At 43.9% G+C, this 72089-nt stretch overlaps 1 protein-coding gene across 1 annotated transcript; it reads right to left on the bottom strand.

Annotated features, from left to right (window-relative positions):
- Nucleotides 1-35095: 35095 nt before the first annotated feature.
- LOC309549728 (fucolectin-3-like) lies at nt 35096-56267 on the bottom strand (the record flags this gene model as incomplete). Its single annotated transcript, XM_082250221.1, has 3 exons — nt 35096-35321; nt 38792-39092; nt 56195-56267. 3 exons carry the CDS (start codon nt 56265-56267, stop codon nt 35096-35098), a joined length of 600 nt encoding a protein of 199 aa, XP_082106347.1.
- Between the last annotated feature and the right edge of the window lie 15822 nt (nt 56268-72089).

Genomic DNA, 72089 nt, shown 5'->3' on the forward strand with positions numbered 1-72089 from the left:
TTGGGGGTACCAGTGACATTACTAAAAATATGCACTGTTACTGTAATAATGACACTGGCAGGGAAGGGGTTAACAGTATAGGTGATCAAGGGGTTAAATGTGACCCTAGGGGAGTGATTCTAACTGTGGGTGGGGTGTGGCTTCTGAGATGACCATAGAGACATGTGATTCTATATAGCAGGATCATATGAGCTCTGGGATCATCCCAGGAAGAAGGACAGTCAGATGTGTTTACAACAGCCGACCGCCCTTCTCTCCCAGCGGGGAGCGATCATGGGTGTCAGGCGGCAATCGGAGCCGCCTGACCCACGCATTGGCATTCCCCAAGCCACCCTAATGCAGTAAAAAGGTGACGGGTGGTCGGGAAATGGTTAAGGGGAAAAATCTTCCGGTCCAGAAGTGGTTAAGAAAAATCTTGCCCTCACTTGTCTTCCTGCCCAGCCATCGATTAGATCAGATCAAGTTTTGCTTCTTTGTTTTCCCGGAAAATGACTGGTAAACAGCAAGGGGTGGCACCTCTGCCACCGCCTAGAAAAGTGATCCCATATCGAATCTGTAAATAAAGATACCGGGGTTATGGCAGCAAGCTGTTGCAGGTTTTCATCAAGGATGTCTCTGTACATTGCTGTGTAGCCCTGTTATAGGGGGGGTCAAATGAAGTTGTCCTCTCCACACAGGCTATGGCGCTAACCAGCAGGTAACCAAAGGAGCTATAGCCTTCGCTAAAGGAAGAGTGGACTATGAATATATGATTGGCAGTGCCTCCACCTAGAACAGGGCTCCAGCGTATGTAGAGGTGATCCCATTCTAGGACAATAAGTAGTAACTCACCCAAAATAGCTGACAGCCATAGTACTAATACACCCAGCATAGATTTCTATGAGTAAAGATATGCAGACGGGCAAAAAAGGCGAAGCGATCTGCCACAGGAATATGAAATGTCTAGCTGTCTCCATCCCTGGTAAATATGGTGAAAAAAAAGGGGAGGAATTTGGGACTTTAATTGAGTACAGCTAGACGTATTTGTATAATAGGTGGTGTAATAAACATGTCCTAATGCGAATCCAAACATGGGAACCCATGAAGGACTGACATTATATATGTTAGGGAATGCTTAATAATATGGCATATACAAGTCTAAAGGTTATAGATCGTTTGTTCAATCATGGTAGATGCAAACAATATTAAATACAAGGAATATATATCATGACCAAGGTAATCATTAATAAACAAAATATTTATTGTGGAAACCATTTCTCTGATAGGTACACAATTTTACACAATTTAAAAATATACAACTTCATATAACCCAGAAAATGGGGACCCCTAGAGGGTTAACACATAGTCAAATATCTAGTTTATTATATCTAACATGACAAACCTGGCTAATGGTACAGATTGCACATACAGGTCATATACATGAGAGAACATATATGGATATATAATATATAGGCATAACCAAACAAATTCATATTGGCGATAAAACCAGCTTGGTATAGGGCTTTCAATCTCTTGAAGTATGTAATCTTGGGGTTAAAAAAAGGGGGATTTCCATAAAGTAATCTGAATGATTGTCAGTATTAATATAAAAAATGAATAGAGTATCTGAGTGATTTGTCGGCTCGACGCGTTTCGTGGACCTCCGTCCACTCATCAGGAGCAATAAAGTATTATTCTGAAAATGAGAATATGAGTTGAGTTTAAGTAAAAGTATAAGATATAAATGAAAATAGAGAATATAATGGAGTGGACACTACCTTGACCAGTGTCATCAATCCAAAAGCAGTCCAGTCTGGTACAGAGAGACAAGAGGCTGATCCAGGAAACGCCTGATCCGGGGCTGAGGCATGGAATACAGCCCACACACATGGGGGCAATAGGGAGGAGAAGATCCAAAACAAGATCATAATATTAAATGAACCAGTATGAGGGTTCACACGAGGTTAATCCGAGAAATATTGGTCACAAATCGTTGGAACCAAAGGCAGTCTGAAAATATATATGAAGTTTCAATGAATATCCAAAAAAAGTCAACTCAAGAATAGACAATCTCAAAAAATTCAATAATTTATAAATTATATACAGGGTCAAAAAGTTGAACCCAAAAGATCTGCCTGTGAGTGACCAAACAACAAAAAAAAAATTTTTGTTAAAAAAAAAAAAATTATTGGAAAGAGAAATTTATAAAGGAGAGAGACTATAACGTGCAAATAGTCGAAGTGGTGACTAGAGACCAAATATTAAATCGGTGGATCAACCAATAAAATAAGTGATGGATTGTGAGTATAAATTTCTCTTTCCAATAATTTTTTATTTTTTTTTTTTAACAAAAATTTTTTTTTTTGTTGTTTGGTCACTCACAGGCAGATCTTTTGGGTTCAACTTTTTGACCCTGTATATAATTTATAAATTATTGAATTTTTTGAGATTGTCTATTCTTGAGTTGACTTTTTTTGGATATTCATTGAAACTTCATATATATCTTCAGACTGCCTTTGGTTCCAACGATTTGTGACCAATATTTCTCGGATTAACCTCGTGTGAACCCTCATACTGGTTCATTTAATATTATGATCTTGTTTTGGGTCCTCTCCTCCCTATTGCCCCCATGTGTGTGGGCTGTATTCCATGCCTCAGCCCCGGATCAGGCGTTTCCTGGATCAGCCTCTTGTCTCTCTGTACCAGACTGGACTGCTTTTGGATTGATGACACTGGTCAAGGTAGTGTCCACTCCATTATATTCTCTATTTTCATTTATATCTTATACTTTTACTTAAACTCAACTCATATTCTCATTTTCAGAATAATACTTTATTGCTCCTGATGAGTGGACGGAGGTCCACGAAACGCGTCGAGCCGACAAATCACTCAGATACTCTATTCATTTTTTATATTAATACTGACAATCATTCAGATTACTTTATGGAAATCCCCCTTTTTTTAACCCCAAGATTACATACTTCAAGAGATTGAAAGCCCTATACCAAGCTGGTTTTATCGCCAATATGAATTTGTTTGGTTATGCCTATATATTATATATCCATATATGTTCTCTCATGTATATGACCTGTATGTGCAATCTGTACCATTAGCCAGGTTTGTCATGTTAGATATAATAAACTAGATATTTGACTATGTGTTAACCCTCTAGGGGTCCCCATTTTCTGGGTTATATGAAGTTGTATATTTTTAAATTGTGTAAAATTGTGTACCTATCAGAGAAATGGTTTCCACAATAAATATTTTGTTTATTAATGATTACCTTGGTCATGATATATATTCCTTGTATTTAATATTGTTTGCATCTACCATGATTGAACAAACGATCTATAACCTTTAGACTTGTATATGCCATATAATCAAGCATTCCCTAACATATATAATGTCAGTCCTTCATGGGTTCCCATGTTTGGATTCGCATTAGGACATGTTTATTACACCACCTATTATACATATACGTCTAGCTGTACTCAATTAAAGTCCCAAATTCCTCCCCTTTTTTTTCACTAAAGATATGCAGACATACCAGCAGGTGATTAGTATAACTTTATATATGATAAAGTGATGGCATTACATACAACCAAAGCAATAACAGGAAGGATGTAGATAGGTGTAAAAAAAAACGGTGTATATATAGTATGTATCTATATATATATCCGGATATATAACTAAAGGCCTTTACCACCAATACCTCCAATTAAGCACTGTGGCACAGTTCAGTTGCAGGGGCCCCTGATGAGCTGACCTGTAAGGCGTAACACAATCCAGCTTGAGAGAACAAACGCTGACGCATCTGTGGAGCGATGGCTTCCTGGGGACACGTGTACAAACTTATTACACACCGATGGCAAAGAAGTCTGGAACGCACCACCTGCGAGCCAAATCAGGCCTATCTAGCCTATCTCTTGGTTCCTAACCTGACTATAGGCTATCAAAGCTACCGGGCCTCTACCTATCTAAATGGCCATCGGAAACCTATCCTGTCGCTACCCTGAGCTGTTTACTGTTCGCTAGGCTAATATTAGCTAGGAGCCCCCCAGACCAAAAAGGGAAACTGTAGTTTTAAATAATAAAGCGGAAGATATAAACTTCAACACAAACCAGTCGCTTTATAGGTTATAATAAAGTTGAGCTTTGATCTCATACACTTGAGAATAGCCCAAATATATTGCATTATGCAAACAGACAGTTTCAATGAATCAGAGAAGCCTCTATCAGATATCTCTGATTCCCACACAGGAGTGCTCACCTGGAAGTGAGAGTAATATAACAAACAGTGAGCTACACAGTGCAGTAACACTTGTCTCTTTTCAATCTGGATGGATACAGCACAAAATCAGCACCTCTGTCATGCACAGCATGAGGCTGGCCACACTCTCCTCTCAACCTCCTGTAAGACATCCTATATATATCCTTGGGGGGTTTCCTGACCCTTTAGCAGGGACAGGAAGCATTCTCTACAGGAAGAATCTGTTTGTAACAGGAATGCTATGATAGTTACCAGACATGAATGTAAACAACCTGCAGACAGTGTACAAAAAGAACACTTCCCTACAGCTGCATTCATCTTTCCTTCGATCCTGAAAGGTCTCCCAGTTCCTGTGGCTGAAAAACATCCCCACAGCATGATGCTGCCACCACCATGCTTCACTGTAGGGGTGGTATTGGCCAGGTGATGAATGGTGCCTAGTTTCCTCTATATATAACGCTTGCCATTCAGGCTAAAGAGTTCAATTATTCGTTCATCAGACCAGAGAATTTTGTTTCTCATGTTCTGAGAGTCCTTCAGGTACCTTTTTGCAAACTCCAGGCGGGCTGTCATGTGCCTTTTACTGAGGAGTGGCTTCTGTCTGGCCCCTCTACCATACAGGCCTGATTGGTGGAGTGCTGCAGAGATTGCTGTTCTTCCGGAAGGTTCTCCTCTTTCCACAGAGAAACCATGGAGCTCTGTCAGAGTGACTATCGGGTTCTTGGTCACCTCCCTGACTAAGACCCTTCCCCATCGATTGCTCAGTTTGGCCAGACGGGCCTGCTCTAGGAAGAATCCTGGTGGTTTCAAACTTCTTTCATGTACGGATGATGGAGTCCACTGTGCTCATTGTGACCTTCAATGCTGCAGACATTTTTCTGTACCCTTCCCCAGATCTGTGCCTCAATACAATCCTGTCTTGGAGGTCTACAGACAATTCCTTGGACTTCATGGCTTGGTTTCTGCTCTGACATGCACTGTTAACTGTCGGACCTTATACATATATGTGTGTATCTTTCCAAATCATGTCCAGTCAACTTAATTTACCACAGGTGGACTCCAATTAGGCTGTAGAAATATCTCAAGGATGAACAGTAGAAACATTTTGAGTGTCATGGCAAAGGCTGTGAATACTTCTGTACATGTGATTTTTTTTTTTTTTTTTAATAAATATGCAAAGATTTCAAACAATCTTATTTCAGGTTGTCATTATGGGGTATTGTTTGTAGAATTTTGAGGAAAGTAATGAATTTATTGCATTTCGGAATAAGGCTGTAACATAAAAAAATGTGGGAAAAGTGAAGCACTGTGAATACTTTCCGGATGCACTGTATATTTACAGTTAGGCGGTTGGCAAGTGGAATATGGGCTCATTTGTAATCTCTATGCTATCACTATCAGTGATCACCACAAGGGATCACTGTGACTGGTTAGAGCCACATTCAGCCATTCGTCTGGTGGGTGTTTAAAGTGTTCCCAAAACATATTTTTTTTTGTTAACATTTGGATAGGGTGGTGAGGGGTTAGAAGAACTGTCATGCTTTTTTTTTTTTTTTGCTGCCTTTATCCCCATTAGGAAGATTTATTTACTTTTATTGTCTTGATAATAAATGTCAAAAGACAATGACAGAGAAAGAACAAAATTCGGAGGACCCTCCAGAATTTGAATAGAGAAAAATGAATAGAAAGTATCTGAGACAAGTTTCATCCCAACTGGTACCATTGCCCATAGCAACCAATCAGTTTGTAGTTTTCTTTTTTCCTCACAGCTTAGAAAATGGAAATTTAAATGGAAAATGGCTGCACTCCAGTACAGACAAAATAATTTCCCCAGTATGCCAAAATTCTAAGATATCAAGCAATTTAAAAAGGGAAATGCTTAATTTTTAGTGGAAATATCGGCACATTTTCCATGCGCCAAATCACCAATGCCATTACGCATGTTCTATGCGTCGTTGCGACAGATGCACCAAATCACATTACAATTGATATACACCAGTTTCTATATGCCTGTTCAATTAGCACTTCCTGTGACAAATGAATAAACGTGGTCTATGCCAGTGCATTGATTTGTCTCATGGTGGTGTTGGTGCACCAGATTCAAGCATGCTTATTTTGGCACACAGGACACTTCTGTATCTCTCTTTTAATGTGATTTTGCGTGGCTGGTGCAGCATCACATAGAACTTGTCTCATACCATTGTAAATTGGAGTACAAAAACTGCGCCAATATTTACAGCTCAAAACTGGCATATTTCCTTTTGTAAGGTCCCCCAGTGTGCCCCCCTAACTACTTCCTACCTGCGCCACTGTAAAATGATGTTCAGACAGGAACTCTATTGTTCTGGAAGGATGTCATATGATGTCCTCCCAAGAACGCGCCTAGTGCGGCCCCTCCGAGCTGTGCTCTGACTCGATCTAGCACCCACTGTATCCACTACTCACAGCAGATGACTGGTCAGTGTACTGGCCCAATGCTGTTACCATGTGATCGCTGTGACCAATCACAGCAGATCACATGACAGTTGTAAACAATGAATGGCTTCCTTTCATGCCATAGTGAAATTCACTGCTCTAAACAACAATAGTATGTAAAAATAAAATCCTGATCAATTACCCAGAGGGGTACAGTGTTACTATGGTAACACTGTATTGTTCTGGTCCCTATATATAAAGAGGAAAGAAAAAATATATATACAGTATAACCACTTTAGCCCCGCCGAATGTAGATTTACTGCGGCACTCTGCCGCTTACAGGCAAAGCGACGTAGACCAACGTCGCTCGCCCACGAGACTGTAGGCCACCGGCCATTCGCAATCTCCCGCAGGAGAGGGAGAAAGACAGATGGCTGATCTAAGCACAGCCATCTGTCATTCTCCCTGAAGGGATCACAGAAGCTATGCAATCCGGCTATATAGGATCGCATGTCTCTGTGGTTACTTCACTAGCCACGCCCCCTGACAGTTAGAATCACGCCCCTAGGGACACACTTAACCCCTTGATCACCAATAAAGTTAACCCCTTCCCTGCCAGTGTCATTTTTACTGTAACAGTACATATTTATAGCACTGATTACTGTAGTAATGTCACTGGTACCCCCAAAAGTGTCAAAAATGTCATTCAGGAGTCCGATCTGTCCGCCGCAATGTCGAGGTCCCGCAAAAAAAAAAAAAAAATCGCAGATCGCCGCCATTACTAGTTAAAAAAAAAAACAATAAAAAATGACATAAATCTTTCCTGTAGTTAGTAAACGCAATAACTTTTGCGCAAACCAATGAAAATACGCTTATTGCAATTTTTTTTACCAAAAATATGTAGCAGAAAACAAATTGGCCTAAAAGGTTAAAAAATTTTGATTTTTACATTTTTTTTTTGAGAATTTCTTATAAAAAAATTTGAAAAATATTGTTATTTTTTCAAAATTGTCGCTCTTTTTTTGTTTATAGCGCAAAAAATAAAAATTGCACAGGTGATCAAATACCACCAAAAGAAAGCTCTGTTTGTGGGAAAAAAAGGACGTCAATTTCATTTGGGTACAGCGTCGCATGACTGCGCAAATTTACGCAGTGCCGAATCGCAAAAGCCAAATCTCCGGGGCTAAAGTGGTTAAAAACACTGAAATTTTTTTTTTATTTTTTTATATACTTTCACCAGTCAGTGTTCCTGGTCACCGCCACACCAGTTGTATGATGACGCTGTACTGCCCTTATGACAGTATTTTAAAAAATGATATGGGAATGGCAGGCAGGATGTATTTATTAAATCTAGTAACTATAAAATTATATTAACCATACTTAACCATAAATAAATAAATAGACCACACAATATTGGCTTGGACATAAAAGGCCGCGGCTGTTTTATTATTGGCTTTATACACATACATAAAATACTTCAAAATGTATTTACACTTACAGATTAAACTCACATCAACAACCTAGCCAGTACGGCTCAGGTTGACAAATATAACGTTAACTTTCACCATCATTATCCAACAAATCATAAACATAACCACTAAAAATTGCGTCCACCAAAGCACCAATGCTAAGGCGACAGTATGAGCCAATAAATAATAAGACCCCGTTCACACTGGGGCGACGCTACTTGCCGGGGCGACCTCACAGGTCGCGGTGCGCATCATCTTCATATCATTGAAGTCAATGCAGGTCGCTCCGGGTCGCCCCAAAGAAGCTCCGGACCCTTTTTCTAAGTCGGAGCGACTTGTGTCGCTCCTATTAGAACAGGTCCACAGCTTCTCTATGGTAGGCGACCTACGGCGACCTGTTAGGCGACCAGGTCGCCCCAGTGTGAACGGGCTCTAACTGGCCGCAACAACCCAAAAGGAAAGGGGTGGGAGGGAGGGGAACGCAGCAGTTGAATTCATGACGAGGTGAAGTGACCCGGAGCCCCACGGTCCCTTCTTAAACAGCCCCTTGGGAACCAGTTGAGGCTGGATTAACTGTAAAAGAGCGGGACATTTGAGCGGGAGCGGAGCTCCACGCGCAAATCTGCCCAGAGATAGCTGCTAATCGGGCGGGAAAGCCGCAGTTTCTTACAGAAACTGCCTGGATACCCACAGATTAGAGCGGGTAACTTGAGCAGGAGTGACCTGGGTCAAAAGTTCAACAGGCAGAATGCCTGTGGATCTCCCTAATAGACTACCTAATGTTTTTTAAGCCCCTGCCGCCATCCCATAAAGAAAGGGGGACTATATCAGCGCCCCTTTCTTTTCATTCTCGTGCCAAAAAATTACAAATTCAAAAAATGTGCCATGCCTCCTACTAAATACCTCAGACTGTCTACTTTCCAAAAAGGTTATTTGGTGGTATTTGATCACCTGTGCGATTTTTATTTTTTACGCTATAAACAAAAAAAGAGCGACAGTTTTGAAAAATAACAATATTTCTCTTACGTCCTCCGACAGTCGCCGCCTCTTCATATTCGTCACATATGGGGGTATTAGACTTTGCTCCGAAGGAGTAGCTAGGCAACAGAATATGTTAACATCAAAGCTTTTAACATATCCCACCCTCAAGGGGTGGTCCCCTCAGTCAATACCCTCCTACTTCCTGCAACCATATCTCAGTTTTAATGTCTAGCTTGTCAGGAGTGGCTGGCTCTCTCTGTGCTGGGGCTTTCTGCCCCAGACTCTTTCTTCTTTTTTTGAATTTTTGTTTGAGTTTTCTCTCTACCTTTACTTAGCTGTTCTTTTTGTCAGCGTTAGTTAGTTCTTCGGATGAAGAGGATCATGCCATCGAGCGTTCAGCCAGGTAACGCTCCTGGCACAGTGAACGACCCATCCCTGTTTGGTGCAGGGATGATTGGTGAGGTGGCTACCTCACTGGACGCTGTGCGGTTTCTTAACCCTCATTCTGTGCGTCTTGTATGCGACTCTCCCTGCCTCATGTGCAGCGGCTTGTTCGCCTGTGCGGGTCCCCCACGCCATGTGAGGTAAGTGTATTTATGTGGGGACCTGTCTGTCTGGGGGGGTGTCAGTCTGGGACTGTGTAACCTGCCTCTATTCACACTGTTTGTCTCCCTATCTCTCGGCTGCATGCTGTGGGCTGCAGGGGGGGGGGGGGGAGCTGTGTGACACTGTGTGTGTCAGCCTTGTCAGTGTGAGAAGCTGTGTGCTGTGGGGCATGTTTTGTGGCATGTTTGGGCATTATACAGCGATCGCTGCGGCGATCTGACATGTGTTTTTTTTATACATGGATGACATGTGTGCATTACTGTACTGTGGAGCGGCGGTTTCGGCGCCAAACGGCGCCATTTTGCCTACACTCGCTCCGGCCGCATGTTCTACATGCATGGCGGCCATTTTCTTGTAGCCTCCCATAGGCTTTCATAGAGCGCCCTGGCAGCATCACTTCCTCTTCTCCAGGAACACCGATCGAGGCAGCAGCAGCGGCGAGGGTCTCCTCAGGTTTTATCCTTCTGTTCTTGCTATCCATTGCCTGTGTTAAGTTTAATATTCCCTGTGGGGGTCTCATTGTGCTTGTGTGTGGTGCGGTGGGCTGCGCTCGCCACGCTTGATTAAAGGGGCAGTTAACCCTTTATTATCCGGCATTGTTATAGGGGCAATGGATTCTCAGGAGGGCAAATTTCCTACCGCCTTGGTAGAAAGCCAGGGGACCGCTGTTTCCCCCCCAGGGGGGGATTTAGCCACTATTGTGGCTGGCCTTGCTGCTCAGGTGCAGATGCTGGTGGCTGCTCAATCTACTAAAAGACCCAGAGTTGCTCTTTCCTCTGATTCTGAGGGTGAAGGTGATGGGGCTGTTATGGCGGGGGCCTCCTTATCGGGGTCCCGCTCCTCCCTGGATCTTGTGGGGTCCGAGGTGGAGGCTGAAGTTGAAGGGGTTGATAATTCTCCCCCTGGCTCGCCTGAAGAGCTTGCAATCATGGATGAATTGATTGCTTCCATAAAGCAAATGCTGCGTTTGCAGGATGAAGTGTGTCCCCCCGCTGCCTTGGCGGCTTATGGGACGCAGAGAAAACGCAGGACGCCGCAGGTTTTTCCCTGCAATGATGATTTTCAGCGCGCTGTTAAGGAACAATGGCGCAATCTGCGCAAACCTTTTGCTGTACCAAGTAGGTTCAAGCTGCGTTATCCTTTCTCGCCTTCCACTGTTTAACGGTGGTGTGTGCCTCCCCCAGTGGATCACGCAATTGCGGTTTTAAACAAATCCACTGCGATTCCTGCAGAGGATTCCCCTGTGTTCCGTGATGCCACGGATAGGAGATTGGAGTCTCTTGCCCGTCATACTTATTCTGTTACGGGTTCTATGCTTAAGGCTCTGTTTGCTTCTCTCATGGCGGCCCAGGCGATCGCAAGTTGGACGCAGATGCTTAGGCGTGTCCTAGTGGCCGATTCGGCCTCGCCGGCGACCCTGGATATGGTGGATCAAATCCACCAGGGTGTCATGTATCTGTGTGATGCGGACCTGGACCTGGTTCCGTTGGCTGCACGTGTGCACAGCGTGGCGGTGTTGTCTCGCCGCCTGGTTTGGTTGAAATGTTGGTCGGTGGACCAGTCTTCACGTAAGACCTTAGCCAATCTGCCTTATGATGGGTCTCGCCTTTTTGGGGAGTCCTTGGATGTGTTGTTTAAGGGGATCACCGGTGGTAAGAGCACTCTCTTGCCCCATTTCCCCAAGGCTAAGGGGGCTTCTGGGAAGAAGCATGCTAATTTTCGGCCCCCTCAGGGGTCCTTTCGTGCCTTTTGGCCGCACTACAAGGGCAAGCCGTTCAAAGGTCAAGGCTCTCAGAAGATGCCCTGGTCTGGTAAACAGAAGTCCGGTCAATCCGGATCCGCAGCCCATAACAGTGCGGCCTGAGGGGGCGCCCTCACCCAGTTTTGGGGTGGGGGGACGCTTGCTCGGTTTTCTTCAGCCCTGGTTGGCCCGTGTGCGGTAAAGATGGGTTCAGGAGATCGTTCGATCTGGTTACAAGATCGAGTTTCTCTCTCGGCCGGAGAGCAGATTTTTTCCCTCAAATCTTCAACTGTCTCCAAAGCGTTTGCGGGACCTACACCTGGCGGTGCGGGACCTGAGGGCTCAGGGAGTAGTGGTTCCGGTGCCTCATCGGGACAGATTTCGGGGGTTTTGTTCCAATCTGTTCACCGTGCCCAGAAAGGAGGGCAAGGTTCGTCCAATTCTGGACTTGAAGGCTCTGAACCGCTCTGTGCGGGTTCGCAAGTTCCGCATGGAATCCCTGCGGTCGGTGGTGGCTGCCCTGGTTCCGGGGGAATTCATGGCCTCCATCGATTTGAAGGATGCGTATCTTCACATCCCCATTTTCGAGGGTCACCAGAGGTACCTTCGATTTGCCATTGCGGAGGATCACTGCCAGTTCGTGGCGTTGCCTTTTGGTCTCGCCTCGGCTCCGCGGGTCTTCACCAAGGTGCTTGCACCGGTTCTGGCATTGTTGAGGGCCCAGGGCATTTCTGTCCTGGGGTATCTGGACGACATTCTGGTTCGGTCTGCGACCAGCCAGGGTCTGGAGGAGGACCTGTCTGTCACGATGCAAACTCTACAGGAGTTTGGTTGGACGATAAATTTTCCAAAGTCGACGCTGAGTCCGTCGGTTCGTCTTCCCTATCTGGGAATGATTCTGGACTCGGTACAGGCGAAGGTCTTCCTGCCGGAAGACAAACTCAGAACTCTTCAGGAGGAAGTCAGGTCCCTCAGGGACGTTCCGCACTCGTCTCTAAGGACGTGCATGAGATGTCTGGGATTGATGGTCTCGGCCTTCGAGGCGATTCCCTTCGCCCAGTTTCACACGCGGGGTCTCCAAGCGGAGATCCTGTCCAAGTGGGACGGGCGACCTCAGTCTCTGGATCTTCAAATCTCGTTGAGTCATCGCACCAGAAGAGACCTTCTGTGGTGGCTCCAGTCCCCGATGGTGTCCGGGGGCAAGTCGTTTCGTCCTATCTCGTGGACGGTGATCACCACGGATGCCAGCCTGTCGGGCTGGGGTGGTGTTCTGGGCGTTCTGTCCGCCCAGGGGACTTGGTCGGAGGGGGGAGTCCTCCCTTCCGATCAACATTCTGGAATTGCGTGCGATAAATCTGCAGGGTTCGACAAACCCCGGTCGCCAGGTCGCCATGACGACCAGAAACCGCGTCCTGGCTCCTGATTTGCCGCCAGCCCACTCTCTGCAACTCCTGACTGACTGCCCGGACACGCAGCTCAGAGTGTCAGGCAGCTGATGCTTCGCTCTCCCCCCTCCCTGGTCTCCGTGTTTTCCCTGGAGCCGTGCAGTAATCTGAAGTCCGGCTGTGAGTAACATGAGAGGGGAGGGGGCGGGCCTCCTCTCCTCTGCCAGAGCAAGGTCCGGAATGGCTGCTCTCTGAGCTCTCTTCTGCTGCCCGTAGCGTCCTTATCAGGCTGGTCTTCCTCCCCCCAGAGACCACAGCGGGAGTTCAGACCTTGGAGAAGAGTGAGGAGGAGGAGGGGGACCCGGCAGCCTGTGTGCCCTTTACCTGACCTAGCAGGCAGACTGTCACTACGGTGAGGGAGGGGGGGGGAGAGTTCTGGTGGAGGATAGAGCACGGGGGCTGCCTGTGTGTGTGTTCTGTGTCCATGCTGTGACACACTGAGCCGCTGTTCTCATAGTACAGTTGTTTAAGGTGTGCTGTGAGGTGGAGGAGGGGAGATGAGGCTGGCATGCTTTAAAATGATCTTTTTATGTCCTCTGATAAAGCCCTGTGTATTATGAACAATCACCACAGGGTGACACACAGGCAGGAAGTAGCTGCAAAGAGGCAACAGAAGATCAGCAGCGCTGGGATACTTCTTTCATCCTTTTCTGTGTTTGTTTTATTTAAAATGTCACAAAGGCTTTATTTAGATGTGCAGTTGGGTGCTGTAAAGACATGTTTTTGCCACCCACCAACAGCCACCCTTAAGCTACAATAGGCAGCAGATGAGGGTATTTTACATGCCGCAGTCATGATGCATTAGCATAAAAAGGAGTTTCCCCTATAACAGGTTTTTAATGTCATTCTTTCTGGCCAGCCCATAACCTTGATGTAATGCGTTACATTGGAGTTATTGACTGACCACTCTGCTGTAAGTTAGTTAGGGGGCGCAAATTACTTGCCCTGACAACCCACGCTACCAAAAAAAAACTGGCTCCTAACTTTTTTAGCTGGCTCCTAGATTCATAGCAAATGTGTCGAGCCCTGAATCTCTGTCTTCATCGCTGGACGGACCGGCTGCGGGGCTGCCCGGTTCGGGTGCAGACGGACAATGCCACGGCGGTGGCCTACATCAACCACCAAGGGGGCACCAGGAGTGCCCGAGCGGCTCGAGAAGTGGCCGACATTCTGACTTGGGCCGAGACTCCTGTCCCGGCGATGACGGCGGTTCACATTCCGGGGGTGGAGAACTGGCAGGCGGACTATCTGAGTCGCCAGACCCTGGATCAGGGGGAGTGGTCTCTCCACCCGACTGTCTTCCAGATGTTGTGCGCGAAGTGGGGTCTTCCAGATGTGGACCTGTTCGCGTCTCGTCTCAACAACAAGGTGAGAAGGTTCGTGGCAAGGACGCGCGACCCTCGGGCAGACGCGTCGGACGCGTTAGTGGCCCCGTGGCATCAGTACAGGCTGATGTACGCGTTTCCACCGATCCAGTTGCTGTCCAGGTTCCTTCGCAGGTTACACTCGGAACGCAGCACGGTGATTCTTGTGGCACCGGACTGGCCTCGCCGGTCCTGGTACGCAGACCTCGTGAATCTGGCGGTCGACGCCCCATGGCGTCTGCCTCTTCGAGACGATCTCCTGTCTCAAGGTCCAATATACCATCCTGCTTTACAGTCGCTGGCTTTGACGGCCTGGCTGTTGAGACCGAGGTCCTGAGGGAGAAGGGTCTCTCCCCGGAGGTCGTTCATACCTTGATCAACGCGAGGAAGTCTTCCTCGGGGAAGGTTTATTACCATACTTGGAAGGCCTATTTTGCTTGGTGTGAGTCCAGGGGATTTTCTCCCCGCACATACTCGGTTTCCCGAGTGCTGTCCTTCCTTCAAACGGGTGTCGATCAGCGTTTGGCGCTGGCTACGATAAAGGGTCAGATATCTGCGCTGGCCGTTCTGTTTCAACGTCCCGTGGCTTCCAACTCCTTGGTTGGCACTTTTGTTCAGGGTGTGCGGCATCTGGTTCCTCCTAGGAGGGATCCTCTGCCCCCTTGGGACTTGAATCTCGTTCTATCTGTGTTGCAACGTGCTCCTTTTGAACAGATCAGGGAGATCTCGTCTCTGTTGTCCAAAAAGGTCGCCTTTTTGGTGGCGATCACTTCGGCTCGCAGAGTGTCGGAGCTGGCAGCTTTGTCCTGCAAGTCTCCGTATCCGGTTGTTCATTTGGATAAGGTGGTCTTGCGACCTAATCCTTCTTTTCTTCCGAAACGAGTTTCGGAATTCCATCTTAATGAGGATATTGTCTTGCCTTCGCTGTGCGCGAAGCCTAAACATCCAAAGGAGGTGAGATTACATTCTTTGGATGTTGTACGGGCGATAAGGGTCTACCTTAAATCGACTGAGTCTTTTCGAAAGACGGATTCCTTGTTTGTTCTTCCAGAGGGTCCTCGGAAGGGCATGGCGGCGTCGGCCTCTACCATCGCCAAATGGATCAGGCAGACCATTGAACAGGCCTATGCTTTGCAGGGGAAGGTTCCCCCTGTGCCTGTGAAGGCGCACTCTACTAGATCTCTGAGTACGTCTTGGGCCTGTCGTCATGGGGCTTCTGTAGCCCAGGTGTGTAAGGCGGCGACTTGGTCGACCGTGCACACTTTCACGAAATTCTACAAAGTAGATGTTCAGGCATCGGCGGATGCTTCCTTTGGCCGCAAGGTTCTTAGTGCGGCGATTCCCTAGGGTCCCTTGTGGGGACCACTGGCTGTTGGGATAAGTTTTTTATCCCCTGGTTATTTGTCTTTTCCTGGGTTGTTGCTCCTGTTGAGCACCTGTTTTTTCCTGTTGCCCAGCTGGGTTCCTTCCTTTGGTAAGGTTCCTTTCTTTGATGCGGAGACTGCGTTGCCTTTCGGTGCGGATGCGTTTCCCACCCCTCATGTTTGCACTGCTTTGGGACGTCCCCATATGTGACGAATATGAAGAGGCGGCGACTGTCGGAGGACGTAAGAGAAAACGGAATTTTTGTAAAATCTTACCTGTAAAATTCCTTTCTCTGAGTCCTCCGACAGTCGCCGCCCCCGCCCCTCTTTTGGGGTTTGGTTGTATACTCTACTGCTATTCCACTAAAACTGAGATATGGTTGCAGGAAGTAGGAGGGTATTGACTGAGGGGACCACCCCTTGAGGGTGGGATATGTTAAAAGCTTTGATGTTAACATATTCTGTTGCCTAGCTACTCCTTCGGAGCAAAGTCTAATACCCCCATATGTGACGAATATGAAGAGGCGGCGACTGTCGGAGGACTCAGAGAAAGGAATTTTACAGGTAAGATTTTACAAAAATTCAGTTTTTTCACATTTTATTAGATGAAATTCTCATCTCCAAAAAAAAAAATGTAAAAATCAAAATTTTTTTACATTTTATGCCAAGTTGTTTTCTGCTACATATTTTTGGTAAAAAAAAATCGCAATAAACGTATTTTGATTGGCTTACGCAAAAGTTATTGCGTTTACTAACTACGGGAAAGATTTATGTCATTTTTATTGTTTTGTTTTTTTTACTAGTAATGGTGGCGATCTGCGATTTGATTGGCGGGACTGCAACATTGCGGCGGACAGATCGGACCCCTAACAGACATTTTAGACACTTTTGGGGGTACCAGTGACATTACTACAGTAATCAGTGCTATACATATGCACTGTTACTGTAAAAATGACACTGGCAGGGAAGGGGTTGACTGTACTGGAGATCAAGGGGTTAAATGTGTCCTTAGGGGTGTGATTCTAACTGTCAGGGGGCGTGGCTTGTGAATTAATCACAGAGACATGCGATCCTATATAGCAGGATCACATAGCCTCTGTGCTTACTTCAGGGAGAATGATAGATGGCTGTGTTTACATCATCCGTCTGTCCTTCTCTCACAGCTGCAGGAGATCACGAGTGGCCGGCAGCCATTGGAGCTGCCGGTAAAACGCGCTGGCTCCTCAGGTAACATGCAGGGGTGGGAGTGCACCGCCGCCGGCGCACGCTCGCCCCCTACAGTCTCCTGAGCGAGCGACATAGGGCTACGTTGCTTTGCCCAGCAGCAGCAGAGTCCCGCAGTAAATGTACGGTGGGCAGGGCGAAAGTGGTTAAAGATTAAATGTGAGTGCCTGGAGTGTGACACGCCTGCCTTAGACTGTCCAGACGTCTGTGTAATGTACTGTTATGTATTGAGTCCATTTCAAAATGACCTTATTTTTTTCTGTTTAAACATTTGATATATAAAAAAAAGTGTGAAAAATAAACTCCCACAACACTTCAAAGAAATAAGTGTTCAAATAAATATGTGCAAAAAATACAATATTGGAACAAATAATCATAAAAAATAAACACATATAAGGTGGAATTGTGCACAAAATAAATCATATAAAGTCCATTAATCAAATGTGCTAAAGTAGTGACAGGTGTGAAGAAAGGAGCTCCGTGCTGAATGTTGGACACAACTTAAATCCACCACCTGCGTGATCCCTCTCCCATCAGCTGGTAACTCACCCCAACAAGATGCCCCCCATTGGCATGGTCAGGGCTACAAGCGCAATGACAAAACACCGTTAAGTGTAGGGGTCCTCCTTAAATGATATCTCCTCTCACATGTACATATAGGGAAAATCAAAGGGGAATCCCCTAGTGCAATACAGTTTTAAGTCCCGGGTTCACATTTGTGCAATGCGGGAATGCTGCGAATATGCAGCGTGCTCCCGCATCGCATCACACTACCATATGTGATACGCAGGGGGTGTCAATTAAAAGTTAACGACACCCCCAGTTGCGATCGCATATCGCAGTGCGATCCGGAAGTTCGCACAGAATCGGATTGCACTAGTGTGAACCACTATGCGATACGATTCTGTTGCGGATAAAAAAAAGGGTCCTGTGCGTGTTGGATGCGATTGCGGTGCAAATTCAGCCATACAAACTGTATGGCTGATATAGCACCGCTCAGAGATCACATGTAATTTTAGGAGCAGTGCGATCTCTGTGATCGCACAAATGTGAACCGGCACTTAAACTCCAATTTTTATTGTTAAAACATAGTAGTTTCACTCACATAAACCAAAATCAACAGCGCAATGTGAAATATGGGGTTTGGGGTGCTCCCCAGACATGGAGGAACCACCACCGCTTCACCCATTCACTTCTCTGGTCTGCCTTGTAGCCACGCCCTAACCGTTTCGCCATTCCGACTTTGTCAAAGGGGGGTGGGATCACGCAGGTGGTGGATTTAAGTGGTGTCCAACATTCAGCATGAAGCTCCTTTCTTCACACCTGTCACTACTTTAGCACATTTGATTAATGGACTTTATGTGATTTATTTTGTGCACAATTCCACCTTATATGTGTTTATTTTTTATGATTATTTGTTGCAACATTGTATTTTTTGCACATATTTATTTGAATACTTATTTCTTTGAGTCCCGGTTCACATTTGTGCGATGCGGGAACGCTGCGAATATGCAGCATGTTCCCGCATCGCATCCCTGGCAGTTTATACTTTCATATGCGACACGCAGGGGGTGTCAATTAAAAGTTAACGACACCCCCAGTTGCGATCGCATATCGCAGTGCGATCTGCAAATTCGCACAGAATCGGATTGCACTAGTGTGAACCACTATGCGATCTGATTCTGCTGCGGATAAAAAAAAGGGTCCTGTGCGTGTTGGGTGCAATTGCGGTGCAAATTCAGCCATACAAACTGAACACAGAGATCGCATGTAATTTTAGGAGCAGTGTGCTCCGAATTACATGCGATCTCTGTGATCGCACAAATGTGAACTGGCCCTAAAGTGTTTTTGCCCAGCTTGTGGGAGTTTATTTTTCACACTTCTTTATATTGATTCCGTGGTTTAAAGTGGAGTTCCGGCCTATTTTGCAACTTTAGTGATTCCTGGAGTGCTCGCTATGCTGATCAACAATTGGGCATTTTAGATTTTTTTCGGGGGACCCTTACCTTTTATTTTCAGGGCATTTTTGATTGTACTTCCTCCTTCTCCCCCCTCTGTGGCCGCGGCCACTGACATCACTTCCGCCTTTGCATTGCATCCTGGGAGCTGTTTGTCATCACTCCCAGGAGGCTGGAATTAGGAAGAACTCCCAGAACACTCCCTGGAATCAGAAAGAAGGACACAGCAGATTACACTGCAACTTCAGATGCCCACGTCTAAGATGGCCGCACCCAGACAGTGTTTTTAAAAGTAAGATGTTGACTAAAATCCAATACTGTACACCTTGTTAGTATGAGAATAGCGGTTCTGTAAAGGGCGATGGATTAGTATTATAGGGGTATTTTTAGTTAAAAAAGGTATTTGAGGCCGGAACTCCGCTTTAATTACTTGCTGACTGCTGCACGACTATTTACGGTGGCAGTCAGCCCCTCACAGGCAAAGTGACGTAGGGGTACGTCACTAGCTTGTGAGGCTCTAGGGGGCGAGCGCGCGCCGCCGGAGGCGTGCTCCCACCCCCGCTCGCTCCCTAACGCGTGTGACTGGAGGACCCGATGCTTATTGCGTCCTTGTCCCTTCTGGGGTTAAAATGATTGTAAATTATCAACTTGTAAAATAACCCATTCAGTTTAAGTCTGATCATTGGAGGAGAGCAGGTTGAGTTCCCAGTACAGCTAGAGAACTGCCTATGGTGTGTTCAGCTTTTTATGGTCAGTTTTTATTAGGAGAGCAGAGGGACTGGCAGGAACTCCAGAGATTTCATACAAAGGAAGAAATATTTCCAGGTACAGCTCAAAAGGATATGGGGTCACACCAGCAGTCACTCAAGGGTTAATCCTCCTCCACAGGTTTACCAACAGTTCCAGCGCAGCTCCATAAGACCCCTTTCATACGGGCATTCTGGTCAGGGTTGCCTGTCAGTTCTTCTTCAGGTCCATGCAGCCCTATGGACAAGCAGATGTAAACTGACTTTTCTCTGTTTACATCTGCCTATCTCTGGGTCTGTTCTTGTCCAAAGAAATATTGGACTGCGTTCTTTCCTTTTCTTCTGGAGCGAATTGGGTGTAGCCTGATGTAAACAGACAGCACAGTCAGTGTACACCCGGCTGCCCACAGAGCTGACATGGCTCCACTGGCCGGGAACTGAAGGGTCATGGATGTAAAAACACTGCGGACTTTGCTGCATGAGAAAGAGGCCTAAAACATAAATCGTACTTTACAAAAAAAAGAAAAAAAAGTCTCCAAATTGCGCACTCTATTTGGCTAATGCAGATCATTTCATCTCCTTGGACACCCCAACAGCTGCCAAAACTTGGGATTGAACCAGGGACCTTTAGATCTTCCTTTTAACGCTCTCCCAACCAAGCAGATTTTGTAGAGCTGCTTTTTTATTCATTTATTTGCTAATACATTTCTGGATGCCTTCCTGTGTGCAAGGAGCTGCAGTTGCTGCGTACAACCTGCCGCACGAGTGAGTGTTTGTTTGCCGCCATATACTTGTGTAGCACTACTCCCTTGGGAGCTGCTGGTTATGGATTCCCCTGGGTTACCATTAGCAACAACATGACAGTTTAGCATTCTCAAAGTGCTCTGGCTCAGTCAGGAAATAGTCTAGGAGTTTTGGTTTTTGTGGTTTTATTGAGAACTTGGATAGGAGAAGGGAATGAGTGGGACACTCCAACTTGAATAAACTATGCACAATTTGCTGGGACGACTAAATATGCTGAGTGTGGCAAGGCCTCTGCTTGACCTTGTCACTTGCAGTGAAGAAGGCATTAATAAACTGTATTAGATAAGCTGTACTGTACTGCAGAATATGCTTCAGGGCCCTTCCTGGTACTCCCTTTGTCCCTAATCTTCAGGGTTCTCTACACGGCACCCCCTTTACTGTAACACTCTCTGTGTGAGCTAGCTCCTTGATCCCCCGACTTCACTGGAGTGGTCCCTCTTCCTGGGCAGACCCTTTGGCAAATCTCCTGGTACTCACGGACACTGTTTTCCCGAGAAACTCTGCCAGCAGCTTCACTGTCAGCTCCACTGGATCTTCTGCAGCTCAGCTCCACACCTGGTTCACTAGGCCGACCGCCTAAGACCACCTTCCTCACTCACAGCAGGAGGAGAGACAGTCGTCAGCCTCCTCCTGGGACTCTGCTTCCCACCAAAGACGCCCTGTCACATGTCCCCTCCGTATTTATGGTCAATCCCAGGATGCACTGCAGTGTTGCCCTCCCACTGGGACAGCCATAAAACCTGATGTGTCACTGGCTGGGTTTCCTCCACTGTCCAACAAGCTCCCTCCATTGGATGCAGTGGGGAAACTCCATCAGACCCAGTGAATCACACCTGGAGACATGTAACAGGCAACCTAACAGATCAGACTCCCCTGATAAGCAGAAGGAGCATTAGATGCATTTACCTAGCGCCTATCTACCTAGGAGGGTGCTACATCTGCAAATGCTGATGCTTCCTAGCAACAATATTTACCCACACATGAATGTCTGATTTTATTTTCTCAACACAAGGAACAATTGGCATTTACATGTGTGCGGCCATGTACAGCCATTTACTTGTATGGCAGGCTGCATGAAGCATCTACAACTGCCCTCAATCAGGAAGCACCCGGAAACTTACACTAGAGGCATAAAACACCTACAAAAACTGTGTGCATGAACCCTAAAGTGATTGCAAAGTGTTGTTTTTTTTCCTATAAAAATAGTAAATTTGTCCTACTTACCTGCTTTGTTGCAGTAGATTTGCATAGAGTGGCCCAGATCCTCCTCAGGTTCCTCTTCTGTGATCCTTGGCCCTCCCTCCTGTTCAGTGCCCCCACAGCAAGCAGCTTGCTATGGGGGGCACCTGAGCTGAGTCACAGCTCCCTGTGTGCATTGAGTCCCAGCCCCGCCCCCCTCTCCCCTGATTGGCTAGCTGACTTTGATTGACAGCAGCGGGAGCCAATGGCACCACTGCTGTGTCTCAGCCAATCAGGAAGGAGAATCTTGGATGACTGAGACACTTGTGGACATCAATGGACTGAGAGGGGCCTCAGGTAAGTGTTAGGGGGTGCTGGGGAGGCTGCTGCACACAGAAGGCTTTTTATCCTAATGCATAGAATGCATTAAGATAAAAATAATCTTCGGCCTTTACAACTCCTTTAAAGTGAATGTATAGCCAATCATTTTCTGTTTTTTAGTTTTAGAGGTATTAGAAACTCTGTCTGATTTTACTACTATCTGTAGCTCTGTTAGGAAGGTTAGTGCACACCGGTGACTTTGTTATACCGCATCCACTGATGTGCATTGTGAAGGGATTGATGCTGATTCATCAGTAATGACACATTGCACTGTTTATTTTGTCTTTATTTTTTAACGTTAAAGTGGAGTTTCAACCGTTTTTGTGTTTATTAAAAGTCAGCAGCTACAAAAAGTGTAGCTGCTGACTTTTAGTAAACACACAATCCCCTGTCCCAGGATCCAGCGATGCGACCGCCAAAGCCTCACTCCTCTCCCTCTCCTCTACGTGGTGCCGGCATCACTAGTGTGGGCAACCGACTGTGACAGCTTTCGGCTTCGCAGCTGGGTGCGCACTGCGCATGCGTGTCCTGAATGACCAGGCAATCTTTTGGGACCTGTGACATGTCCCAGAAGATTGCAGGGAGGGAGGGGAAGAGGAGAACTTCCACTCGAGCCGCCTAGACGGCCCAAGTGGAAATGGGAGCGGGTACCTGTCAAAACTAGGTACCTGCTCCCCCCGCAAAAAAAAAAATGACATGTTAAATGTAGCATTTCAGGGGGTCAGGAGTATGTAAAGCGGAAGTTCCACTTTTGGGTGGAACTCTGCTTTAATGATATTTCATTCATTGTTATTTTAAAAAAAAGTAAAAAATATTGCTTGTCCTAGTTTTGTTTTTTAACATGTGGGAACTGAACTCCTAGTCTCAAGGCAAATTGTCCTGTCTATGCATTGGGACTCCGTTAGACAAGGATGCTCAGTGCAGCTCATTATATGTGGTGTGAATGGTCTATGCCTTTGATGTCACACTGATAATATTTTCCCCACACTGAACACTGCATAGGACACTGTTTGGTGATATTTTGTTATTTTACTGTTTTTTTTGTCCTACTTATAAAAGTCTGTTCAATGGTTTTCTTCACCAGGTAATTTGTCAGGTCATCTCTTTTCCAGCTTGGCTTTTGTTATCTGTTTTCTGATCATTTTTTAGTCATATTTGTTTATTTTTGGTAAAGTGTAAGTCCATTTTTACTAAAAAGCACGCTATGCTGTTCCATATGGGTATAGCAGCATAGTGTGTATACTTAACTTCCAGCTAAAGCTCCATAATCAATTTAAAGAATTTAAGCCAAAACAACATTATTATAAAGCCAGAAGTAGGTGATTACCTATAGCGCTTGCTGAAAGTGTATCAACCAAGGTAATGAAAATATAAATATAGCAATATAAAAAAGATATATAAATATAACAATATATAAACACTCTGTAAATATTAAAAATAGTGCTAATTAGATAAATAAAGTATATGAATACTGTGCTTCATAATGTGAAAAATAGCAATGTTAAAAAAATAATTAATAGCTAAAGTTCATGTGCACAAAACATGGCTGAATTTATGATAAACAGTCCGTAGTATAATAACATCCACCAAAAAGTGACTTCTAGGTGAAAAAGACCGTCCAATAAATATGTGTAGATAAATAATAAAGTGCAGGTGCTTCTTCCTTTCTTCCCACGTATCCCTTCACCGTGGAAAATAGGTAAATTTCAAACTCACCAGAAAATGTGGGTCCTATATGCCTTACGGCATTAAGACCAATCGTGCTTAGGAGACCCTCTCCAGGTCCCGATTGGTCCCTCCTGGTGGATAGAGCAATCCCTCTGCAGTACCACTCTTACTGCTTGTAGTCTTCAAAATGGGTATATCTCCTTTAAAACCAAATAGCTCCTTCTTGTATAAGATAATCCTCCTGTTGAGTCACCTCCAGTCACGGGAGTATGTTAAAGGGAATAAAAAAAAAACGGATAGTGCAGTACTGTTTAAAAAGTGGTTTCAATATTGCACACAACCCCGGTCACTCCAAACAAATACAATCCCAGTAGGTGATAAAAACAGGTGTAAAAATATCAAGAAGGATCAATAAAAACAAATAGTATCAAACGGTGAGGCAAACGTGAGTATTACTCCATAAAAACGAGCTAAAATAACGCCGTCATACACATGAGCTGCAAGTGGAGAGCGGGAGTTCTGGCTTGCGTTCCACTAAGCCCGTATGACGTCACGACGTGCGTTCCACCTAACACGTTTCGTCATTGGCTAGACGTCTTCAGAGGTGGAGTCACAGGTCTGGCCCAGACCTTTTGTATTGGAGCTGCCGCTCTGATGTATGACCAGGACCGCCCGCACCCGCAATGTTTGTGTCCACTCCCGCCCGCTTCTGCAATGTTTGTGTCCACTCCCGCCCGCACCCGCAATGTTTGTGTCCACTCCCGCCCGCACCCGCAATGTTTGTGTCCACTCCCCCCGCACCCGCAATGTTTGTGTCCACTCCCGCCCGCACCCGCAATGTTTGTGTCCACTCCCGCCCACACCCGCAATGTTTGTGTTCCACTCCCGCCCGGACCCGCAATGTTTGTGTTCCACTCCCGCCCCCACCCGCAATGTTTGTGTCCACTCCCGCCCGCACCCGCAATGTTTGTGTCCACTCCCGCCCGCACCCGCAATGTTTGTGTCCACTCCCGCCCGCACCCGCAATGTTTGTGTTCCACTCCCGCCTGCACCCGCAATGTTTGTGTCCACTCCAGCCCGCACCCGCAATCTTTGTGTTCCACTCCCGCCCCCACCTGCAATCTTTGTGTCCACTCCCGCCCGCACCCGCAATCTTTGTGTTCCACTCCCGCCCCTACCTGCAATGTTTTTGTCCACTCCCATCCGCACCTGCAATGTTTGTGTCCACTCCCGCCCGCACCTGCAATGTTTGTGTCCACTCCCGCCCGCACCCGCAATGTTTGTGCCCACTCCCGCCCGCAGCCACAATGCTTGTGTTCCACTCCCGCCCGCACCAGCAATGTTTGTGTCCACTCCCGCCCGCAGCCACAATGCTTGTGTTCCACTCCCGCCCGCACCCGCAATGTTTGTGTCCACTCCCGCCCGCACCCGCATTGTTTGTGTCCACTCCCGCCCGCACCGGCAATGTTTGTGTTGCACTCCCGCCTGCACCCGCAATGTTTGTACACTTTTGTACATTTATCGCAACTCCATCATGTCGCTTTTAAATATTTTAGCCCGCTGGATGTGCCCTAATATGTACTGTAGCTTCTGCTACATACAGAACTTCTGTATTATTAATATTTTAGCCTGCTGGATGTGTATACAGTAAGCTTCAGCTACTTGCAGAACATCCCTGTGCTGTAATACTCTATGCACCGCGCTGAGCCAATCATGGCAAGTGGTGTATTCTATTAATGCATACAAAGCCTGCTCAGATTGGCAAAGGTTGTATAAGCCCACCTCAGCCAATCCGAGCAGGCTTTGTATGCATTAAAGAGGAAGTAAACCCTTCTCTGCAACCTGTACCTATAGGTAAGCCTATGATAAGGCTTACCTATAGGTACTGTAAATATCTCCTAAACATGTACCGTTTAGGAGATATTTACCTTAAATGCAGCCAGTGACATCACTGGCGCATGCGCTCTAAAGGAACGGCCGCTGGTGCCGTTCCTTAAGAGCCCCGTGCCGTGACCGTCGGCTCCCGCGCGCATGCGCGGGAGTGACGTAATCGCGGGTCCAGCCAATCAAATCGCCGGATGCCGCAAACCTAGAAGAAGGGTGACAGAACATGTCACCCATGAGAGAGAGGTGTGCTCTGGGCGCTTCGGGGCTTGGTTCTGGTAAGTATTTCAAAATGAGCTAGTATGCGATGCATACTAGCTCATTATATGTTTGTCTTTCAGGTGTACTTTTAAAAAACAAAAAAAATTCTGAGGTTTACACCTCTTTAATAGAATACACCACTTGCCGTGATTGGCTCAGCACGGTACATAGAGTATTACAGCACAGGGATGTTCTGTAAGTTGCCGAAACTACTGTATACACATCCAGTGGGCTCAAATATTTAATAAGGACGTTCTGTAACTAGCTGAATCTACAGTACCTGGTGTATAAGACGCCAAGGGTATATTTTTTTATACGAAAAAAGGGTATCTTTTTTATTATAAAAAGTAATCTTATACGCGGGAAAATACAGTACACCAAATCGCACCATTCCCCGTGGGTACCCTCGGGTCTCCCGCAAAATTTTGTGACCGCCCACTCTAGCCCGCCGCAAAGGTAAAATTGCCCGCACCTGCAAGATTTGCATTGGGGCCCGCACCCGCGAGATTTGCGTTGGGTCCCGTGGGAGCCCAAACTCAATGCAGCCCTCTACTGTACATGTGCAGCCAAAAGAACAGGGTGACACTCCTTCCCGTGGCACTAGGGGTCTCTGGTCCCAACGGCTGCTCTATCCCTACAATAACCGGACGGGTTCATCACAGGCTGCATACACATGTAAGAAGGCTTCTATTTAGTTTGGTACATTCTTTAGACTGCTCTGGCTAGAAGATACTGTAGGTTTAGTGTGCTATGCTGTTGAAGCCTGTATGAGACTTCAAATGATTAATACAACATATTTATAAAAAGGAGTACAAAAATTTTGAGATAGAAAAATTTGTAAGGTTAGTGGGGCACTTGTATGAAAATAATGATATCTACTACGGCTTTGTCCTCCTTGTGTAAACCCGAACAATGAACTCTTATTTGCTTAATTTTTGTCTGTTACATTTACCAATATAAGCCCCTAGATGGCAGTAGCTGACAGGATAAGTGCAAAAATTAGCTGTTCATCCTGCCAGAAATCTGGTGAGCTGATAAATTCCCTGTGCTCTGTGTGCATGCCTTGCTCTATCGGTTAGCATTGTTCCTAATTCTCAATGTGGACTACAGTAGACCCTCCCTATTTTTATAGAGAAGATGGGATGGGGGAGGTGTTCTATAGTCCTCTCCTAGAGTGACAAAGCTGCTCGTTCATAGATACTGTATGGTGTATCCATGACGATGCCGACTTTAAAACACTCAGGACTGCTAATAGGCAGAAAATCAGGGACTATGTACAGAATTCATGCCAAGACATCTTTAAGCAGCTGACTTCCAGATATTGAATGTGGGCTGCTTTCATTCGCTGGGACCAGGGGAGGACTGGGCCAGGGGGGCAATTGACCCCCGGGCCACTTTGATGCCCCATAATAAATAATAAATTTATCTTGGTCTCATCAGACCACAGAATATGGTTCCAGTAATCCATGTAATTAGTCTGCTTGTCTTCAGCAAACTGTTTGAGGGCTTTCTTGTGCATCATCTTTAGAAGAGCCTTCCTTCTGGGACAACAGCCATGAAGACGAATTTGATGCAGCGTGTGGTGTATGGTCTGAGCACTGACAGGCTGAACCCCCCCCCCCCCCCCCACCCCTTCAACCTCTGCAGCAATGCTGGCAGCACTCATACGTCTATTTCCCAAAGACAATTTCTGGATATGACGCTGAGCATGTGTACTCAGCTTCTTTGGTCGACCATAGCGAGGCCTGTTCTGAGTGGAACCTGTCCTGTTAAACTGCTTTATGGTCTTGGCCACCGTGCTGCAGCTTAGTTTCAGGGTCTTGGCAATCTTCTTATAGCCTAGAGCAACAATTCTTTTTTCAGATCCTCAGAGAGTTTTTTGCCATGAGGTGCCATGTTGAACTTCAAGTGACCAGTATGAGAGAGTGAGAGCGATAACACCAAATTTAACACACCTGCTCCCCATTCAACCTGAGACCTTGTAACACTAACGAGTCACATGACACTGGGGCGGGAAAATGGCTAATTGGGCCCAATTTGGACATTTTCACTTAGAGGTGTACTCACTATTGTTGCCAGCGGTTTAGACATTAATGGCTGTGTGTTGAGTTATTTTGAGGGCACAGCAAATTTACACTGTTATACAAGCTGTACACTCACTACTTTACATTGTAGCAAAGTGTCATTTCTTCAGTGTTGTCACACGAAAAGATATAATAAAATATTTACAAAAATGTGAGGAGTGTACACACTTTTGTGAGATATTGTATATAAAATTAATATACAAAGTGGTTGGAGGGAAGCTTCAGAATGGCAAATATGATTTTATTACAAATTATGTGAGCAGACTGAAGTTCCTCTTTTACCACTTGCCCACCGCCCCACGCAGATTTATTGTGGCAGAGCGACCCGGCTGCGCATATTAATGTAGATTTACGTGATTATGTGCACGCGGTCTCAGAGGCACGCGCACGCCACCGGAGCCGCACTCCCGCTGTGTCTAATCAGGAGGAGCGGGCTCGATCAGTGCCGACCTCTTGCAATCTTCAGAGAAACTGACAGGAGAGCCGCCTGCCTATGTAAACAAGGCACGCCGCTCTCCTGTCAGACAGGGACAGTGAGATTGAATGTCTCAGCTAAGCTGAAACAACGATCTTTGTGTGTCACAGAGCCCCCCCACAGTTAGTAAGCACAACACAATGTAGGCTCACACTTGTGCACATTATTTAGCACTGATCACTGTATTGGTGTCACTGGTCCCCATAAAATGTCACTTAGTGTCAGATTTGTCCGCCGCAATGTCGCAGTCTCGCTAAAAATCGTTGATCGCCGCCATTACTAATAAAACAACAAAAAAAAACAAAAAGTCCGAAAATCTATCCCATAGTTTGTAAACGCTATAACTTTTGCGCAAACCAATTATTATACGCTTTTTGGAATTTTTTTTACTAAAAATATGTAGCAGAATACAAATTGGCCTAAACTGATAAAATAAATTCGATTTTTTAAAAAAAAAATTATTGGTAATGTTATATAGCAGAAAGTAAAAAATGTTTTTGTTTTTTTTTCAAAATTGTCGCTCTTTTTTTGTTTATAGCGCATAATGTATAAATCGCAAAGGTGATCAAATACCTCCAAAAGAAAGCTATATTTTGTGGGGGAAAAAAGGATATCAATTGTATTTGGGTACATCTTCGCATGACCGCGCAATTGTCAGTTAAATCAACGCAGTGCCATATCGCAAAAAATGGCCTGGTCCTTAAGGGGGGTAAAACCTTTCCGGGGCTGAAGTGGTTAAAAACAAGGTTTTTCACTTCAGTAGAAGATGCATCGAGCCCCGTTCACATATCGCAAAGTGAAAATGAGCGTAGTATCACGTAGTGGTTGCGATTTTTATTGCGCAATATTCATACTATTTTGCATATCGTGGCTTCCCGGTCCGTTCCTTAACAACCTATTCACTATGCATTTGGGGGGGGGGCGAACATCCCGCCAAGCACATCGCAAACGGCACTGTTCGGGGCTAAACCAATGCTCGGCCCATCCCTAATCAACAGGAGAAAATGAAAAAAAAAAGAAAACATTAAAAAAGACAACTAATGCAACTACCACATCTAAGGACTGGTAAGCTGCACAAAATTAAATGTTTGTTCTTGAGTTTACATACAATTTAGGATGTTCTTATTTATATGTTAAATCATCGTTTAATTTTTTTTAAGTGATTTAATAAAAGGCGGCTGTAGTCAGTTGAACTGCATGTTACCTAGTCTATTGTTTTTTGTTTTAAAGAATTTATGTGTGAGACATTACTGACAAATCACTCAGTGATTAATTTTTTCATGTCTAATCTGTGCAGAATCACACATTTCTGGAATTCAGACCATCATGATTTATGAATAGCATGATTCTCTGCAGGTTGGACAATTCTGAATGCTTGATTAAAAAAAAAAAGCAGCTCTTTCCCCTTTAATCCAATAATTCTAAAACCCAATACAACATTTGCTTTTTAATGTATTTGAGATAAATTAAGATAAAAAGCCTTCTGTGTGCAGCAGCCGTCCCAGCACCCTCCTAATACTTACCTGAGCCCCATCTCTATTCAGTGATGTCCACGAGTCCATCGGCTGTCCAGGACACTCCTTCCTGAGACACAGCAGTGGCGCCATTGGCTCTTTCTGCTGTCAATCAAAGTCAGTTAGCCAATCAGGAGAGAGAGGGGGTGGTGCCAAACGGCAGCTCCGTGTCTGAATATGTTTTGGGGTTCTAGGTGGTTGGTGTCCCCCTTCCCTTCTTTTGTCCCCCCCCCCCCCCCCGATACACAAAGGCCGTCCTGTGCCTCCTGGCACGGCTTTGCCTATTTCTTTGCGGGCCCTGCCTCTCCTCTTCCGCCCGGAGATGACGCGCTATGTGCGTCACCTCCGGCTTGCATTTTACACCCCGCCAGAAGTATTGCGGGACCGCATTCTTGAGTGTCGGCGGCCTGTTGGCGCTTGACGTCAACGCAGATGCGCAACGACGCCGGACTCCGCCGGGCCGGGGGATCTCAATGGGCCCAATGGGATGTTTCCTAGAATGAAGTGGATATCTGTTTCCCCACCCATACCGGGGGGAGGGGAAAACATTCTTGACAAGGAGACGCTCCACACTCTTTATCCACACCTCCTGGTTTATTGGATGTGGGTAATTAGTTTCCTTTCAGCTGGCCCATTATCTCTGCACACAGGTGAGTCTGTTTAATAAAACTATATAAAGGAAGGCTTCATTCCCATACCTATCTGGCTACCACTTGATCCTGGGAGAGTTAACGCATCACTCATCCCAGTGGATCCCTGGTGTGTGCAGATTTTGCTTGAACAGACTGTCTTCTCTATCCCCCATCCTTTCCCGCTTGATGGGATTGTTGATACAGGCATACTTTCTCTTTTTTTATCTTTCAGTTTCTTCGGCGCTTCCCCATTCTCTGCCTACCCCATTGTGGGTGATCCTTGTGGGATATATGCTGGGGAGGGTATAACCTACTGCCAACTGCCCCCCCCCCCCCAGTGGCACCACACTATAGCATCCTCTCTTGAGGATCCACTCCCTCTGTGCTCTCCACGTGAGATTCTTTGAAGCACCCTGGGTCTGGTGGGTTCTTATTGGACCCTAAAACAACCATACACAACCTACAGCCTACATCTCACTATGACCCCCATGCCGGCCCTCTTTGGGAACCAAGAATTCCTTCCTCTCTCCGGATCCCCCTGAGAGTTTTTATTCTAATTTCTACAGACAGGTTCAGGGTAAGTTATTTACTTATGCTGTTTTCTTGGGGAATCACACTGGGAGAGTACATGCATAGACAATGAATACTGTGACTGTAGACTGGCATTCAGAATTGTTTCTAACTTTACATTGATGTGATGACTTTCTATGTTTTCTATGTCGAACGTTAAAATCTATTGTTGATTTCTTGTAATTGATTACCTTTAGGCTACATGTACACGGGACGTTTTAAAAAGTCCCTTTTAAAACGTCCGTTGTGTCGCGTTTGCAGCCGCGTTTAGCGGGCGTTTGCGCTCAGAACCTTTTCTAGAGGTCAAAAAATCATTCCCCTTTAAAATGGAAAAACGCGAGCGCTAAACGCGGGTGATCGCGTTCGGTCGCGTTTTTGCGTTTGAAACACCGGTAAACACACGTTCTGAACATCCTGAATGCAAATAATTGCTTTCCAAAAAATGACACTGAACTCAACTGCCTCTAAATGACTGTAAACGACCCAGTGTACACGGACAGATAAGATAACATAGAGGTGGGTTCAGGGGCTTCTGAACATTCTGTACATGAGGCCTTATTTACAGACATTGTTGTGCCTCTTCCCCTGAGGAAGAAATTACAGATTTCGAAACATGTCGGGAGTATCGTTTCCGAACCACCATTCATAGGCCATGTATATGACGTATTGTTGATTTGGTAACTGTATCATGGCACAGGTCATTGTACCAACTTGTCCGATAAATTAGTCTATATGTTTTTTACAGGACCTGGAGTAATTATTTACCCAGTTCCCCTTTTTTTGCACTTTTAAACTACTATGTATAAAATAAACTTTTGAATTTTACATGACTTGTTTTTAATTTTTGTGTGCATGCTGTATTAAACCCCATTTGGGGACCGATGTTTTCTCTGATATCCACTTTTCAGGGGGACATACTAAATATATATCACCCCACACACACTCCTTCCTTGTATCCTCCATGTCTGAATAGACACATGGAGCTGCAGCTCAGCTCGGGTGCCCCCATAGCAAACTGCTTGCTGTGGGGGCACTCGATGGGAGGGAGATGCCAGGAGCAGGGAAGAGGGACTAGAAAAGAGGAGGATCCGGGCTACCCTGTTCAAAACCACTGCGAAGAGGCAGTAAGTATAACATGTTTGTTATTTAAAAAAAAAATGAGACTTTACAATCACTTTAAAAGAAATCTATGATCAAAGCATCAACTTTTATTTTATGTCATCAGCCTTGTAATGACCATACAAACAATAGTTACATTTGGTAAAGGAGTTAAATTTGACAATCCAATATAAGCTAACTTGAGAAATATTTCATGTTGCTCATCAAAAGTGCTCCCTATATGTTGGCCATGTCTTTCTTACAAGTTTCTAGATTCCGGCATGCTTTTTACTTTCGGTTTCTAAGGACCACATATCCCATGGTACCTTGCTGCCTGCAGGCAGTGATTCCTGTACTCACTCCACCTCCTAAATCTCTTCCTCTCAGCACATCTGTTGTTAAGAAGGCAGGCTCTGTGAAATGTGTGGCACAGCAGTGGCTACCAACACGGCATAGTGACTACGTTTTAAAGAATTTAAGGAAGTAAATGTGTGGGGATCTTCACAAAGTAAGTTTACAAAACTTCAATATTGTTCAGATTAATAGGAGTAGGCCAAAAATAATTAAAATACAATATAGAAAAAAATATTTGGTTTTAGATTTTGACCATAGTTTTTTTGTGAATCTTTTGCAAAGTATATCTGGAAATCCTGCCAGTTACAGCCTATTCTATGTGGACAATGCTAAGCCGCTGCCTTTCAATTAGTAGCAGCACAGCAGCCTTCTGTGCACCCACCTTCAGTTGGCTGTTGGGCTGCCTATCAGGTCTGCAAATGTGTTCTATTTCAAATGCCGCTTTATGCATTGACATACCTTCTTAGACCCTGTCTAGTCCAGACATTGTGATCATCTGCTGACTTGGCACTATCCACAGGCAGCTTAATTTTTTCAATAGGACACAGAAGTTGAATCTAATGCAGTTTTATTTCTAGGAAATGTTTTATTGTAGGAAGACTGAAGGAATCTCTACTCTCCATTTCTGTTCCCTCGACTCCATTTTGTTACTAAATCCCTAGACTCAGCTTAATTAAAAAGCCTATCTAAGTAAATGTCCTTGAAAGTTTCCAGGACGTTAAGCTCTGTGGTCGAACTGACCCTTAAAAAGCAAGTCTGTTTGAAGTAAACGAATTATGCCTTATCTTAATCTTTTCAAAAAGTCAAATGTAATGCCAATTATAACTATGCTTTATTTTAATTAACTCATATGTACAGTAAATACGTGACTTGAAGCACGTAATGGTAAACTGGTATTTTTGTAATAACTTTATGTATAATCTACTGGAAAGGGACCCCCCCCTTTTACTTTCTTATAAAACGTTTTGTATTGTCTGAATAAATCCAAGCATTCTGTAACATTGTATCTGCCGTCTCTGTGTGTGTCATTAAGTGCTACCAGATATCTGAAAGGAATTTTGATGCTTAGGGCCATGCGAGTCTGAATTATTTGCCAGCAAAGACAACGATTCTCCTAAGACCTGTCTCTGCCAAGTACTAAATGTGGAAGAAATGGGGAGGGTCTAGCCAGGACCTAATCAGCTAACATTAACCACTTCAGCCCCGGAAGGTTTTACCCCCTCCCCCCACTTAATGACCGGGCCATTTTTTTTGCGATACAGCTCTGCGTTACTTTAACTAACAATTGCGTGGTCATGCGATGATGTACCCAAATAAAATTGATGTCCTTATTTCCCACAAATAGAGCTTTATTTTGGTGGTATTTGATCACCTCTGCAGTTTTTATTTTTTGTGCTATAAACAGAAAAGGAGAGACAATTTAAAAAAAAAAAAACAATATTTTTTATTTTCTGCTATAACACATATCCAATAAAAAAATGTTAAAAATCGAATTTCTTCATCAATTTAGGCCAAAATGTATTCAGCTACATATTTTTGGTAAAAAAAAAATCCCAGTAAGCGTATAATGATTGGTTAGCTTCTACAAACGATGGGATATTTTTAGGGAATTTTTTTTTACTAGTAATGGTGGCAATCAGCAATTTTTAGCGGGACTGCGATATTGCAGCAGACAAATCGGACACCTAACTGAAACTTTTGACACTTTTTTGAGTACCAGTAACACTAATACAGTGATCAGTGTTAAAAATATGCACTGTCACTGTACTAATGACACTGGCAGGGAAGGAGTAACATCAGGGGCGATCAAAGGGTTAAGTGTGCCCCTGGGGGATGCTTGCTAATTGTGGGGGGGTTGCTCTGACTGGGTGAAGACAGAGATCGGTGTCCCTGCTTAGCAGGAACACAAGATTTCCATCTTCTTACCTGTCAGAATGGTGATCTTCCTTGTTTACATAGGCAAATTGCCGTTCTGCCTCTCTGGGGAAGGATTGCGGGTGGCCGGTGGACAAAGGGTCCGCAGGACCCACTAATTGTCATCCCCTGTGTCCAATCAGCGTTCAATCGTGCCTCCGGCAGCCCACGCGCACCACCTAGTGGCTATTGCATGAAATGAGGTACAGGTACGTGATTTTGTGCAAAACAGATGACCTGCCACAGTAAGTATGCGGTAGGTGGTTGGCAAGTGCTTTAACAGGAGAGGAGACAGGGGAATAACCAAAATCGTATAGTAAACAAGTTGTAGTAGTCCAAAACCTCCCCTAGATGTTAGCATACAACTGAACAATAATAACCCGATGCAGTTCAATAAAAAAAAAAAAACTACAAGGAAATAAGACAGAACGGCATGTTTCTTGCAAAGCTGATAGTCAGCTCAATGGACAACAGTATAGAAGGCTGATGCTGCTGAAAACTGAGACTGAGAGGCAGTGGCTTAGTGCTGTCATTCTCTGTTACTGATAGGATCTCCAGGTAAGAAATTTTGCAACCAATTCACAAACATAATTTCCTGAAAAAAGTCTTAGCAGTGTTGTGTGATGCCCAAAATTACTGAAATATAAACTTAGGGTTCCAACACATTTTAAATGATTTGATCCATTGGACATGGGAAAAAAATGCTATGAAATTTTTAATTTATTGTTGTATTTATTGATGATGATGACGAGAAAGGTGATAACAAATGATGAACGCTGGAGACAGGTAGCTGGGAAAAAGGGACACCAAAGACCTGGACTTCACAGAGCTGCAGATATTGGCTTTTATGTGGTAAGATGATATTCACGTATTGGCCAAGCATTCCCTTACACTGGAAGGTTTGGGTGGAGCCATTTGACATGCCGCTAATCTCTACACATCTAGATATAGAAGTAGAATGACAGAAAAGGAAATCATTTAATATAAACAATAATACACACTACCAGCCTTTAAACATATAAATTATTAAAGTAGATGTTAACCTAATCACTAAAATCTGCTAAAAAACCTTTAGCAAGTTAATGGTACCATGACTGTGCCATGTGTGTTTTACATGTGCATTCCACCGGGGACACGTGTTAGATGGTGACATTGCAAGGGTACAATTACAAGTGAGGTGTCAACCCATTACAGGAAGTGCCTGAACAAGGACCTTCATGGTAGGATCTCCAAGTATTCTCTAACTACCTCAATACCAGCATGTTAAATCCCCTTTCTTTTTAGGCCATTTTGTTAATTTTCAGTGCTTTCATAGTTTCACTGACAATAACTCAGTTATGGGACACTGTGACCAAGATAAATTTAACTAAATTAAGCCCCAAACCCTATGAAAGTGGCTTCTAAGTATTTGTCTCAAGGATGGATCACGGAAGGCAGGTATGTGTTCCCATTACTTGGGTTGTGGTCAATTTTAGGGAGACAATAAGAGACAGAAAGAGTACCCAGGGATTCTCACCTATGCGGGGTTAGGGGTTCCATGGTGTTCTGGGGAAAAGGGGGAAACTGATTTACAGCTTTTCCAGGTTTGGTAAGTTCTGTATGGTACCTGGAATTCAGAGACTTAAAGAGATTTTAATAGGAAAGAGCCTCCAACCCTGACTACTGGGACTTTGGTTCCAAAATGGTTACCCTGCCTGCAAGAGAGGGTTAAAAGGGGCAGGCAGCAGCCAGCAGGTGTCCATAAGGTGTTAAGTGGAGCAGGGCACAGTTGCGTGAGGACTGGGAACTGTCTTGTTACTGAGACCCTGCTGCTGAGCTCTTGCAACATTGCTGAGCCCCGGAAGCAGACAGGGATGTTTAATACCCTGTGGTGGAACAAGCTTGTGACGGTGGTGAGCCAAAGTTTTACTTTATGTATCAGAAATGTGGACTGTTTTGTTTAGTTTTCTATGCTGAAGTAAGCTGTTTTCATTTAACTTTTGCTTTTACCAACACAACTGACTAGTGATCCTGCCAGGGCCGGACTGGCCTACCGGGATACCGGGAATTTTCTCGGTGGGCCGCCGGCCCTGGGGCCGCTTTGGGACCGCTTTAAGATTGGGGCCGCTTTAAGATTGGGGCCGCTTTAAGACGCGGCCGCTATTGGGACCGCGCCGCGGCCGCGCTGTGATGGCCGGCCGCTGCAGGCGCGGTGAAGTCTTTCCTACGTGACGTCAGCCGCTGTGAGCGGCATGACGTCACATCTGGCGGGAGCGGCTGCGCGGCGCCAGCGGTGGATCATGTGACTCAGCAAGACCGACGGGAGTCGAGATGACGGCGCCGAGAGTCCTAGAGTCCCACACCACTGTCAGTACACAGACGCCAGCAGCATGATCGGCTGAGACCAAGTTAGTACCGTAATAAAAATCAGCAGCAGTGCAATTATTGATCCCATCCTCCGACCTCCACTAGACCACCACCACCCCCTGGCCCCTGCTGATCTCACCACCCCCACAGATCTTATCCCTGATAGGATGGGGGGGAAGCAGTGGCGGTGGGGAGGATGGCACCCCCCATCACCACTGCCACTAATCTCCCCTCACCACTATAGCTGCCAATGATCTCACCACCACCACTGATCCAACCCCCCCCACCACCCCTGCCACCGATCCCATCCCCCTCACCACCACCACTGCCACCGATCCCACCCCCCATACCACCATCGCTGCCATCAATCCCACCCCCTCACCCCCACCGCTGCCACCGATCCCACCCCCCTCACCACCACCGGTTCCACCACCGCTGCCACCGATCCCACCCCCCTCAGCGCCACCGATTCCACCACCGATCCCACCCCCCTCACCGCCACCGATTCCACCACCGCTGCTACCCCCCTCACCACCACCGCTGCCACCCCCTCACCACCACCCCCGCTGTCGCCAATCCCACCCCCCTCATCACCACCCCGCTGCCACCGATCCCACCCCCCTCATCACCACCACCCCTGCTGCCACCAATCCCACCCCCCTCACCACCACCCCTGCTGCCACTTATCCCACCCCCTCACCATCACCACTGCTTCCACCCCCCCTCACCACCACCCCTGCTGCCACTCATCCCACCCCCCTCATCATGGCCGCATCCTCTGATATCTCCTGTACCATGTCCGCACAGCCTTTGACATCTCCAGTACCATGTCCACAGCCTCTGACATCTCCTGTACCATGTCCGCACAGCCCCGACATCTCCAGTACCATGTCCACACAGCCCCTGACATCTCCTGTACCATGTCCACACAGCCCCTGACATCTCCAGTACCATGTCCACACAGCCCCTGACATCTCCAGTACCATGTCCACGCCTCTGACATCTCCTGTACCACGTGCGCACAGCCTCTGACATCTCCTGTACCATGTGCGCACAGCCTCTGACATCTCCTGTACCATATGCGCACAGCCTCTGACATCTCCTGAACCATGTGCGCACAGCCTCTGACATCTCCTGTACCATGTCCGCACAACCTCTGACATCTCCTGTACCATGTGCGCACAGCCTCTGACATCTCCTGTACCATGTGCGCACAGCCTCTGACATCTCCTGTACCATGTGCGCACAGCCTCTGACATCTCCTGTACCATGTGCGCACAGCTTCTGACATCTCCTGTACCATGTGCGCACAGCCTCTGAAATCTCCTGTACCATGTGCGCACAGCCTCTGACATCTCCTGTACCATGTCCGCACAACCTCTGACATCTCCTGTACCATGTCCGCGCAACCTCTGACATCTCCTGTACCATGTCCGCACAGCCTCTGACATCTCCTGTACCATGTCCGCACAGCCTCTGACATCTCCTGTACCATGTCCGCACAGCCTCTGACATCTCCTGTACCATGTCCGCACAACCTCTGACATCTCCTGTACCATGTCCGCACAACCTCTGACATCTCCTGTACCATGTCCGCACAACCTCTGACATCTCCTGTACCATGTCCGCACAGCCCCTGACATCTCCTGTATCATGTCCGCATAGCCCCTGACATGTCCAGTACCATGTCCGCACATCCTCTGACATCTCCTGTACCATGTCCGCACTTTTACCACTTTTAACTAGAATTTGCTCTTTTATTTATAAAGCCCTATATGCTTTCATATCTATCTTATCTATGATAGTACACTCTTCAAATTTGCTTTAAAATGCATGGTTTTCCCTTTTATGAATAAGAAAAAAATGGCGTTATGTTGTTGGGCCGGTATAATAATGCTATGGGGCTGGTATGACATTTTTTCCAGGGCTGAATTTTATTCCCAGTCCGGCCCTGGATCCTGCCCCCCCCCCCCCCCCCCAAATATTACAATAAATATAACTGGAAAAATAGATAGTACTTATTAAAACTATTTACATTGGATTACTATTTAAAAAATATATTTACGTTGGATTGTTATTTCCATTATTTTGCAGGGAGTTTCCAATGAGTAGTAAACCTCCGTTGATCCATTCCCCACAGCAGTCTCCTCTGTTAGTGATGGTGACGTGGGATATTATATGTGGCTCATGCAAGTCCACCCTCCACCAAGCTGAGTTATCATTGTTTGTGCTGGAGCAGGACCCAAAGCCAAAGTTAGAATTTAGGTTTCCATCGATAGCATTTATAGCAAGGGAGAGATACCCCACATCAAAGTTGTAGAAGACAGAAGACTGGGTTGCGCGGCCTTTTAGGGCAACATTTTTATCTGTGAATAAAAGGGATAAAATGTAGAGATTTTTAGATTAGAACTTATCTTTAAAAGTAAAGGCCAACCACTTATAGCCCAAATCCGGGCTCCAGACCCATTTCCTCTTGAGGTCCCCACTGGAGGCATGTTATTGTTATTTCTTTTACCTTTTTTTAAGCTGTTTTCAGTCATGAGAATTGCTGGGTCCTCTTTTTTGTTTTTTAAAACAGACAGACGTGGATAGCTGTTTGATAATCATCAATAAACTGTAAGTGCAGGCTACTTTGCTCAGGATGTGGGACTGTGATGTCCTGCACTTAAAGTAATTCTAAAGGTTGTGATTTTATAAAAAAGAAAAAACAAACATGTTATACTTATATAGGAGAACAAAAAATAAGTAGGACTTTAAATACACCTCCAAAGCACAAACAAATGCAATGAATATATAAAAAATACAAAATATTTTATTAATGGTTATCAATAAAATCTATTAAAACATACAACATGTGAAACAAGCTTGCATAATAGTTCTACAATGTACACCCACTGACAAATGGCATGGTATGTAATCAAGATATAGGATATTGGTATACGCGTTTCGCTGAGAATACCGCTTTTTTGGGACCACCCAGCTCTTGAAAGATCATAAGTTTGCTCCTCTAGTTTATCACACTCTGTGCATATCTCTATGATGTTGGTCAAAGTGCGGGACAACTGTATTCTTATATATCTCATTTCATTATCCTTTAACCTTGGACATCTCAAACTGAAACGCCCATGCTTGTTTTTTGATGATCATTCACAAAGCAGTTGTATCCTCCCTTTGGTGTCCTCTGCTGGGATTGGCCGCTCTCCCATGGGCTGGTGAGACTGGACCACATATGGTTATCTTCACATTATTATAAACAGGTTAAGATAATTGGCACATGGGCGTTCAAAAGAAACAATCTCTATTATCTTTCAAGAGCAAGTGTAGTACATTTTATGGGCATCTATACATATAGACACATATATATATATATATATATATACTGTATTTTCTGGCGTATAAGACTACTTTTGAACCTCAAAAAAATCCCCCAAAAATGGGGGGTCGTCTTATACGCCGAGTATAATATCTCCAAGGTAACCTAAGTATAAGTATTACCAGTAGATCATGTAATAGGGGGGTCGTCTTATACGCCGGAAAATACGGTATATATATATATATATATATATATATATATATATATATATATATATAATGTGTGTGTATATATTGTATATATTATAATATGTGCATACATATAGTGTTTGGGTTCACATACTCAGGCATATGGGACAGGCCAGTGATAAGTCTATTTAACACATCAAAAAGTAAGTAAGGTAAGGCCACATTGGTATTTGGGAATATATATTTATCTAATTAGACATTTCAAAGGGGACTTGTTGACCAGAACAGAGACCAACCAAACCAGGTTGACCTTTACATATCAAAGGGGCAGATAATGACCCTGTGCTATGTTAATTTTAATAAAAGACCACCTCAGCCTTTGAGAGCCAACCTAATTAGTAGTCAAATGCAAATTAGGAAATTTCCTGAAGGTTTTTATGACTGCAGTTGTCCATAGCCAAAGGGGCATTATCCACCCAGAAAGACAAAGGCCCAATAAAACTGGCCAATCAAATTGCTTATCCTGGTAACCAATGAGGAAAAAAAGGTATATTAGAATTGGGTTGTTTTGGCTAAGTGATGACAGGAGAAGCTGGGTTCTCTGAAGGTGAAAGAAATGTCCTGTCATCCATCTTGCATGTACCTCTGTTGACTTTTGTGAAGTCTCAATAAATGCATCTCTCTGGGAGAACTGGGTCGTTGGAAGAATAGATCGCATTATAGTAATAATTAATTAATACTACCACTACGATTATATCACTACATTGGTGCCGTGACCCGGATAAGCAATTTGATTGGCCAGTTTTATTAAAAGTCTGAGACAATTCTTAGGCATGACAGGTTTCTGCAGGGAGTTTGTGCCTCATTATGCGTCATTAACAGAGTGTTTGTATGATCTGCTGAAACAAGACGAATGGAAATGGAAATCAGAGCACACACAAGCCATTGAAGCTTTAAAGGAAACTTTAGGCAACGCCACTTCACTAGCATCACCGGACCCAAATAAAGAATTCAGACTCTATCCACATGTAGGCCCCAGTACCTTAGCTGTTGCAATCACGCAAGACTATTTTGGAAAATAAAGACCTGTAGCCTATGCATCACATTTACTATCATCTGTAGAACAGAAGTATCCTTTGTGTACTCATATGGTGCTGTGTTTGCTCTTTGGGCAATAAACAAATTCAGGTACTTGACAGGTACACAAAAGGTCATCATTGCTAGTCATCACACTCCTATAGTCATGTTAGCAAATGGGAAATGGAAAGAAGCAGATGTAAATTGTAAAAGGCTTGCAAGATGGACCACAGCTTTATTGTCAGAGAACATTGAGGGTTTAATGTTAAAGGAACCTAGTGTCCTGTTTGGTGGATTGATGATTGAAGGTGAAACTCATAAATGTCAAGTGCAAGGAAATAGTTTGCAGCACAGAGTTTTAACTGCCGTATCCAAACCTTTTGACCTTGAAAGTAAATGCTGGTATGTTGATGGTTCTTCTTACTATAAAGATGGAAGTAGAATTGCAGGATTTGCTGGTGTTTGTGTAAAAGATGGCAAGGTACAGAGACAATTTTCATATTCATGTAGAGATCGTTCTGCACAGTATGTGGAAATAGCAGCCTTTTTGCAAGTACTCATAGAGATGAAAGATGATGGGGGAATCATTAACATTGTGGAAAAGAATAATCAGCGCAAACCAAATAGAAAAATAAAATAATATACAATCTCGTGCACAAGGCTGCAAACAATCAGTGCCAAACACAAAACACCTGTGAGATCAAGGAATAATAATATTGCTGCGCCAAGTGAACATTAATTAATAGGAGATAAATCAGTGTTAATAACAAGTGATAAATCAATATCATGTGAAAAATAAATCCAGTGATCAAAATAGTCCCAATCCGGTGGTGCAAATCACTAGAAATTATTAATAAATAGTCCCAAAATCATACATCAAAGAATCGTGTCAAATAATGTGACTAAAATCTTCATCCAAAAAATTGTGATCAAAGGTGCTGCATGCTCCACTCCAAAGTGCTCCAAGTGACTGGTGACAAACTAGCAGCTCACCTCAAGGAGAGACTCCACAGAGTCAAAACACGCATATATAATAGCCTGGTCTTCCAATCACCACCTCCTGGTGATGACCTTCATCACGCCGATTCCCGGAAGAATACAGGCAGGCAGAGTTTTGATGTGCTGACAGCCTGCACTGCTTTAAAGTGCCAACAAATGTAAGTGTAATACCTATGTTTATGCTGCTGAAATAAACCCATCCTAGCAGAGAGCACTAGATCTTGTGTTTTTTGTATTCCCACACCGATGCTGTATATACTTGGAGAAAGAAGCAGGAGGTGGTGATTGGAAGACCAGGCTATTATATATGCGTGTTTTGACTCAGTGGAGTCTCTCCTTGAGGTGAGCTGCTAGTTTGTCACCAGTCACTTGGAGCACTTTGGAGTGGAGCATGCAGCACCTTTGATCACAATTTTTTTGGATGAAGATTTTAGTCACATTATTTGACACGATTCTTTGATGTATGATTTTGGGACTATTTATTAATAATTTCTAGTGATTTTCACCACCGGATTGGGACTATTTTGATCACTGGATTTATTTTTCACATGATATTGATTTATCACTTGTTATTAACACTGATTTATCTCCTATTAATTAATGTTCACTTGGCGCAGCAATATTATTATTCATTAATCATTAACATTGCTTCAAACTCAGACCAGGTATGCAAGGGTGCAGTTGTCTATCTTTCGTGGTGGAATGTGATGGGCTTTAACCACTTTACCACCGGAGGATTTTGCTGTCTTCCGTCCAGGCCACTTTTTGCGATTCGGCGCTGTGCGACTTCAACTGACAATTGCGCGGTCGTGCGACGCCGTACCCAAACGAAATTTACGTCCTTTTTTTCCCACAAACAGAGCTTTCTTTTGGTGGTATTTGATCACCTGTGCGATTTTTACTTTTTGCGCTATAAACAAAAAAAGAGCGTTTATTTTGAAAAAATAACAATATTTTTAACATTTTTTTATATGAAATTCCCCCCAAAAGAGATGTAAAAACCAATTTTTTTAAAAAATTTTGGCCAATTTGTTTTCTGCTACCTATGTTTGGTAAAAAAAATCGCAATAAGCGTATTTTGATTGGTTTGCGCAAAAGTTATTGCGTTTACTAACAAAGGGAAAGATTTCTGTCATTTTTGGTGTTTTTTTTTAACGCGTAATGGCGGCGATCTGTGATTTTTTTTGTGGGACTGCGACATTGCGGCGGACAGATCGGACCCTTGACTGACATTTTTGACACTTTTGGGGGTACCAGTGACATTACTGCAGTAATCAGTGCTATATATATGCACTGTTACTGTAAAAATGACACTGGCAGGGAAGGGGTTAATTTTATTGGAGAGGGAGGGGTTAATGTATGCCTGGTGCTTACTGACGTGTAGGGGGGGAGGTGACTGAGTGATTTATGGACAGATCGGATGTCCAGCTATGCTGAACAGTCCGATCTGTCACTCCCTGTCACTATGGAGATCCGTCCGCTTGTGTTTACACAGGCGGGCGGATCTCCACACTAGATCCCCGGCGATCGGGGCAGAGCAGCGGCGATCGCCGCTGCTCCTCCCCTGGCCCGACTCCCGCTGTGAATGAAAACAGCGGGAGCGAGCCTCCGGCGGCGCGCAAGCGCCGCCCAGAAGGGGGAGTGTCTGACGACGTTAATACTACGTCGTCAGACGATAACGAGCCACTCTGCCGCAGTAGTATTACTGTGAGCAGACGTAAAGTGGTTAAAGGAACACATGGCGGTGAGATAAGATATCCATCCTTATGGAAAATGATAGAGGAGGAAACGCTATTTTTTTCAAAAATTTGTATTAGAAAGGTACAGGCCCACAGAAAACAAACGACCGAACAATACTGTAGATAGATTAGCAACGGAGGCTGCAGTAACATCCCCCGAATGGCCTCATATAGAGCATGCTTTGTCATTTCCAGTCTCTGCCCTTACACAAGCTCAAGCAAAAGGAATTGAAGAAAGGACATGTGAGTTGGGTAAAATACAAGATCAGGATGAGGAATTAGCTCAACTAAAAGAAATGTGTGGGACTGGGCCTATACAATTTGAGGGTCAAGAAATGCAACTGAAGGATGGTCTTTTATTAACTTACAAAAACGGCTTATCTTTATGGGTTGCCCCAAAAGGTGTGAGGAAAGACATTCTTACATGGATTCATGGGTCTCCTGTTGGTGGACACCCCAAACTGCCTTTAGCTTTAGAGAGATTAGATCATGTAGCATGGTGACCTAAAAATAAACAAGACTTTCAGGATCATATTTTGTCATGTCTAATGTGTGCCAATCATGATCCTGCAAAAAGGGAGAGGAGCACTGATGAGACAAGCTCCCATGGGACCATGGGAGCAAATACAAATTGATTACACAGGTGAATTGCCTAATACTGTACTGTGCACCAGAGAAAAATATTTGCTGGTTATTGTGGATTCTTTCAGTCACTGGGTTGAAGCCTTCCCCACCAAAAACTGTACTGCCACCACTACTGCAAGGATCTTGGTCAAAGAAATATTTAGTCGGTGGGGAATACCAAAAGTTCTAGACAGTGACAATGGGCCAGGTTTTGTAGGTAATGTGATGAAAGAGACATGTAAGCTTCTTGGTGTCATCCAAAAATTTTACCTCTTCTATCACCCTGAATCTGCAAGACAGGTTGAACGAATGAACAGGACAGTAAAAAATGCTTTTAGGAAGGTTGTAAATAAACAAGGTACAGATTGGGATGAGAAATTACCTTTTGTTCTGGCAACCATTCGTTCCAGAATTTGCAGGTCCATAGGCTTTGCCCATTTATGAAGCTCTGATCGGCAGAACAATGAGAACGTGGGAACATCGAATAAATCCGGTCCCAGCAGCATTGGAAACTGTTTCATTATCTGAATCATGAGTAGAGACCTTAAAGGATCATGTGATTACGGTGCATAAGGCTGTGTGCGTCACTGATGAATGTACCCATAAAAGCTCACAGCAGTGGTTTAATGCAATGGGAGACGCTAGAGAATACCAAATTGGGAATAGAGTAATGTTACAGGATTTTTTCTGGGTTTCACCCATTTCCTAGGGCAAAGTGGAAGGGCCCCTATGCAGTCATAGACAAAATTGGACCCTCAGTTTACTTATTAGACTTGGAGAGAGACTAGGTCAAGATGGAGTCATGCATGGAGTCAATCCACCCAAAATTTTGTGGGTGGATTACAGCAGATACTGCTTAAAGGGGGAAGAGTGGATTTAAACACTCTAGCTGAAATGAAAATAGATATTCAGAACTGTATTCTCTACGAAACGCGTAGACCAATATCCTATGTCTCTATCATATGCCACACCATTTGTCAGTGGGTGCACTTGGTAGAATTAATATGCAAGCTTGTTTTACATGTATGTTTAAATTTATTTGATTGATATGCATTAATAAAATATTTGTATTTTTTATATATTCATTGTATTTTTTGGGCTTTGGAGGGGTATTTAAAGTCCTATTCTTTGTTCTCCTATATATGTTTAAAACAAGGATGATACCCTCCAATGGCACAAGTTTTTGATCTATACCTCTCCCCACACATGTTCAATCAAACATGTTATACTTACCTTCTCCGTGCAATGGTTTTGCACAGAGCATCAGCAATCCTCTTCTTTTTGGGTCCCCCATTGGCGGTCCTGGCTCCTCCCACCTGCTGAGCACCCCCAATAGAAAGCCTTTTAATATGGGGGCACTCAAGCAGGCTCACTCCTGAGCCCCACTCCTGTAAATGGACATTGTCAATTTAAACACAGAGTGTGGTTCCGCCTCACCCCCCCCACACTCTCCTTATTGGCTCACTGGCTGTGATTGACAACACCAGGAGCCAATGGCTCCCGCTGCTGTGTGAGCCAATGAGGAGAAAGAGACTCAGTAGAGCAGCTGCTCCTTTGCACATTGCTGGATCGAGATGGGGCTCAGGTAAGTATAAGGCGGGGCTGCAACCAGAATGCATTAGGGTAAAAACAACTTCTGCCTTTAGAACCACTTTAAATCCTATCACTAGTCTGCCAGGTTAAATTGGCTCCCAACTGAACCAGCTAAACTTCTATGGCCAGCTTTAGAAAAGGTAAAAGCCTAGATTTGGACCATGCAACACTGCTTTTATCCAGGGAAAGGTACATGCAAAGCACACATTCCCTGCCAAATGCATAACCAGACTGCAGTGAGATCACAGTTCTCATCAAGAGAGAATTAGATATCTTCCTCGCCTGTAGGTTTCTGGCCAGGGATTGGCATTATAAATTGTGCAATAAGTGCAACAATTAACAAACAAAAATTTCCCAACACACTTTCCAGCGAGCCTGCAAAAAACCTAAAAGTGTCCTTGTATAATAATTCATGTTAAAAACTTAGAGTTTGGTTGCACACATTTCCAAATATATGTGGAAGCAGCAGTGCCCACATCAAGGCTCCTCGGCATGCTACAGTCCTGACTATATTTTTGAGAGTCTCCAAGTTGGAGCACATATAGTATTATACAGTGGATAGATTAAGGGCAGGTTTGCCTGGAGGGAGCCCATTCCTCCTTTAAGGCACAGGGACACATTGGACACCCAGCAAGAGCACAATGGCAGCTGGAAGCATTCAATGTGTCCCTGCACCAGATCCATCTAATAAGCTATACAAAAAGATGGCAACCACCCCAATTTATAACTAGTCTTTGCAGTAAGGTGCATATTGAAGGGCAATGCCCATCACAAATGAACAAATAGTTTGTGGCACATTTACCAGCTAGCATGCAAAAAAAAGAAAATGGCCCTGTCTAACAATTTACGTTTAACCTCTTGCCCACTGCAGATATACTGCAGCAGGGCGGCTGGGCTGCGCAAAATAACTTACATCTACGTGATTCTTTGCACGAGGTCTCGGCTGCGCACGCGTGCCGCCGGAGCTGCGCAACCGCTGTGTTTAGACACAGTGGGAGGCGGGCCGCGGGAGGAGAGGTGGCAATTGCCCCTGGCCTCCCGTGATCATCAGAGAAACTGACAGAAGAGCCGCATGCTTATGTAAACAAAGCAGGCGGGTCTTCTGTCGCACAGGCAGGGAGAGATCAGGAGTTTCAGCTAAGCTGAAACTCTGATCTCTCTGTGCCTGTCACAGAACCCCCCCCCCCCCCCCACAGCGAGTAAGCAACAACAGGCATACATTAACCTCTTTGATCCCCCCAGTGTTAACCCCTTCCCTGCCAGTGTCATTTATACAGTAAAAGTGCATATTATTTAGTTCTGATTATTACTTTTTTAATGTCACTGGGCCCAAAAAGTGTCAAAAATGTCAGTTAGGGGTCTGATGTCGCCACCATTACAAGTGGAAAAAAAAATAAAATAAATAAAAATTACATAAATCTTTTCCCTAGTTTGTAGACGCGATAACTTTTGCGCAATCCAATCAAAATATGCTTATTGGGATTTTATTTACCAAAAATATGTAGCAGAATATAAATTGGCCTAAAATGATGAAAAAATTTGATTTTTACATTTTTTTTATTGGGAATGTTATATAGCAGAAAGTGAAAAATATTTTTTTTTCAGAATTTTTGTCCTTTTATTGTTTATAGCGTAAAAAAAAATCGCAGAGGTGATCAAATACCACCAAAAGAAAGCTCTATTTGTGGGGAAAAAAAGGACATCAATTTTATTTGGGTACAGCGTCGCATGATCACATAATTGTCCATTAAAGTAGCACAGTGCCGAATCGCAAAAAAGGGCACAGTCATTAAGGGGTAAAATCCTTCCGGTCCAGAAGTTGTTAAAGAGCAACACTTGTATACAAGCATGATAGCTAAGAGATCTGCTGTTTTGTCACACCCTAAAAAAAATGATTGCAGCTTCCTGTAAGACTTTGGTTGGAGTTTAACGTCTTCTTCTTCCTGCTCTCCTTAACTACTTTTATTCACCATTTTTAACCCCTTCCTGACGAGCATACACATATATGCAGACTACTAGAGATATTTAGGCCATGACTGATGACAATGTATATGCCAACCTTAATTTCCAACAGAAAAAGGCTCATAAATCCCTCCAAAACAACCCCCACATTACCATCAAGGCATCAGATAAGGGGGGCAATATTGTCCTTATGAACGATGAGGCCTATGAAACTATGTGCCTAAAAATTCTACAAGACCCAAGATGGTACAAAAAAGTGCCTGCCTCCCTGGTGGATAAGTCAAACTCTGAATTTTACAGTCTATTAGATGGGGCCCGAGAACGTGGTGTTATTTCAAAGGAAATTTTGGGAATATACTCGCACCAAGCATCCCAGAATCCCCACATTCTATGCACTCCCTAAGGTGCACAAGAGTTTAGACCAGTGATGGCGAACCTTGGCACCCCAAATGTTTTGGAACTACATTTCCCATGATGCTCATGCACTCTGCAGTGTAGTTGAGCATCATTGGAAATGTAGTTCCAAAACATCTGTGGTACCAAGGTTCGCCATCACTGGTTTAGACGATCCACGAGGGAGGCCTATCATTTTGCGGAATGGTAGTATCTCTGAGGGGGCCAGTGAAATTATAGATTCATATTAATGACCACACATCATCAGCCTGGCATTGTATACGAGAGATACTTTGCATCTCCTCCAGATAATCGATAATTTACAAATCTCACAGTCTGCCCTTTTGGTCTCAATTGATGTGGAATCACTTTATAATAGTATCCCACACGATAAGGGGGTCAGCGCTGTGGGGCAGGCCTTGCGTCAGAGAAGTACGGACGATTGGGAACTGAACAATTTCATGCTGTCTATGCTGGATTTTATCCTTAGACACAATATCTTTCTTTTCAAGTGCTCCCGCTACCTCCAGGTACAGGGCTTGGCTATGGGCACATGTTGTGCCCCGTCATACGCCAACCTGTACCTGGGGTAATGGGAGCGCTTCCTATTCTCAGATGATGACATGTCTATGTATACTCGCCATATATCATTATGTCAGAGGTACATAGATTATGTTTTTCTCATCTGGGAGGGGTCAGTTGCGCTCCTGCAACAGTTCCTACATCATCTTAACACAAAAAGCTTTAACCTGTTTTTTACTATGAGGTTCGATCCACTCAGGATCGATTTCTTGGACGTAACAATTTTGAAGGACAGTGAGAGACGTTTGGTGAGTAAGTTGTTCAGGAAGGAGACTGCTGGAAATACCATCTTGCACGCCAGCAGCTTCCATCCTGAACCACTTAAAAGATCCATCCCCTATAGCCAATTTCTAAGGGCTAGACGAAACTGCATGACACCTGAAGATTTTCAGGCAGAAGCAGATAGTCTTACCCAGAGACTTTTGGCTTGAGGATATACAAAATCTTGTTTAAGAAAAACCTTTAACAGGGTTAAAGCAGAGTTCCGGCCTTAAAAATTTTTTTCCAATAAAATTACCCCCGGGACAGTCAGGTCTAGTGCATTTCAGCAATGATAGCCTCTGAACTGTCCCCGGGTTCACTTACCTTTTAAAAGAAATACTTACCTTGAAAATGTCTTGTCCAGCACTGCCATCTCAGGTGTGGGCAGCTGAAGCCAGAGCGTCCTCTTCGGTGACGTCGGAGTCCCAGAATGCCTTGCACTGGCCCTGCTCGTCACTTCTGGTGCAGGCGCGTCATCCCTGCACTGCTTCTGGGCATGCCCAGAAGCTGTTTAGCAGGGAATGACGTGCCTGCGCCGGAAGTGATGAGCAGGGCCGGTGCAGGCGCATTGACTCCTGGGAGCGATGACGCTTGGCTCCCAGGAGTCAATGCAAGCAGGGAGTCACGGCGCGGGCCACGGCCGCAGAGGGAGGAAGTGGAAGGAAGGTAAGTATATTTTCTTTAAAAACAAGGTAAGTAAAGCAAAACAAAATCGTGATTATCCAATTCTTTTTCAGGTTACTTAGAGCAAGCGGATGTCAAATTTTCGTTTTGAGGCCTGAACTCTGCTTTAAGGAAATGGGTAGAAGGAGTCTGATCTTTAAACCTAACATTCAAAAACAAGAAGACAAAACTAGAGTGATTGTCCGATACTCAAATGAACATCGTAAAATACAGAATATTCTAAAAAAGTATTGGTACATCCTTACGGACCACCCAAACCTAAATTTGTGACAGATAAACCCTCAGTAGTCTATAAGAGAGCAGGTTCTATCGGGGAGATGATCGTGCACAGTGAATACAGAGGGGACTCTAGTCGAGACCCCTGTAAGATCTGGGGTACTTACCCCTGTGGAGCATGCTCCTTTTGCCCCTTCATACAGAAAAGAGTTAAATTTACCCTCCCCAATGGCAATGATTTCTGTTTGAGACACTATGCCAACTGTAAGAACAGAGGGGTGGTATACTTGATGGAATGTGAGTGCGGTTCTTTTTATGTGGGGAAGACTAAGCAGGAATTCCATGCCCGTGTCAGCAAACATCTGTCAAGCATGAGGATTGGCAACCTCTATTTGCTTCTAGGCAGACATGTTGCCAGGACCCATGGGTATATTAAGCCCAAAGTCAACTTCACTGTGTTGGACGCATTCACATTCCATCAAGAGGAGGCGACTGAAACAAGGTACTGCTCCAGTGAGAGGCCCGCTGGATCAGGTGCCTGAATGCAACTTCTTTTCCAGTCCTCAATGAGATGGAAAGCTTTAGGCCCTTTTTACAGGGTTTTACTTCAGGTAAAACAAATTAATATCGTGTACATTCTTGTATATACATATATACATATTTTTTCCTCATTTGGGGCAGACCATTCTCCTTATTCATCCAAAAAGCTAATCAGATAATAATTCAGATACACCATTCTCCTTATCCCCCTTTCTATTATCATTATGGGAAGCAAATTTAATCTTTGCCCTAAACCATTCTCCAGTTTTCCATCTGTCCCTTATCTTCAATTGAGGGATATCTAATAGGTTCCCCTTTTTTCTCCCCCTGAGGTGTATATGCACTATTGGGCTGTGATATATTATTGTACATCTTATCCATTTCCGCCTGGCTTTTATGTTTTATGCCATCATCTTTCCTATTCCCCCATGTCAGTAACTCACATTTTATTTTATTTCATTTTATATCATACATTCATTTTTTCATTCATAATATTTTTTTTTTTTTTTGCATTAAAATGCTCATGTACCTACGGGGTTAATTTTATACAATATATTACATTGCATTGCATTGTAACTATGTCAGTGTTAATGAGGTTGTATTTGCTATGTACTGTGAAAAATGTTGTTCACATATATTTCATCTCATATAGTGTTTCCTTGGGGTCACCCCCATGCCCACTATGTTTGGGTGGATGTTGTCCTTTGCCACTTTTTTTTTGGACCTTCCTGTGCCTTTGTCCGGCACAAGTAGGACCCTTTTGTGGCCCTGATACATGTGGAGCCTGGGGAGATTTCTCACCCGCTGGTGTCCATGTATTCGTTGTGTCAGCGGCCATTAGTCCTCATCAATCCCTCATACAGGGGGAGGGCTCCTTTGGGGGAGTGCGATGTGAATGAGGCTTGCACCGCCCCCCTTCCATGGACACTGTAGTCAGAGGTTGGGATGACAAGTGACCATCATCCGCTTCAGGGGCGTTACCGATGACGAGTCGCGTCGCGCATGCGTCCTATGTGAGGACGTCGAGGCCCGCACTCGGCGCCATTTCCTTGTATGCCTCACAGCGAGAGGAGGTGGACGCTCCCTCTCCTGCTGAGTGGCTGTATGGAGGCTGCTTTGCGGCTCCATCTGTGGATTTTTCTTTTTCTACCTTGATTATAACACAGTGAGAGGTCTTGTGTATATCCAATATTGGAGTTTTGTAAGAAGGATGTGGCCTTCATTATCTATCCTCCCCATTCTTGGATTATTGCCAGTGTAAGTTTTTGATGGGGTTGTTTCTGCTGCCCCTTCTTCTCCTCCCTTTCTCTCCTCCCTTCCTTTTACCATAGAGATGTTTTTTATGGGAGACATTCTTATTATTTGTACTTCCCCCTTCACTGTTACCTTATTGTCATTTTTTGCTTAATAAATGCACCGCTGAAATCCTTTATGGGAATATAAAAAAAATGTTCCCGCGGTCCTACAGAGATACAAGAACCTCCCTTAGAAGTGGCATCTTTGACCTCTTTTCCCAGACTATGTGGGTGAAATGCAATGAGACACTCCTATGGGACTATATGAAAATGGACAAACATGTGGTCAGTAGTAGTGCTATGTTGTATATGGGGTGATTTCTCTGTGAAACAATGTATGATATATGAATTATTTGTAACCTGTTGTATTGCAGAGGTGGGGACTGTATCCCTGAAGAAGAATAGAACTGAAAGTTCATTAAATATTCGAAATGCATTGGATATTCCCTCCGCAACAACTGCCCAAACTGTACTGGGGTGCTTTTTGCTCCTAGGGGTGATCAATTCAATGTACTGTTGTTTTTATGACTGTGCTGCTTTTGTCTTTATATGTTAAATGTGGACATTATGTCGGTCCTAAATTTACCTGTTTTTTCTAAATAAATATGGATTTTTTTTTTGGCCTTAACCACTTAAGCCCCGGAAGATTTTACCCCCTTCCTGACAAGGGCCTATTTTGTGATTCGGCACTGCGTGATTTTAATGGACAATTGCGCGGTCTTGCGACGCTGTACCTAAACGTCCTTTTTTTCCCCACAAACAGAGCTTTCTTTTGGTGGTATTTGATCACCTGTGCGATTTTTTGATCATGCGCTATAAACAAAGAAGAGCATCAATTTTGCAAAAATAACAATATTTTTCAAATTTTTTTACATGAAATTCCCCAAAAAAAATGTAAAAATCTAAATTTTTTAACATTTCCGGACAATTTTATTTATGCTACATATGTTTGGTAAAAGGGAAAAGATTTTTGTCATTTTTGTTGTTTTTTTTTAACGCGTAATGGCGGCGATCTGTGATTTTTTTTGCGGTACTGCGACATTGCGGCTTTTGGGGTTACCAGTGACATTTCTACAGTGATCAGTGCTATACATATGCACTGTTACTGTAAAATTACACTGGCAGTGAAGGGGTTAACTTTTTTTGAGAGGGAGGGGTTATGTGCAGTGGCGTAGCGTGGGGGGTGCAGGGGGGGGGGGCGGCCGCACCGGGCGCAACATCTGGGGGGGCGCATCCGCAGTGTCACTCTGTCTGTCTGACTCTGACATACACGGTTCACACACTGTTTGCAGCTGCCTCCATCTTTAGGCTGGGAGATGTCCAGCGTGGCCGCCCTATGGCTGAAAATGGTGGGTCGGGGCGGGGCTGGACTGTGCCTCACCTGTCCATTGGTGTAGGGTGGGGTGGCGTTGCAAGCCAAGCCCCGCCTATGCCGCCTCTCCTCACTGCTCACTGGGTTTTTTTTTTGCATCACCTGATTAGAGCCAGAGGCTCTAATAGGCTTCAAAAAAGGGTGGACCCGGCCATTGTGTGACCAGCGTGCCCTTTTCAATGCATTCTGCATTGAAAGGGGGCACGCTGGTCTCTCTGCATTGAAAGGGGGCACGCTGGTCAGTCTGCATTGATGGGGGGAAGGCTGGTCTCTCTGAATTGAATGGGGGCACGCTGGTCTCTCTGCATTGAATGGGGGCACGCTGGTCATTCTGCATTGAAAGGGGGCACGCTGGTCATTCTGCATTGAAAGGGGGCACGCTGGTCTCACTGCATTGAGAGGGGGCACGCTGGTCTCACTGCATTGAAAGGGGGCACGCTGGTCTCACTGCATTGAAAAGGGGCACGCTGGTCTCACTGCATTGGAAAGGGGCACGCTGGTCATTCTGCATTGAAAGTGGGCACACTGGACTCTCTGCATTAAAAGTGGGCACACTGGACTCTCTGCATTGAAAGGGAGCACGATGGACATTCAAACTTGTATTTAGATGCATTTTTCTTTAATTACATCAGTATTTTCATAACAAACAATACATGTGCTTAGGGGGTAAGGGTTTCTTTAACTAATCTAGTGGAAGAGACTCGAGTGCTAAAATCCCGCGGGTTAGGGGGCGCAAATTACTTGCCTTGCCCCGGGTGCTGACAACCCACGCTACGCCACTGGTTATGTGTGTCCCTAGGGGCGTGATTCTAACTGTGATTGGCTGTGGCTTGAGGTGTAGGAACAGTGATCAACGGTTCTACATAGTAGAACCGTATAATCACTATTCCTACACAGGGGAGAATGACAGGCCGCTTGTTTACATCAGCCGCCTGCCTTTCTCCCTCTGCACCGACGATCGCCGAGTTACCGGCGGACACCGGGTCCACCGGTCACACTCGCGGGGGGGTCCGTGACCGCGCGGGAGTGGGAGCGCGCCTCCGGGGGCGCGCACTCGCTCCCTAGACCCTCACAGGCTAGCGACGTAGTACTACGTCGCTTTGCCTGTGAGGGGCTGACCGCCACAGTAAATAGTCGTGCGGCGGTCGGCAAGTGGTTAAAATCCCAACCTAGAGGAGAATTCTCTTTCTTTTTACACATATATGCTGCCTCATGAAAATGGATCTTCATCCGTGGAGTCATATATATGTGCTGCTCACAGGCCGAGCTGTCAGTGACAGCTCCTATTCTCACACCAATCTTTGGGAACCAGGTGCCTCGGTTCCCGATCACCTGATTGCTGTGATAGCATCTGATTGGCTTTTGCAGTGATTAGTCACTGCACAGCCCATCCCTGTGTTGTTTTCTCTTCTTGAATGGAGAAAAAGATACATTGTATACATACAAGATACAGTATATAATACATTGTATCTTTTTCAACGTGCTAGAGAAGGAAATTGTAAACAAAAAAAGGTTGGGTTAAAAAAAAATGCATAATAATAAATAATAAAGTTAAAATAATTAAATCAGGGTTTGATCTAGGTCAGTGTCATGGTTAGAGGTAGGGTCAAAGGTCACATAAGCTTTAAAGGCTGGGGTTAAAGGTCAGAGCCAGTTTATTTTAGGTAGGATTAAAAAAAACTGTATTTATTACATTTAGTATCATTGTGAGTTATCGTCAGTGTTCTTTAGGTAAGATAAAAAAAACGAAAATGCGCACTATTGTTTCTTAAATCTGCTATAGGTACAAATAACAAAAATATACACATACATATGTAGTGTCGCTGTAATTTCCAGGAGCAGGAGAATTTAATTTGAGTTGTTCTTTTATAGTAGGTTAAAGTAATAGCTTGAAATACACAAATACATTTTTTTTTGTGTATTTTAAATATTTTTTGTCTATTTTCTTTTGATAGACTACCAACTAAAAACAAACAAACAATAATTCATCTGGATAATATAAGTAAAATATAATAAGCCAAAGTTACCAAAGATTTTTTATCCTCCATGAAGGGGTTATCATACTGTTAGTACGTAACCTTTTTGTATGTGTGTGTGTTTTTTCTCATTCACTTATTTGTTGCAGAGTAAGCATTAATCAATTAATAGCAATGTCATTTTTTTAAATCTCCCAAACTTTGTACCAGTAACATCATTTTGGTGTCTTGATAAACAAGGTAAATGTAGTACTGTATATCCAGAGTAACACTTATTGTATTAAAACTGATACTGGTCAAATTGAAAAAAAAAAAAAATTTTTTTTTTTATTTTACTTCTTTTCTTTAAGATTACGTTGAAAAGATTAAGCAAGACAATGGCAGGAAAAACAAAAACAAAAATGATCACCCAGAAATTGTTGCTGAATAGATGACTAGATAGCCCAATAACTAAAATATGAAAATGGCTCTAGAGTTTATCTGGTTATTCTTGCTTTTATTAAGTGATTTTATTGTTGTTTAAATAAGATATCACTCATAGCTTTTTTTTTTTTCACGTATTTATATTTCATACAAGATATATTTCATACAAGATTTTCCATATGTAGAAAGTTGTTAATAATTAGAAATTATTTTTAAAGTAAGCCAACTTACATTCTGGAGGGCAGAGGGCCAAAGCAGTATCAGTCATGAGCCAGAAGAGGGCGAGAGTGAGTAACAATTCCATTTCTATCGTTGTTGAATCTCCGTTCTAGTTCATGGAAAGTATGAACAGCTGAAAGACAGCGATATACATGTTGTATTGATGATAACAATAAAATAATATACACAGGGGGCTAAGGTTCAAACATTTTAACTTGCACCAGGACCAACACTTCAGAGCTAAAGCAAATGCGCATTGGTGCCCTGCTGTGCCATTCATTCCCAATGACACCCCTGCAATCCTTGTCAATTTATTTACATTGTAGTGCACTACAACACATAACAAGGCGCTACCGTGTGCTGCATTAATAAAATTAGCGCAGGCACCTTTTTTGGTGCTTTTGCTGCATTGGGCAACACATTCAAATCAAGGGGGTCAAAAAAGTTTTCCATATGGAGGCTTTTTTTGGTGACAGGTTCTCTTTAATGAGACATCAGGGGTCTAAAAGACAGTAGCAGTAAAAGGGTTAAAGGTGAACTCAAGGAAAATCTACTTTTCGACATTTAAACATGTTTGATTAGGTTACCACTAATAAAATGTGCCCAATGCATGCCTACTTCTGCATTCGCTATAATCCTTAGATTCATTAATCCCATACATTGCAGTCCTTTCCAAACATCCAATCCAGTTGCTCTTCCTCCATCACCTCCATTAATGACATGTCTTGTATTATTTTGACTGAATTAGTGATTCCTTGTGACTGGAGGAGGGTGGAAGACAGTCACAATCTCCTTTCCTCCAAACACAGAAAGCCTTTCATTTGATGAATTCGAGAAGTTTATGAATGGAGGATCAGATCAGATTTTAGGCATCCTATGCAACAAAAATATCATTTTTGGTGAGATACTCCCAAAGGGTTATTCGCTTCTAAAGAAATGCAGACCCTGCCTCTTTCCTCATTAGAAATCTACAGGTGCAGTAGCTAATAACAATGATAACATCACTACTTTACATTTACTCTGCAGACAACAAGCAGCTTTTTCTTCAGATCGGAAACATGTAAGTTTATTAAAATCCCTGCAAGGTAAATAGATTACCCAGAGGGTATTTTTTTTTTTTTTTTGCTTTTTTTGCTTTTTTTTTAACAAAAGTGGAGATGATCTACAGCTGCCTTTCTCAACCAGTGTGCCGCCAGAGGTCCTGAGGCATGCCGTAGAATAGTGGGAGAGAAGGGCTGTCAGTTGAGCCCTATCTCCAGATCCCCTACCAAACTGTACATCGGCACTGCTAGGGAGCTCCGTCAGCTTCAAAAGTGAAAGTAAAGGGAGGAAGGAGTGTGCTGTGCTCTCTGCTTCCCCCTACAGTGCAGTACCCAGCTGAATGAGAAAAAGGTACTGTGCTAGAACATTTTAAAATGGCTTTATACATGTGTGTTTGTGTGTGTGTGCGCGTGCGTGCATGTGTGTTCATATGTGTTTGTACATGTGTCTGTGTGTGTACATGTCATAGTTGCCAACATTTGAAAAAAATTTCCATGGACACTTTGCAGCACAGCTATAAATTACTTACCACACCCACTTCCCTGAAGCTCCGCCCACTCCACATAATTAATCTCCGCCTACTTATCAGATTATAGGGTCTACTTCATAAAGAGAGAATTACAGGAAATTGAAAAGGGAATTGAAAACTTAAGGCCAAAGTAGCAGAGTTGGAATAATTCTCCCATTCTACTGCACTACTTCTGCCTAAAGTTTAAAATTCTCATCACAATTCCCTGCAATTCTAAAGTGTCAAATGTGCTCAGGTGTGACCATACAAAAAAATTTAATATGTAAATATAAATAAAGTGCAGGTGTAAATAAGTATGATTATACTATCTGGTATAATTAGGTTTTATTGTACTTATTTACACCTTGCACTTTATTTAGATTTACATATTCCATTTTTTGTATGGTCACACCTGAGCACATTTCACACTTTATTCACCTGTCTTTGAATTCAGCCCTCTGTAGGGTGATAGTTTTCATTTACATAAAACAATGTAGCATCCTTTCCTTCCTAACACATTACCCAGTCCATACCAGTATAGATCCTAACACATTACCCAGCCCATACCAGTATAGATCCTAACACATTACCCAGTCCATACCAGTATAGATTCTAACACATTACCCAGTCCATACCATCCTAACACATTACCGAGTCCATACCAGTATAGATCCTAACACATTACCCAGTCCATACCAGTATAGATCCTAACACATTACCCAGTCCATATCATCCTAACACATTACCCAGTCCATACCAGTATAGATCCTAACACATTACCCAGTCCATACCAGTATAGATCCTAACACATTACCCAGTCCATATCATCCTAACACATTACCCAGTCCATACCAGTATAGATTCTAACACATTACCCAGTCCATACCATCCTAACACATTACCGAGTCCATACCAGTATAGATCCTAACACATTACCCAGTCCATATCATCCTAACACATTACCCAGTCCATACCAGTATAGATCCTAACACATTACCCAGTCCATATCATCCTAACACATTACAGAGTCCATACCAGTATACTCCATACAAGTATAGATCCTAACACATTACCCAGTCCATATTATCCTAACACATTACCCAGTCCATATCATCCTAACACATTACAGAGTCCATACCAGTATAGTCCATACAAGTATAGATCCTAACACATTACCCAGTCCATATTATCCTAACACATTACCCAGTCCATACCATCCTAACACATTACTGAGTCCATACCAGTATAGATCCTAACACATTACCCAGTCCATATCATCCTAACACATTACAGAGTCCATACCAGTATACTCCATACAAGTATAGATCCTAACACATTACCCAGTCCATATTATCCTAACACATTACCCAGTCCATATCATCCTAACACATTACAGAGTCCATACCAGTATAGTCCATACAAGTATAGATCCTAACACATTACCCAGTCCATATTATCCTAACACATTACCCAGTCCATACCATCCTAACACATTACTGAGTCCATACCAGTATAGATCCTAACACATTACCCAGTCCATATCATCCTAACACATTAGAGTCCATACCAGTATAGTCCATACCAGTATAGATCCTAACACATTACCCAGTCCATACCAGTATAGATATCCAGCATGAGATTTTTCCCATTGAGGATTGAGGTCTGTTTTCATTTTTTTGAGCAATATATATATATATATATATGCACACACATACACAGATATGTACACACATTTATCTAGAGCTAGAAAACTATATATATGTATCAATTAACAGGTGTATAAATTATATCTATAAAAAAACATTATTGATAGTAGTAATTAATGGAGTGTGAGGCCTCCAGCTTGTCGGAAGGTGCTCTGCCTCCCCCTGCTGGCGGATTTTGGAAAGTGCACCATGCTGACACCCTGTGTGTGTGTACACCTGTCTGTCTGTGTCTGTATGTGTGCATATATACATGTGTCTGTGTGTGTGTACATGTGTTTGTATGTGTGTGTGTGAGTATATGTATGTATGTTCCTTTAATCCTGACCCCCCCCCCATTCCTGTACCATCAGAAATGCTTTTTTTAGGCCTTGTTTGTGATAGCAGCAAGGACTTCTGCTCCTCCTCTGAATAGCAATCCATGCTCAGATTGCTTTTCAGAGACATTTGGCAGGCGGTAAAGAAGCAATATGTTGCCTCCTCACCGCCTGTTTTAAGCCTGTAAATGTAGCATCACTACACGCAACCATGCAATGCACACAGTTGCGGGGTAGTTGCAGTGCAGCCCCCTTCACCCTGGGTATATACCTCTAACTGCAGCCACAGCATGTGTACACCCTCAGCTGCTGCTTCTGCAGCTAAACGGGGAGGAGTTGGGGGGTGGTAAAAACAGTTCAACCATTGGGTTTTACCACCCCTCCAACCTGACGTGAACAACCCCCTGGTTCACATCTACATGACTGCGTACTGCGTGCTGCGTGTAGGGCAGCAAATTAATTTCAATGGGATTCCCTACCCGCAGAAATGCAGTGAAAGAAGTCCCTGACCCTTTTTTTTTTAAATTACGCCGCACCAAAAGCACCCCATGTTTTCTAATGTGTGGTGTACTATTAAGAATTATTGGCATCCCTAAAGAGCAGAGCATTTGTCTGTGTGTCAGGAATGAGCGTGGTTTTGCAATTGTTCCGCGACATACAGTTACGTGAACTGAACCTTGGACAGGGGTGCTTCAAGACTAAAAATACTTTTCAAGGGGGCCCCAACTGGAAAAAGGTTGAGAAACACTGATCTACAGGAAAGACCATTCTCCTAGTCCACAGCCTTGCCACTCCTAAAATAAGTAGACTTGTAAAATAAATAAAAAAACCTACCTACACCTAAAATAAAGGTTCTTTTGTATTTACACAGTTTTATTAAAGTGAAAGATTCCATATAGTAAAGAACCCCAATGAAAGGGACATAAAAGATTCGTTGAAACACTAGCAGCAATTCAATCAAAACATGTAAAAAAAAAAGAAAAAAAACAGACCAACGGAGAGACAAAAATAAATAAGTAAATGATTCAGTTTTCCATCTAGGTTTCGGTGCTTAAAGTACCCGAACATACAGTATATTTAACATATAATGATTATAAATAATGATAAATATAATATAATAAATAATAAAAATTTAAAATAATAAAATACAAAATATAAAATATAATACATATTATAAAATATAAAATCTAATATATAATATAATACATACTATAATATATAATACAATACAAAACAATATAATATAATTGTAAAATAATATAATAATTATATCTAATAATAAATGGCTTTACCTGTTTTTCTCTGAGGGTTTGAATGTTTCTATTCACTTTTCCCCCTGAAATTAGGCTGTGTAAAAAAAAAAACAACCAAACATTAAATATATGTGTTATTATCAGTTTGGCTTCAACTATGATTTTTGCTGCCATTATAAATAAGGCAACACCTTAGTGATAACACTCATTCATGTTAATGTCTATGTAAAGGTCAATATTAGCTGATAATATGCTGCACATAAAGAGGAAAGCATGGCTTGTAAAGAGGAACATGCACGATGTAGGGCACATGGGCAGAAAGGGCAGAAAAAAATGCAGCTTTTACAGGCATATGGCATATTATTTTATGTCTTTAACCACTTTAACACCGAAAGGATTTGCCCCCTTAATGACCAGGCCACTTTTTGCAACTTGGCACTGCGTGACTTTAATGGACAATTGCGCAGTCGTGCGATGCTGTACCCAAACTGAATTGATGTCCTTTTTTTCCCCAAAAATAGAGCTTTCTTTTGGTGGTATTTGATCACCTGTGCGATTTTTATTTTTTGTGCTATACACAAAAAAAAAGAGCGACAATTCTGAAAAAAAAAAACAATATTTTTCACATTCTGCTATATAACATTCCCCCAAAAAAATGTAAAAATCAACATTTTTTAACATTTTAGGCCAATTTGTTTTCTGCTACATATTTTTGGTAAAAAAAAATCGCAATAAGCATATTTTGATTGGTTTGCCCAAAAGTTTTTGCGTCTATTAACTATGGGAAAGATTTTATGTCATTTTTATTGTTTTGGGTCTTTTTTAGTATTAATGGCGGCGATCTGCGATTTTTAGCAGGACTGCGACATTGCAGCGGACAGATCGGACCCCTAACTGACATTTTTTACACTTTTGGGGGAACCAGTGACATTACTACAGTAATCAGTGCTAAAAATATGCACTGTTACTGTAATAATGACACTGGCAGGGAAGGGGTTAACATTGTGGGTGATCAAAGGGGTTAAATGTGAGCCTGAACAGGGAGTGATTCTAACTGTGGGGAGGGGGCGTGGCTTGTGGAATGACCATAGAGATATGTGTTCCTATATAGCAGGATCACATGGGCTCTGTGATCATCCCATGGAGAAGAACGGTCAGCTGTGTTTACAACAACCGACCGTCCTTCTCTCTCAGTGGGGAGCGATCACGGGTGTCAGGCTGCAATCGGACCTGCCTTCCTGCTGCATCGGCTTCCCCTCTGACGAGCGGGGGTGGGAGCGTGCTGGCAGCGGCACACGCTCGCTCCCTAGCCTCCTGCTCGCGACCGCCGTACAGTTACGGTGATTTGCGCAGGAGTGGCTGCCTGCCACAGTACATCTGTGGCGGGCGGTCGTAAAGAGGTTAAATCTTTTATGCCTTTTATGTCTTTAAATGCAGTTCTAAGTAAGCCTATGTGGCTTTACACATCAGGCGTTTAGATCAGCATTTTAAGAATAGCAATAAAGCCCCTTTCACACCAACGGACTGGTCGGGTCTGCCTGTCCTTTTTAAAGGCACACATTGCTCTCTATGGGGTGGCGGATGTCACCTGCCGGCATCCAATCCGGTCCGCTAAAAACAGACAGATGGGGATATGTTCATCATCCATCCAGTGGATCAGGTCAGATCAGATCACAGCTGGATGACAACGGACATGCAGTCCGTTTCCATCCAAACACCCCATAGAGAACCTCGGGCTGTGTCCGCGTCCGCTCTGCATAGCGGAACAGACACAGACCTGTCATCCGCTTGCTCAGTGGGGATCAGCAGAGAGATCTCTTGCTGAGAAGGCGGATCTGCTTAGACAGATTCCACTCCATCTGAAAGGGTCCTTAGAGGCATAAAAAATGGGGATTATGAACATAGTTTATGCCTATGTGTGTAAACATTCATATATGCACGTACTGCATATGCACACAAATATGTTCTAGAGGCCAGAATAAATACATATTCTGACCAGTAGAATGACTTTACACTACAATAATGGTAAAGTTATTATTATATTAAAGTTAGCATTTTTTACACTTGATTACGCACATAATGCACATAATGCACATAATTATGTGCAAAGACAAGCATTTTCTGCAATTGATTACGTTCATAACGCACATAATTATGTGCCAAAACTAGCTTTTGCATGCTTGATTACATACATAACACGTATGATTACATGCCAAATCTAGCTTTTGTATGCTTGATTACATACATAACATGCCAAAATGAGCATTTTTTACGCTTGATTTTTCTGTCATCTCCTGGCAGAAGGATCCAGCATAGACAGGAATGTTTTCAAATGCCCGTGTGCATGAGGTCTAAGCCCCTGTTCACACTGGAGCAACTCGTCATGCGACAGGCCAAATCGCATGACAAGTCACACCCTATTGTCCGCAAAGGCACTGTTCCAAACAGTGAGACGCCGACTTTGCGGTGCCACAACGATTTGAAAAAGTAGTCCCTGCACCACTTTTGGCGATTTCAGGTTTGACTTGCATGAAGCCTCACAGATGCCTTCCAAGTCGCACCTGAATTCCCACTGGCATGCAGCTTTGAAATTGTGCGATTTCAGATGAAGTTGCACTATTTCAAAGCCGCATTTAATGTGATGCGAGGGGTTAGGGCTGGTTCACACCAGATGCAGTCCATTAAGCTTTTATTCTGCATCAAAAACTCATGGGCAGTTTTTTAAAGTGGTTGTAAGCCGCGGCTGGTAAAAAAAAAAAAAAACTGTAAGGCATTTGTATAATGTGTTAGTATGCATCACATACTAGCACATTATGGATAACTTACCTTAGAATGAAGCCCTCCCATGGCGCACTGTCACTGCTGAGAGGGCTGACATCTTCCCCTGGTCTGTCTTTATTTCTTTCTGTCATTATTTCTTCCTTGCTTTTATAAAGATACATCTATGTTGTAATATTTCAGGACTGAACGTTTTGAAACTGATAAGTAATATACCAAAAAAACTCTACACATCCGGTACAAAAATCTGTATTGTCATCTGCATTGCTACACATAAACACAACATGTATATAAAAGGAATTAAGATTGTCGCTAGTTACATAGGTCATTAAACCACTGTATGGTCTTGGGCACTGTGCTGCAGCTCAGTTTCAGGGTCTTGGCAATGTTCTTATAGCCTAGGCCATCTTTATGTAGAGCAACAATTCTTTTTTTCAGATCCTCAGAGAGTTCTTTGCCATGAGGTGCCATGTTGAACTTCCAGTGACCAGTATGAGAGAGTGAGAGCAATAACACCAAATTTAATACACCTGCTCCCCATTTACACCTGAGACCTTGTAACACTGAGTCACAAGACACCGGGAAGGGAAAATTACTAATTGGGCCCAATTTGGATATTGTCACTTAGGGGTGTACTCACTTTTGCTGCCAGCGGTTTAGACATTAATGGCTGTGTGTTGAGTTATTTTGAGGGGACAGCAAATGTACACTGTTAGTGTCGGTTCACACGGCGACACGACTTCGGGGCGACTTAATGAAGTCGCCGTGCACCGCGACGTCGGCGCGACTTGCACCGACTTCACATAATGGAAGTCAATGCAAGTTGCTCCGACTTTGTCCAAAAGTAGTGCAGGAACCTTTTTTTAGTCGGAGCGACTTGAGTCGCTCCTATTAGAATGGTTCCAATTGCACAGCACGGTCCACGACTTGTCAGGCGATCAAGTCGCCTGACAAGTCGGAACAGTGAGAACCGGCACTGTTGTGTGAACTGGCTGTACACTCACTACTTTACATTGTAGCCAAGTGTCATTTCTTCAGTGTTGTCACATGAAAAGATATAATAAAATATTTACAAAAATGTGAGGGGTGTACTCACTTTTGTAAAATACTGTATATATATATATATATATATATATATATTTTTTTTTTAACAGGCACTCTGGACAATAAAATGGCGGTTGTTGCACTATTTTATGTCACATGGTATTTGAGCAGCGGTCTTTCAAACACAATTTTTTGGGAAAAGATACACTTCACTGAATTTATTAAAACTAAACAGTGAGGTTAGCTAACTTTTTTTGTATATTGTGAAAGATGATGTTACCCCCAGTGTTAATTTCGTCGACTAAAACCGACTAAAACGTTTTTGTCGACTAACACAATTCAGATGACTAAAATACGACTAAAACTAAAATGGCATTTTAGTCTTAAGACTAAAATACGACTAAAACTAAAATGGCATTTTAGTCAAAAGACTATAACTAAAACTAAATCGAAATTTGCTGCTAAAAATTAACACTGGTGCATGCTCAAAGCATAAATAATAACATATTAGATTTTTCACTCCAGGACCAGCAGTAGTATATAATGAGTTTGGAAATTGTAGAGAAATGCTTAAATAATGCATTACAAATTACAATTGAACTACACCCATTTGATTATAGATGACTAAAATTAGTTTTAGTCGACTAAAATGTAGGGCGTTTTAGTCGACTAAAATATACTGGAGTTTTAGTCGACTAAATACGACTAAAACTAAAACACTTGCAGAAGACTAAAATAGGACTAAAACTAAAATGCCATTTTAGTCCTAAGACTAAGACTAAAACTAAATTGAAATTTGCTGCCAAAATTAACACTGGTTACCCCGAGTAAATAGATATCTAACATGGAATGGCGACAAACTACGGTTCTTAAAAATCTCCATGGGCGACGCTTTAAAATTTGTTTTACGTTACAGAAGAAGTCTAGTACTAGAATGGTTGCTCTTGGTCTAACAATCGCGGCGATACCTCACATGTGTGATTTGAACACTGTTCATATTTGCGGGAGTGATTTACGTATGCGCTTTCTTTGGCACGTGAGCACGTGGGGACAGGGCGCTTTAACCACTTCAGCCCCAGGGGGTTTTAACCCTTAAATGACCAGGCCATTTTTTGCGATACGGCACTGCATTACTTTATTTGACAATTACGCGGTTGTGCGACACTGTACCCAAATAAAATTGATGTCCCATTATTTCCCACAAATAGAGCTTTCTTTTTGTGGTATTTGATCACCTCTGCATTTTTTATTTTTTTGCACTATAAACAAAAAATACCCGCAGTTTTTTAAAAAAAACAATATTTTTTACTTTCTGATATAAAACACATCCAATAAAATTATACTGTAAAAAAAAAAATCAAATTTCTTCATAAATTTAGGCCAATATGTATTCTGCTACATATTTTTGGTAAAAAAAAATCCTAATAAGAGTATATTGATTGGTTTGCGCAAAAGTTATAGAGTTTATAAACTTTAGGATATGTTTATGGAATTTTATGGCATTTTTATTTATTTTACTTTTCTTTTTACTAGCAATGGAGCCGATCAGCGACTTATAGCGGGGCTATGACATTGCGGCGGACAAATCGAACACCTAACTGACACTTTTATGGGGACCAGTGACAATATTAAAGTGATCAGTGCTAAAAAATTTGCAGTTACTGTATCAATGTTAAATGTGTTCCCTGGGAGTGCTTGCTAACTGTGTGGTGGTCGCTCTGACTGGGCAAAGACAGAGATCTGTGTTCCTGTTTAGTAGGAAAACAAGATCTCTGTCTACCTCCATGTCAGAATGGCAATCTGCCTTGTTTACATAGACAGACTGGCGTTCTTTGTCTCTCAGGAACAATCGCGGGTGGCTAGTGGACATCAGGTCTCCCGGACCCGCTGATTGGCTCCCCCTCTAACCAATCAGCGCACGATCGTGCCTCCTGCGGCGTGTGTGCCCCCTGGAGCGCCTGCATGACATGACGTACAGGTACATAATTTTGCGCAGTGGAGCCGACGTGCCGCCGTAAAAGTACGTTAGGCTGGTCGGCAAGTGGTTAAAAGAAAAAATGTTCTTTATTTATTTATTTACACGGTCCCTAGTCAAAAAAATGTAATCACTTTTAATGTAAACATCCCTTGCGACAGTAATTGGTAGTGACAGGTACTCTTTATGAAGGGATCTGGGGTCTAAAAGAACCCCTTCTCTGCACTTCAAAATCAGCGTTTTTAAATATTTTGAATTTTTTTAAATTCGGTGCTGTTGGCTGGTGAATAAACTGGAAGTGACGTTGTGATGTTGCTTCCGGTTTACTGCATTGGAGACTCGATTAAAGCTGATTCCGGCTGTGTTGGGGACTCTGGCCACCCTGGAGACGTGCGGGCTGGTCGCTTGGGTCTCCCGGTGGGACAGAAGACCCAGGCAGAGCAGCGGAAGGTGACGGGAGGAGGGGGAGTCCCCTCCCGCTCCTTGTGATAAGGGCTCAGCCGCATCGGTTGTTATAACATGGAAGCCAACCATCCGCTCTAAAAAACAGGTAGGGGGATGCCTCTAGCTGCACAACCACCTGCTCCCTTTGCAGGAAGTGGTTAAAGGAAAATTATATTATTATTGCTTTCAACTGTCCCTGATTTTGAAGGACTGTCCCTGATTTTGAAGGACTGTCCCTGATTTCGAGGGACTGTCCATGATTTTGAGGGACTGTCCCTGATTTCGAAGGACTGTTCCTGATTTCGAGGGACTGTTCCTGATTTTGAGGGACTGTCCCTGATTTTGAGGGACTGTCCCTGATTTTGAGGGACTGTCCATGATTTCGAGGGACTGTCCCTGATTTTCGAGGGACTGTCACTGATTTCGAGGGACTGTTCCTGATTTTGAGGGACTGTCACTGATTTCGAGGGACTGTTCCTGATTTGGAACAAAGTTTGTCTCTCCCCCTCTCCTTTTCATGTGTCCATCATTTTGATCTGATCTATATATAAAATACACTATTTATCTTTCAAAAAGTGTTTCCCAGTGTTAAACCTTTCATCCACATTCTAAATTGCTGCATTTGTATGTTTCAAAAGCCAATATAAAGGAATAAAAAGTAGTAAAAAAAATAAATAAATAAATAAAATTAATAAAAAAAATTTATTCATTCTACTTTAAGGGGGAGTGGCAGAGGGTGTGTCCTATGCCTACATACTTTTGCTAATAGGAGTCCCTTGTTCCCATCTCAAAAAGTTGAGAGGTATGTAATATGTGGGTTCAGAACTAAAGAATAAACAAGAGGACAAAGCTTTTAATATTTAATTCCTGCAATTTTTCCCGTACTGCTTTAACATTTGCTTTATATATCACTGGAGATACCCAATTTTCACAATAAAGTGGATGTAAACCCTCACATATACCCAGTGAACTGACTGGTCTCAGGTGATACACAGAAATGAAACAAATCCTCCTACATAAGTTGTACCTGTTTATCTGCTATCCTCTTTTCTCTACAGCCATTCAAAGTCCATAATTTGTACGCCTTGTCTGAGCTTTTAGAAAGCAGGGGGCAGGGAACTGAAGTTACACTCGGCAGAGCTCAGTAAGAGCTGATTGGAGGGACAAGGACAGAGTTGAGACTGTCAATCCCCAGCTGTGTGCTGGAGCTCCCTCCCTTGTAACCTTTTTATCTCTTGGTGTCAGGAAAACATGTCAAAAGTAACTCATGCAGAAAGAAAAGGAACGATATACACTATATTAGTGTAAGCTGTGTTCATATTTCATGTAAGATGTGTACAACCACTTTAACATGGCCAGGGCCACCCTCATGAAGTCTGTTTCTGATTGTTTGGTCAGAGACATTCACGCCAGTAGCCTGCTGGAGCTGATTTTGTAGGGCTCTGGCACTGGCAGCACTCATGTTGTTCCTCCTTGCATAAAGGAGCAGATACCAGTCCTGCTGGAGCTGATTTTGTAGGGCTCTGGCAGTGTTCATCCTGTTCCTCCTTGCACAAGGAAACAGATACCGGTCCTGCTGATGAGTTAACCACTTCAGCCCTGGAAGGTTTTACCCCCTTAAAGACGAGGCCATTTTTTGCGATTCGGCACTGCATTACTTTAACAGAAAATTGCACAGTCGTGCGATGCTGTACCCAAATACAATTGATGTCCTTTTTTCCCACAAATAGAGCTCTCTTTTGGTGCTATTTGATCACCTCTTTTGGAAAGCAAACACCCCAACGTATATTCTATGAGGCATTATGAGTCTTTTGAACTTGTCATTTTTTTCCACAAGTTTTTGGAAAATGTGGGGGAAAAATGGAAACTTATTTTTTTTACACAAAGTTGTCAATTTATAGGATATCTCTAAAACATAGCATGTACATAGCAAAAATGACAACCCAAAATACATTCTGCTACTCCTCCTGAGTATAGCGATACCACACATGTGAGACTTTTACACAGCCTGACCACATACAGAGGCCCAACATCCAAGTAACACCTCCAGGTGTTCTAGGAGCATAAATTACACATCTAATTTCATGAAGATCTATCGCAATTGTGAAGGCCCTGGAGCACCAGTACAATGGAAACGCCCATAAAATGACCCCATTTTGAAAAGCAAACACCCCAATGTATATTCTATGAGGCATTGTGAGTATTTTTAACATGTAATTTTTTTCCACAAGTTTTTTGAAAATGTGGAAAGAAAATGAAAACATAATTTTCTCTTACGTCCTCCGACAGTCGCCGCCTCTTCATATTCGTCACATATGGGGTATTAGACTTTGCTCCGAAGGAGTAGCTAGGCAACAGAATATGTTAACAATAAAGCTTTAACATATCCCACCCTCAAGGGGTGGTCCCCTCAGTCAATACCCTCCTACTTCCTGCAACCATATCTCAGTTTTAATGTCTAGCTTGTCAGGAGTGGCTGGCTCTCTCTGTGCTGGGACTTTCTGTCCCAGACTCTTTCTTCTTTTTAATATTTTGTTTGAGTTTTTCTCTCTACCTTTATTTAGCTGTTATTTTGTCAGCGTTAGTTAGTTCTTCGGACGAAGAGGATCATGCGGACTGGGTCTCGGGCTGATCCCCCTGGTCGCAGGTCGTGGGTCAGTGGCTTCCCAGTCTGCCATCGAGCGTTCAGCCAGGTAACGCTCCTGGCATAGTGAACGACCCATCCCTGTTCGGTGCAGGGATGATTGGTGAGGTGGCTACCTCACTGGACGCTGTGCAGTTTCTTAACCCCCATTTTGTGCGTCTTGAATTGCGACTCTCCCTGCCTCATGTGCAGCGGCTTGTTCGCCTGTGCGGGTCCCCCACGCCATGTGAGGTAAGTGTATTTATGTGGGGACCTGTCTGTCTGGGGGGGTGTCAGTCTGGGACTGTGTAACCTGCCTCTATTCACACTGCTTGTCTCCCTATCTCTCGGCTGCATGCTGTGGGCTGCAAGGGGGGGGGGGAGCTGTATGACACTGTGTGTGTCAGACTGGTCAGTGTGAGAAGCTGTGTGCTGTGGGGCATGTTTTTTTGGCATGTTTGGGCATATACAGCGATCGCTGCGGCGATCTGACATGTATTCTGATATTGGAATGTAATGTGTGTTTTAATGCACTGTGGAGCGGCGGTTTCGGCGCCAAACGACGCCATTTTGCCTACACCCGCTCCGGCCGCATGGTTTACATGCATGGCGGCCATTTTCTTGTAGCCTCCATAGGCTTACATAGAGCGCCCTGGCAGCATCACTTCCTCTTTCCAGGAACACCGATCGAGGCAGCAGCAGCGGCGAGGGTCTCCTCAGGTTTTATCCTTCTGTTCTTGCTATCCATTGCCTGTGTTCAGTTTGCATATTCCCTGTGGGGGTCTCATTGTGCTTGAGTGTGGTGCGGTGGGCTGCGCTTGCCGCGCTTGCTTAAAAGGGGCAGTTAACCCTTGGTTGTCTGGCATTACAGGGGCAATGGATTCTCAGGAGGGCAAATTTCCTACAGTATTGGTGGAAAGCCAGGGGACCGCTGTTTCCCCCCCAGGGGGGGATTTAGCCACTATTGTGGCTGGCCTTGCTGCTCAGGTGCAAATGCTGGTGGCTGCTCAATCTACTAAAAGGCCCAGAGTTGTTCTTTCCTCTGATTCTGAGGGTGAAGGTGATGGGGCTGTTCTGGCAGGGGCCTCCTTATCGGGGTCCCGCTCCTCTCTTGATCTAGTGGGGTCTGAGGTGGAGGCTGAAGTTGAGGGGGTTGATAATTCTCCCCCTGGCTCGCCTGAAGAGCTTGCAATCATGGATGAGTTGATTGCTTCCATTAAGCAAACGCTGCGTTTGCAGGACGAAGTGTGTCCCCCCGCTGCCTTGGCGGCTTATGGGACACAGAGGAAACGCAGGACGCCGCAGGTTTTTCCCTGCAATGCTGATTTTCAGCGCGCTGTTAAGGATCAATGGCGCGATCTGCGCAAACCTTTTGCGGTACCAAGTAAATTCAAGCTGCGTTATCCTTTTTCGCCTGCCACTGATGAAAGGTGGTTTGTGCCTCCCCCAGTGGATCACGCAATTGCGGTTTTGAACAAAGCCACTGCGATTCCTGCAGAGGATTCCCCTGTGTTCCGTGATGCCACGGATAGGAGACTGGAGTCTCTTGCCCGTCATACCTATTCTGTTACGGGTTCTATGCTTAAGGCTCTGTTTGCTTCTCTCATGGCGGCCCAGGCGATCGCAAGTTGGACGCAGATGCTTAGGCGCGTCCTAGTGGCCGACTCGGCCTCGCCGGCGACCCTGGATATGGTGGATCAGATCCACCAGGGTGTCATGTATCTGTGTGATGCGGACCTGGACCTGATTCCGTTGGCTGCACGTGTGCACAGCGTGGCGGTGTTGTCTCGCCGCCTGGTTTGGTTAAAATGTTGGTCGGTGGACCAATCTTCACGTAAGACCTTAGCCAATCTGCCTTATGATGGGTCTCGCCTTTTTGGGGAGTCCCTGGATGTGTTGATTAAGGGGATCACCGGGGGTAAGAGCACTCTCTTGCCCCATTTCCCCAAGGCTAAGGGGGCTTCTGGGAAGAAGCATGCTAATTTTCGGCCCCCTCAGGGGTCCTTTCGTGCCTTTCGGCCGCACTACAAGGGCAAACCGTTCAAAGGTCAAGGCTCTCAGAAGAAGCCCTGGTCTGGTAAACAGAAGTCCGGCCAATCCGGACCTGCAGCCCATAACAGTTCGGCCTGAAGGGGCGCCCTCACCCAGTTTTGGGGTGGGGGGACGCTTGCTCGGTTTTCTTCAGCCCTGGTTGGCCCGTGTGCGGGACAGATGGGTTCTG

The sequence above is a fragment of the Pelophylax lessonae genome (genome assembly GCF_965119305.1).
Source record: "Pelophylax lessonae genome assembly, chromosome: 3".
NCBI classification, from domain to species: domain Eukaryota; kingdom Metazoa; phylum Chordata; class Amphibia; order Anura; family Ranidae; genus Pelophylax; species Pelophylax lessonae.